Source organism: Parasteatoda tepidariorum, chromosome 9 (genome assembly GCF_982258835.1).
Source record: "Parasteatoda tepidariorum strain Cologne lab strain chromosome 9, Ptep-v5.0, whole genome shotgun sequence".
NCBI lineage: Eukaryota > Metazoa > Arthropoda > Arachnida > Araneae > Theridiidae > Parasteatoda > Parasteatoda tepidariorum.
The window spans coordinates 18,368,204-18,440,292 of record NC_141763.1 but is presented as its reverse complement, the minus strand read 5'-3'; the positions used below and the strand labels follow the sequence as shown (position 1 = coordinate 18,440,292).

General features: G+C 30.5%; 3 protein-coding genes across 3 annotated transcripts in view; 1 reads left to right on the top strand and 2 right to left on the bottom strand.

Moving 5' to 3' along the window:
- The window catches only part of LOC107449772 (uncharacterized protein CG3556), a 17,603-nt gene extending 12,103 nt beyond the window's left edge, over nt 1-5,500 (bottom strand). The window contains exons 1-2 of the mRNA XM_087150968.1: nt 5,360-5,500; nt 1,936-2,099 (exon numbers count right to left, since the gene is read on the bottom strand). Coding sequence (XP_087007094.1) covers nt 1,936-2,099; nt 5,360-5,414 — 219 coding nt within the window. The 5' untranslated portion in view covers nt 5,415-5,500. The remainder of the gene's footprint in view (nt 1-1,935; nt 2,100-5,359) is intronic.
- Nucleotides 5,501-19,673: 14,173 nt separating this feature from the next.
- Nucleotides 19,674-23,391, bottom strand: LOC147803361 (cyclin-dependent kinase 1-like). Its single transcript, XM_087151263.1, has 3 exons — nt 22,817-23,391; nt 21,418-21,628; nt 19,674-20,063 (listed from the first exon to the last, which is right to left on the bottom strand). Exons 1-3 carry the CDS (start codon nt 23,389-23,391, stop codon nt 19,674-19,676), a joined length of 1,176 nt encoding a protein of 391 aa, XP_087007389.1.
- A 16,092-nt stretch (nt 23,392-39,483) lies between these two features.
- Nucleotides 39,484-69,402, top strand: LOC147803360 (uncharacterized protein CG3556-like). The gene is made up of 8 exons (XM_087150967.1): nt 39,484-39,640; nt 44,617-44,780; nt 46,226-46,409; nt 50,311-50,527; nt 54,168-54,412; nt 64,355-64,533; nt 68,006-68,198; nt 69,236-69,402. The coding sequence occupies exons 1-7, from the start codon at nt 39,586-39,588 to the stop codon at nt 68,135-68,137; spliced, it is 1,176 nt and encodes a 391-aa protein (XP_087007093.1). The 5' UTR covers nt 39,484-39,585; the 3' UTR covers nt 68,138-68,198; nt 69,236-69,402.
- The last annotated feature ends 2,687 nt before the right edge of the window (nt 69,403-72,089 follow it).

The window sequence follows — 72,089 nt, the reverse complement described above, 5'->3', positions numbered from 1 at the left end:
ATTAAATACATGAAATAAATAGAATGAATTGGATCGCTCACGTGATTCGAATGAGTGACGACAACACAATAAAAAAGATACTGCTTTTTAGACCCACTGGAAAAAGAAAGCGGGGAAGGCCGCGGTTGAGATGGGCTGACTCAGTGGAGTCTGATTTTCTCTCAATTAATGAAAAAAATTGGAGATCGAAGATAAATTGGAAGTCGTCCTGGAGAAATCTTCAGAGGAAGGCATTGGCTCACATAGGGCTGTCTGGCCAACTATGATGATGATAAATATGAAAAACGCAAGGCATCTTCGAGAGAAGTGGGATCATTTTTTTAGTGGTAATAAAAATTTATGAGGAAATTGATAAATTGATTGTTTTTTTTTTTTTTTTTTTTTTTTTGGTCTGATAAAAATAAACTCTTTATTCTTTTTTAGCCAAATTAAAAGAAACAGTTTTTAAAATTTCTACTTCTATTTATTATTTTCTCTCCTTTTGTTTTTATGATTGTTATGAAGTTAAAAGGTTGTTAAAATTATAACAATTTTAACTTGCATCAGTCCTAACTTGGTATCAGTCCTACACTGGACTGATAGTAAAACACGATTCCCAACAGACCACCGAAGTGGTCGGGTCGGTGACTATTTAGATTAGACTGCGTATGGTCCTAAAATTCGCGGTATCGGTCTCGGCCTTGCCGTACAGTGATTGACTTCGCACGCAGATCATCAAGCTACTGAAGAGGGATTGTCTTTCCCTCTGTAGAGGATCAATATTGTCATGACAGATCTTAGGATGATCCTAGAATGTTTCCCAGGCCGTCGCCAATATCCCACTGTGAAGCACTATTGCGACGTAAATGAAGTAATACTACTACTGGAGTGTCATCAGATACAGAGCTTTCGTTAAAATCTAAACACTTGAACTTGTAAGGGAGTGGTTAAATTTAAGTTAACGATAATATTCTGGCTGTAGCAGTTAGGAAACGTTTGATATTTGTATCGTTAAAAGACACTGAATTTCAGCTTAAACACACATTTTCGGGCAATTCGTTTTTTTTTAACACGTATGACATCTGTCGATTTTCTTCAAGTTGCGCATGTCAAGCTTTGTGTATTCTTTAAAACTCATATAACATACGCCAAATGCGCGCTCTTTTAGCCCGATAGTGAGCAACAGTAAGTACCCGAAATTACTTGACTTGAAACTTATATGCGAAACAGTCATCACACGCTCTACACGCTTCCGTATTCATTTGTAGCTTTTATAGGAAATTGCCATTGTTGTTACGTTTTTATATGTACCTTAAAAAGATTTTTACGAGTTTTGTCATAAGCTAAAATAATTGCTGAAATAAAGGTTGTGAGCAATGGCACTTTTTTTTGCTCTTACTTACAAAAATTTTATGTCACGTTGATTTATAAAGAAAATTGAAACAAAATTTCAGGTATTAAGTAAACTGTTTTAACAGTAATCCCAATTTTAATTCAGAATAGAACTATTTATAATCTGTTGCCATAAAGCAGAGAAATTAATAAAATATTACAGGAAGAAAAAGTGACGTTGCTATGATAAAAGAAGAATGAAATTGCAATTTATTGAAGTAGAGAGGTATTAAGAGTAAGTTTTCCCTTGAGAATCAGACATAGAGAAATAAAATATATGAGATTGTTCTTTTTAGTGTCAAACAATTTTTATTGACTTGATTTAATTCTGCATTTTCCACTCTACTTTATTCAACATTCAACACAAGATTTATTTTATTTATGAATGGTGGAGAGCAAATGTTAACTTATATTATTTTTTGCTGTATTGATTACTTAATATTTTTACATTTTCTTTGAAAAATACTTTATTTATTGATTATAATACTTTACATTTTTGTCCAATTTCCTGTTATTCTTTAATTCATGCGTAATTATATAAAAGTAATAAATATCAGAAAATACCTTGCTTTCAAAATCCAGGTGTTTCAGCTCAATTTCCAATAAGTTATTATCAGGATTCAAAATATTCCAACATTTGTAATATCTGCTACTTCTCGGACCTGGGTAGGTTTCGGTAATGTTGCCACTCAGTTCTTTTAAATTCAAGCATTGAGATTGAATTGGCCCTGTAGAAGTAATTTAAGTTTAAGAACACTGATTTTAATCGTTTGCTGATATTTATCGTTTTGTCAATGACTTGTTTTAGCGATTTTAATAGCCTTATGACGCAGAATTTTTATTAAACATGTTTTTCATACTTCTTTCATTATTTTGTATTAAATCAGAACATTGAAATATTATTTTTAATCTATGGTTATGTAAAACAGCATGAAATATTGGTGTCTTATTCTGAACTAAAATCTTCCAAACACGATTCACAATAATTTTCCAAATGTTAACTTATTTGCAGTTATTTAAATCTAAAGGTAACAGTTATTCATCATTGAAATTTAGCTACTTTACAAAATCAATTGTTGGTGAATTTTCGAATATGAATGGAAAAAAATTCAAACTACTTTTTATGTGAATTTTATATTTTAATACAAAATAATTCCGATAACCTGACATATTTTTTAGTAAATATTACACTGTTTTTAAAATAAAAAAAGAACAAAGTGTATGTTTGCTTTTAATTAGAGCATCAGTAAAATCTATATATATACGAGACACCGATGTCCCATCTGCATCAAGGGGTAAATAATATAAAAGCGTGAAGTTGAATTATATTTTTGTGAATTTTTGAGTGAAACAAGAAACATACAATTTCATATTGAGTAAAACATACATTTCCACATTGGCATTAGGAGTCTACTGTTTATCGTGCTAAATCCGATTCCAATTTATTTTGGATTAAAATTTCCCCCAAATACGAAGAAGTTGTTAATTTAAAATTAAGTAATTCTGTATTTTTTATGAATGATTAAATCAAAAAAGCATTTCATTTAAAATTAAATTTAGTATAATAACTGTTGAAAAAATAAATTCATAAAATATATGATTAAACAAAATATTGAAATTGTGTAAAACTACCAAAAGATCTACACATCAATATCTCACATGCATACTTGAACATAAATAAACGTCTTATGACACAAAAAAACATTGTGAGTATTCATGAACAAGAAAGCTATTTTAAATAGTACATTAAATTCATTTGCATACTTAGTGCCGCAACTTAGTACCTTCGTTAAATAAATTAGGCTGATAAATTTCATAGCTAAACGAAATTCGACAGTTTTTTCTTTGAGTTCTTAATTAAATCTAAATTTTTAGGTGGGTAATTTTTTGCCAATGAAATAATAGTTAAAACCGGAGTCGTTGAATGCAATATTCATCTATGCTAAACCTAGCTATCCATTATACATAATTTATAGCTAAGTAACTCAATTATGCTTTTTTTTGTCCTCAAAATTGTCCACATTTAGTGGTGGTCACAGTTTTTGTAAATCAAATTTATTAAATCAAAAATAAAAAAGTAAAATAATTTAATATCACTTAATATAAAGATAAATGTCATGTCAAAGGCAGGAAGATTTGGAAGTATGCAAATTATACGTTTAGAAATTTTATTCATTGATACACCTGTTCACAGATTCATTTCTTATATTCTCATGCTCCATTCTTTTACTTATTCCCTCAATATATGAGGAATTATTCTACTATAGCATTACGAAAACTGAATAAAAATGAACGATTCTTATAGTAACGGAAAATATTTAAAAGAAATTAAATAGCGAACAAACCTTTTTTAAAGCAATTAATTGAAGAATTAAAAATTTAGAAAAACCCAGAAAAATGCAATATATTTCTGGAAAAAAAATATTATTTATATCCAAAACTGTTGTATACTATGCTTGTAAAGGAATTGATACCATCATAAAATGTATCCCAACCAAAATTATTAAGAGATTGTTTAGCACAAAATGGGGTTTTCAAGTAAAATAGTAATAATGATAATATTTTTAAAATCTGCGTTCTTCAAAAGGACTAAAAGACAAGAAACTTATATATTTGTCAGATTTATTAAATGAAGAATTATTTTAATATAACACTCTGTACACTACATATAAAATCCACTATTATTGCAGTTATGAAAAATATTTTTTCTTCAAAAAATTTTTAAGCTGAACAAATTTTTAGTAAATAATAGTCTTGAAGATAAGGAAACGTATGTGGGCACCATTGAAAAACATCTAAACTATAACATTTTTAAATAAAAAAATTATGATTGAAATCTAAAACTAAATAATACTTGTAATAAGCAAATGTCATCATCATCCATGCGAGATTACGTTTACGCAAGAGAGGAAATTTTCTCATGTTTTGGACTCAATTTTGGATATTTTGGTACAAAATAGTAATAATCATAAAATTTTTAAAATCTATGTTTCACTAAGAAACGAGAAAATTTTATGTATGTCAGAGATAGGGTCTATCACATTTGAAGGACATGGTGAGAAACATTAATTGGGGAAGTAACTTTTTTCGCTCTATGTCTGACAAATTTTGGACAATTTTCTCCTTTTAAAATTACTTGAAACTTGTAAAATGTTTATTACATTTTACTATTTTAGTTTTTATATTTACTTTTGTCTTTTTTTATTCCAAATTCTAGCTTAAGATTCTAGTACAAAGATGTAATTAAAATTTAAGCACTCTAGCAAGCCAGAATGTCATCCTAGTTCCAATTTTCAAAAAAAATGAGATAAAATAAAGGTAAATTTTATTGTTAGTGCACAGAAAACGATTGGAAACTCGCATTGTCATCCCGTGTGGATTTTCAGTGGAGATTTGAGTTCTCTAGCTAATCAGAAAGTGGATAAAAAAAAATTTGACTTCAATATTTCACTGTTCATAGACACGAAATTGATTAATGGGAACGCGGGAATGATAATAATGTTTGTTTTAAAAAAATTAAAATAATGCAATTTTTAATATGATAAATTAACTAAGCGTTGTTAACGCCGAAAAAGCAGTCGTTAGGGTAGCAAATAATATTTAATAATTCATTAAACAAGCGCTAATAAATTATCTCTTCAAGAGTCAATTTTCCGAGACTAACGTAGTCGTATATTTTTAAAAAGTTTAAAAGTTTCAAAGTAATAAATAAAATGTTAAAAGACAAAAGATTTTTGCAAAATATATATGCATTATATTTAATGCATGCAAATATGTATGCATTAAAGTAAAATAAGAAAAAAAATATAATACTTTAGAAACTAACTTACAGGCTTGGTACAAACATTGAGTAGCACATTAAAATATAGAATAGGAAATAAAATTATAAAACTTTAGAAACTAACTTACAGGCTTGGTACAAACATTGAGTAGCACATTAAAATATAGAATAGGAAATAAAATTATAAAACTTTAGAAACTAACTTACAGGTTTGGTATAAACATAGAGTAGCAAACAGTAAGGTAGAGACGAAGCCCCACATATTTCTAAGATAAATTCTATAGAAATTGAAAAGTCAGAATCCAATTCTCAAATAACATTAGCGGTCTTATATGAAGCGTCTTATCTTCAATGAATTTCATTATACTTCATATTTTTGCCCGGTTTTAAGAATGATAAGGACATTTCAAGATTTACCTGTTCAAAAAGATAAGATATTCTGGGAATTCTTTTTTTTTTATCTAAATGCATTTGTTATACAAACTGCAAAAAAGGATGCGTTTCCAATGTTAGAGATAGAAATCGGGATATCCCAGAGTTTATTATTTGTTTGGCACTTAAAAATAGGAATTATATCCTGAATCTCGAATCGTTATTTTCACTTTACTTTATCGTTTTGTAAATATTATCACTTAAAGTATCAGTATGTGTTTCTTTGTTGCACAATCAATGCTGAAACACTTGATTCTACTTTAAGTTTAACTCTTAGTTCTCTGAATATTTTAAACATGCTAATGAGGGAAAAAAATTAAGAGCTAAATAATTTTTTTATATAATAATTTACGAATTTAAGAAGGCCAGCCAGAAGGAAAAACAAGAAATGCAGACAACATAATGTCCAAAGATCGTTGAGATAGTAAAAATGATAGTAAAAAAATACAAATAATCTTTGAAATATTAAAATAAAAAGTATAGATGCAATTATATTTATGTTATATTACGAAGTATTTTATAATTATAAAGATTTTCGGGTTTTAATAGCTTTTCTATTATTTCTGAAAAAAAACACTCTAATTTTTAAAGAAAAAAACACACTCCACTTGCACAGTTAATGGGGGGAAATATAAATTTAGGTACGAGGGTTGCTATTTATATTTCTGACCTTGGCAACAGTAAGTGTTGCTAGGCGACCGCGGACGATTTTAATCGAAAGTTTGATATTTTTAAACATAAATTCAGCAGACAATTTACCATTATAGCTTCATTTGTGTTGTTGACAGTAAATTGAAAAGTTCTTCTCTTTCAAAAAATGGAATTGAATCGTGAACATTTTCGTGCCATTATTTTTCATAACTTTCGACGTGGACTGTCAAGACAAGAGTGCTTCGATGAACTTAATTCTTTATTCAGCGAGAAAGCGCCATCCTACAGCACTGTAAAAAATTGGTATGACGAATTTAATCGTGGTCGATGTTCGATCCAGGACGAATCCCGTGCAGGTCGTTCAAAATCCGTTGTTTTGCCAGAAAAGATCGATGCTGTGCGTGAACTGATAAAGTAAGATCGTCATGTGACATACCGTGAGATAGAGGCGTCTTTGGACATTAGTATGACTAGCATCAATAAAATATTGCATGAACATTTGAGGGTGAAAAAAAATTGTTCGCGTTGGATCCCGCATAATCTGACAAACGCTCAAAAAAAGGCTCGTGTCGATTGGTGCAAGGAAATGTTGGAAAAATACGTTCAAGGTACGTCAAAGGCTGTGTATAACATCTACACAGGTGACGAATCATGGATCTATGCATATGAGCCGGAAACAAAACAGCAATCAACTGTATGGGTCTTCCAAGACGAGGTTAAACCAACAAAAGTTGTTCGAGGAAGAAGCACATCGAAACAAATGATTGCCTGTTTCTTCGGCATTAACGGTCATGTGGCAACAGTGGCGTTAGAGCAACGCAGGACGGTCAATTCTGAATGGTACACGACCATTTGTTTGCCAGAAGTCATCGGAGAAATTCGAAAAAAAGCAGAAGAACAGGCGAATCATTCTTCATCATGACAATGCGAGCTCTCACACATCGACTCAAACAAAGGCATTTCTGACGGAGCGAAAGATCGAACTGATGGGTCATCCGCCGTACAGCCCTGATTTGGCTTCCTCTTCTTCCCACACATGACTTCTATGACTTCTTCTTATTCCCACACATCAAAAATAAATTACGTGGACAACGATTTTCGACCCCCGAAGAAGCGGTTGATGCATTCAAAACGCATGTTTTGGAGTTACCTCAATCGGACAGGAAAAAGTGCTTTGAAAATTGGTTCAAACGCATGCAAAAGTGTATTGATCATCATGGAGAATATTTTGAAAAACAATAAAACCAATTTCGATCCTACATATTTGTTTTTTCATTATTAGGCCAGAAATATAAATAGCAACCCTCGTACTAAAAAGCAGTCATGGGGTCAGGCATTTTATCAGGGCGCTTCATTCAATGTTATTTTTTAGAAAAATTGTTAATTAAATACAAAAAAAGAGGTTTTGGTGATATATTTCTGGTTTTAAAAGTTAAAAGTAAAAAAATAGTGCATGGAGTCCCTCCGAGCGGAAGAAGTGAAACTTCGTAATGTGGAAATGAAAATAGGAAGAGATAGAAATTGATTTTTACTGAAATCATATTGTTTCTTTAAAACAAACTTTATTAACAATGCTTACAATTCACAATTGATCGCATCTTTCAATTATCATTTTCGAGTGGAGAAATATCCAAATCTATAGCATTTACAATGGGATTATGATAACTAAAGTAAGATACGAAATGTTTGAGTTCTATTTTTTCAATATTTCTTGCAAAAACTGCATCAATGGTAGTTACGACTTAGGTTGTTGGATCATTCCTACCATTTATCATTTCCAATCCAAATTTGTCTTTAAGGAAGGTTAATAATGTTTCACCTTCAGTTAACGAGAAATTCACATTAAAATCTCCTGCAAGGATCACAGGCCGCTCACAATAATCAATTTCTTCACCAGTAACGTCTGCCAGAGCTTGTGAACCTGCAGTGGATAGTGGCAATAAAGATTTTGCAAGAAATAATTTAATATCCCTCATCGCTGCATTTGGTGAAATATAAATGGCAATTAGAAAAGAGAAAACCTAACAATCAATTGATATTCACAAGAGACGTACCTTGACATAACCTTAAGTCCGTCGCATTGTCCGTGGGATTGTTTTGACTCATTTTTTACAATTGTTATCCACTAAGTTTGAAAATAAAAAATACTACCCTATTAAATTATAGATGGGAGATCGTGTAAAGCTAAGGGTCGTGGCGCTAGTGGTAAAATTGCTCTTTCAAGACTTCCGGGTTACTGCTTCCGGTATATTTTTACGCCGCAGATTGAAAAAACGCGCCATCATATTATTGCATGATATATTTTGCAGTATTTCACATGTACCGAGTTCTTTCTCTCAGCCCTTAAACTTCAGCATTATCATATTAATATTATAATCATTAGAATATTTTCTAATTAGGCTAACTTAAAAAGATATTTCTGGCGACATTTTATTCAAATGTAGCCAAATAAGGGATAAAATACAAAACATGGCAAACCTGAAGAATTATTCACAATGAGATATTAACTTTACAAAATTTTATTTGGTTTCACGACCTCTGAGAATCAATACATTTCTGAAGGCTCTTATGAATAATTCAATTATGTTTAGATTTGAACCCAAATTACAATAATAAAAATTATCCGAAATTTATCCGTTTATTAGCTATTATTCTCTATCTCCCAAAGAAAAAATAGTCATTTTTATATACAGAAATTTTTATCCACGTTAAAATATCAAAAAATATATTAAAAAAAATAAAAAAAATTAAATAAAAAATTTGAAAATCGACCCTTGCAGGGTTTCAAACCCAGGGTCTCCGGGACAACAAATCTTACTTCCCCAAAGCGCTACCAACTTCGCCACGCTTCACATGCCCGCCTCACGAATATTTAGCTTAAAACACCTCCTCCCGGTTAGTCAACAAAATATATTTTGGGACATTGTGGACCCACTAATAGGTCTATAAAAATATTTCTTTGGTACAATTGTTTGTTAAATTAAACTCTAAGTTCGTGCCCAGTTTGAAGTTTATAGGTTAATATTATAGAGAGTTACGGGGTGTGATGTGTGTGTGCCTCCTGATTTAATTTTTGCTCCTTTTTCAGCCATTATTTGCTCTTTAACAAAGAAAAATAATTCTTTTTATATATAGAACACTTTATTAATTTTAAAATATTGAAAAAAAGGTTAAAAAAATAACACAAAATAGAATAAATAAATAAATTAAACTTATCCGAAATTTATCCGTTTATTAGCTATTATTCGCTATCTCCCAAAGAAAAAATAGTTATTTTTATATACAAAACTTTTAATCCACGCTAAAATATCGAAAAATATATAAAAATAAATAATATAAAATAAATTTAAAAAAATTGAAAGTCTACCCTCGCAGGGTTTCGATCCCAGGTTCTCCGGGACAACAAATCTAACTTCCCAAAAAGCACTACCAACTTCGCCACGCTTCACATGCCAGCCTCACGAATATTTAGCTTAAAACACCTCCTCCCGGTTAATCAACAAAATATATTTTGGGTCATTGTGGGCCCACTAATAGGTCTATAAAAAAATTTCTTTGGTACAATTGTTTGTTAAATTAAACTCTAAGTTCATGCCCAGTTTGAAGTTTATAGGTTAATATTATAGAGAGTTACGGGGTGTGATGTGTGTGTGCCTCCTGATTTAATTTGTTTCCCTTTTTCAGCCATTATTTGCTCTTTAGCACAGAAAAATAATTCTTTTTATATATAGAACACTTTATTCATTTTAAAATATTGAAAAAGAAGTTAAAAAAATAACACAAAATAGAATAAATAAATAAATTAAACTTATCCGAAATTTATCCGTTTATTAGCTATTATTCTCTATCTCCCAAAGAAAAAATAGTTATTTTTATATACAAAACTTTTAATCCACGCTAAAATATCGAAAAATATATTAAAAGAAGTAATATAAAATAAATTTAAAAAATTGAAAGTCGACCCTCGCAGGGTTTCGATCCCAGGGTCTCCGGGACAACAAATCTAACTTCCTCAAAGCGATACCAACTTCGCCACGCTTCACATGGCAGCCTCACGAATATTTAGCTTAAAACACTTCCTCCCGGTTAGTCAACAAAATATATTTTGGGTCATTGTGGGCCCACTAATTGGTCTATAATACAATTTCTTTGGTACAATTGTTTGTTAAATTAAAATCTAATTTCGTGCCCAGTTTGAAGTTTATAGATTAATATTATAGAGAGTTACGGGGTGTGATGTGTGCGTGCCTCCTGATTTAATTTTTGTCCCCTTTTCTGCCATTATTTGCTCTTTAGCAAAGAAAATTAATTTTTTTTATACATAGAACACTTTATTAATTTTAAAATATTGAAAAAAGGTTAAAAAAATAACACAAAATAGAATAAATAAATAAATTAAACTTATCCGAAATTTATCCGTTTATTTGCTACTATTCTCTATCTCCCAAAGAAAAAATAGTTATTTTTATATACAAAACTTTTAATCCACGCTAAAATATCGAAAAATATATAAAAATAAATAATATAAAATAAATTTAAAAAAATTGAAAGTCTACCCTCGCAGAGTTTCGATCCCAGGGTCTCCGGGACAACAAATCTAACTTCCCAAAAACTCTACCAACTTCGCCACGCTTCACATGCCAGCCTCACGAATATTTAGCTTAAAACACTTCCTCCCGGTTAATCAACAAAATATATTTTGGGTCATTGTGGGCCCACTAATTGGTCTATAATACAATTTCTTTGGTACAATTGTTTGTTAAATTAAAATCTAATTTCGTGCCCAGTTTGAAGTTTATAGATTAATATTATAGAGAGTTACGGGGTGTGATGTGTGCGTGCCTCCTGATTTAATTTTTGTCCCCTTTTCTGCCATTATTTGCTCTTTAGCAAAGAAAATTAATTTTTTTTATACATAGAACACTTTATTAATTTTAAAATATTGAAAAAAAGGTTAAAAAAATAACACAAAATAGAATAAATAAATAAATTAAACTTATCCGAAATTTATCCGTTTATTTGCTACTATTCTCTATCTCCCAAAGAAAAAATAGTTATTTTTATATACAAAACTTTTAATCCACGCTAAAATATCGAAAAATATATAAAAATAAATAATCTATACATCTATACATAATAATAAACGCGGCTGTGTGTGTGTGTGTGTGTGTGTGTGTGTGTGTGTGTGTGTGTGTGTGTGTGTGTGTGTGTGTGTGTGTGTGTGTGTGTGTGTGTGTGTGTGTGTGTGTGTGTGTGTGTGTGTGTGTGTGTGTGTGTGTGTGTGTGTGTCTGTAATCACAATATATCTCCCCAGAAGCCTCGCCCAGGCACAAAACTCGGCACATAATTGTGTCTTGACATAATGAAGAAGTATTTTTTTTCTTTTTCAAAAATTTTGATTAGTTATTTAGTTATCAGTCATTTTGTAAGTCTATGCTTTTCGTCTGCTTTTTCGTCTTCAAAGAGCCATTTCAAAAAACTATTAAAAAATGCATATACTTTTCCCCACTCTTATAAATGTATGCTAATGCGAACCTCACAATTGAAATATTAATTTTCGACAACTTAAACCAATAATATACGAAGGAATTAATAATTTAATTGTTAAGTTCGCATTAGTTTACATTTATTAAAGAGGAGAAAAGTTTAACTTTTGTATTAAAAATGTGGCAACATATTCGATACGTAAATAGAACGCTTCGCTTTGATATATTTGTCGCTGTTCATAATTGTTATAATAAGTTTTTCTTCTTCTTTCCACGCTCTATTTTTTTTTCTTAAGCGAAGACGATAATTTTTATAGCGATATTGTAGTACTTTGTACAACTAAAAATTCTTTTCACAACACTTTAAAAATATTTACTTTATTTTCTTTATATATACAGAGAACAGTCGGCAAAGAATTCTATTAGGTTGAAAAACATTTCGCTAAAAAGGAACGAATTCCAAAAGAAAAAATAAACAACTTAAGGAATAAAAATGCTGATGCCAGCCAATTTTTTGAAAATTAACTTAGAAATAACAAACCAAACGATGTTAAATAACAAACCAAACGATGTTCACAAAATGACGTAGAAAGCGCAACTAGATCAAAATTATACAAGCGCAACTAGATCAAATTATAATACCTGAGTGCTTGACGTAACAGATATAGAAATAGAATTTGATACCATCAAAAATTATATAGAAATAGAAATTGATACCATAAAAAATTTATTCGTTTTCGTGTTCTTTTCATATATTTAGCATTTTAGTTTTTTTTTTCCTTAACCCTTTGAAGCACAGTGGTACGACAGCGAAACCGCACTTTTTAAAAAATTATTCCTAGCGGCACAAAGGTCAATCTCCGAAACCAATAATATTAAAGTATTATTTTAACTTTACTAAACATCACCAGATAGCAGCACTACACTTAGATTATATCTTCCTTTGAAAAAAATAAAAAGTTTTCAAGGCCCTTTTTCATTACTACAAGTTTTTTTTTTTTTACTCAATAAAATACAAAAAAAGTTTGAAGTATATCACTCAGATTTGTTGTTTATGAGCTTCTTTTGACACACAAATTTTTCCCAATAAAGATTCCTCAAAAAAGTATTGAATTTTTACCTTTATATTTTTTGGTTTCAGAGTGAAGCCACTGTGCCCCTAGAACATTATATCCACCAACACGAGTCTTTATCCTTTTTCCCCCTTCCCTCACTCAGATAGTGCAGTGGGTAAATATTTATTAGGGTTTTTTCTTCATGGGGCTTATAAATGGGGAGCAATGTGTCTCTTATCTATTTCTATTGAAAATAAAGTCTATTACTTCAAATTTCTTATCTGAAACAAGTTAATTCTGCTCATTTGAGTTCTTTTTGAATAAGCGAACAGTCGTATTTAGTTGATGCTATAATATCTATTTTCTACTATTAAAATTTTTCTGCATTTTATTTGTCTTAAAAATTAAGAATTTAAATTTTCTATTATTATTATTATTTATTTATATTGTTGATTTTCAATTAAGAAATGAGAGTTTAATTCTCTATAATAGAAAAGTTCTTTTGTTTTGAAAACTATTTCAAAATTTAAGTATTTTATTACATTTTATTATACATTTTATTTTATATTTTATTTTTATTATTATACATTTTATTTTTATTATTATATATTTCTGTACTATCTATTTTATCCTGATATTGTATAATATATATTATATTTTACTTAGAATATTTTTTGTGTTTGAAATTCATGCGTTTTATTTTTCACTAATATATATTTTATTATATACTATTTTTGTATTATATTATATTTGTTAAAGCCTTTTTTGGTCTTTAAAATTATATAAATAGTTTTAGTACTTTAAGTTTATTGTTTGATTTCTGAAAAGTGAAAATTTATTGTAAAAAAAGTTAAAAAAGATAATATTTTTTTTTCACATGAAAATGTTCTATGTGGACACTGGTTAACCACCGAAACCACCACCCCCTGTGTGGTGCAATGAATCAGAATTTTTTTTAAATGTCATTTTCCCATTCTTAGATCCTAAGCATCATAATTAGTTTCTCAATTTTAAAAAAATATGAAAATTTATGTTCGTGTGCCTCAAAGGGTTAAGCGTTGTAGCTATATAATTTCAAACATCCTCAAGAGCTATAACACATCTGCAGCAGAACTGGATATGAAGACAAAATTGCTGGACAGGAACACGTTAATTGTCCACTAATCTTCAGATTTCCTGCTATGTTTTAAAAAACTTTATTTGTGAAGACCTTCAGCGTGGCGGACAGATGGCCGCCTTAGGCGGCTAGTATAAAATAAATTTAAAAAAATTGAAAGTCTACCCTCGCAGAGTTTCGATCCCAGGGTCTCCGGGACAACAAATCTAACTTCCCAAAAACTCTACCAACTTCGCCACGCTTCACATGCCAGCCTCACGAATATTTAGCTTAAAACACTTCCTCCCGGTTAATCAACAAAATATATTTTGGGTCATTGTGGGCCCACTAATTGGTCTATAATACAATTTCTTTGGTACAATTGTTTGTTAAATTAAAATCTAATTTCGTGCCCAGTTTGAAGTTTATAGATTAATATTATAGAGAGTTACGGGGTGTGATGTGTGCGTGCCTCCTGATTTAATTTTTGTCCCCTTTTCTGCCATTATTAGCTCTTTAGCAAAGAAAATTAATTTTTTTTATACATAGAACACTTTATTAATTTTAAAATATTGAAAAAAAGGTTAAAAAAATAACACAAAATAGAATAAATAAATAAATTAAACTTATCCGAAATTTATCCGTTTATTTGCTACTATTCTCTATCTCCCAAAGAAAAAATAGTTATTTTTATATACAAAACTTTTAATCCACGCTAAAATATCGAAAAATATATAAAAATAAATAATATAAAATAAATTTAAAAAAAATGAAAGTCTACCCTCGCAGGGTTTCGATCCCAGGGTCTCCGGGACAACAAATCTAACTTCCCAAAAGCACTACCAACTTCGCCACGCTTCACATGCCAGCCTCACGAATATTTAGCTTAAAACACCTCCTCCCGGTTAATCAACAAAATATATTTTGGGTCATTGTGGGCCCACTAATAGGTCTATAAAAAAATTTCTTTGGTACAATTGTTTGTTAAATTAAACTCTAAGTTCGTGCCCAGTTTGAAGTTTATAGGTTAATATTATAGAGAGTTACGGGGTGTGATGTGTGTGTGTCTCCTGATTTAATTTGTTTCCCTTTTTCAGCCATTATTTGTTCTTTAGCAATGAAAATTAATTCTTTTTATATATAGAACACTTTATTCATTTTAAAATATTGAAAAAGAAGTTAAAAAAATAATACAAAACGTAATAAATCAATAAATAAAAATTATCCGTTTATTAGCTATTTTTCGCTATCTCCCAAAGAAAAAATAGTTATTTTTATATACAGAACTTTTTATCCACGTTAAAATATCGAAAAATATATAAAAAAAATAATATAAAATAAATGAAAAAAGTATGAAAGTCGACCCTCGCAGGGTTTCGAACCCAGGGTCTCCGGGACAACAAATCTAACTTCCTCAAAGCGCTACCAACTTCGCCATGCTTGACATGCCAGCCTCACGAATATTTAGCTTAAAACAGCTCCTCCCGTTTAGTCAACAAAATATATTTTGGGTCATCGGGGGCCCACTAATAGGTCTATAAAAAAATTTCTTTGGTACAATTGTTTTTTAAATTAAACTCTAAATTCGTGCCCAGTTTGAAGTTTAGAGGTTAATATTATAGAGAGTTACGGGGTGATATGTGTGCGTGCCTCCTGATATAATTTTAGTCCCTTTTTCAGCCATTATTTGTTCTTTAGCAAAGAAAAATAATTCTTTTTATATATAGAACACTTTATTCATATTAAAATATTGAAAAAGAAGTTAAAAAAATAATACAAAATAGAATGAATAAATAAATAAAAATTAACCGAAATTTATCCGTTTATTCGCTATCTCCCAAAGTAAAAATAGTTATTTTTATATACAGAAATTTTCATCCACGCTAAAATATCGAAAAATATGTAAAAAAAAAATAGTGCGTGCAGTCTCTCCGCGCGGAAGAAGTTAAACTTCGCAACCTGCGACGTTGATTGTAGAAGAATCAGCAGTCGTCGAAGGATCACTAGTTCTATTCAACGACTCTTTTTCCGCTCGCTTCCATGCTCTGTAATCACGGTAATATTGTGCATTTTTCCCTCGTGGACCTCTTGAACCAGTGGAAGTGCTTGTGGTGGCCCCATCGTCTTGCCCTGGAAAATGTATTTGTATTAATAATGTATGGGAATGCGTCATAATGTAATTTCAGAAGAGAAACAATCAATTGATATTCACAAGAGACGTAATTTGACATAACCTTAAATCCGTCGCATTGTCCGTGGGATTGTTTTCACTCATTTTTTACAATTGTTATCCCAAAATTTGAAAATAAAAAATACTAACCTATTAAATTGTATGTGTATCAAAACAAACTAAGAAAATATTTATAGAAAAACAATACTCTTATGACTTTTATTATTTTTATGCTAGTGAGATCCAAAACAATATCGAAATGAATGAGGGAAAACTGGATCCTACTACGTGATTTCCCGGCCAATATAAATGCAGCGTTAAACGTTTAACGCAACCTTGTTGGAAGTCGCATAAGAAGTATAACTTCAACAAAACTGCATAGAATATTAGGCTTGTTCACACATCGCCTCGTAGTCATAACACAAGCGGAGGGATACAACGGAAATTTTCTAAATTTCTTCCGGTTTAAGGACGCTTGTTATTGTTTACATTAGACCATCCATCCATATGTGCATCTATTCAAATTAAAATATTTATAGAAAAACAATACTCTTATGACTTTTATTATTTTTATGCTAGTGAGAACCAAAACAATATTGGAAATGAATGAGGGAAAACTGGATCCTACCACGTGATTTCCCGGCCAATAAAAATTTAGCGTTAAACGTTTAACGCAACCTTCTTGGAAGTTGCATAAGAAGTATCTCTTCAAAAAACTAATTATGGTAAAAAAGTAACCCCAGAATCTCAATATCGTCTGTTTTTAATTATTTGATCTTGTTGTGCTGCTTTTTTATGAAAAATTATGTTAGCTTGATCTTTTAAAATTCTTAGAAATCTTTACTTGTGATTATGGTATAAAAGTTGATCTAGTCAAGTGAGTTGATGTAGACAAAAAGTGTGCGGAAACCAAGATCACCCATTTTCTCGATGGGTAAAAAAAAATTTTAACAATTGTTTTTTTTTCAATGAAACATAGCACCTTTAATTTCTAAAATTTTTTCCACTCATTCAAATAACAAACTAAGTGGATATTTTGAATTACGATGGATTCCATGTCCTAGGTTCCTCACAGCAATACATTAACTTTATGTACTGGAACCTCTAAGGCAATACTGTCACCTATAAATTACCAACCACTGTAAATGTTAAATTTTTTTTACTTCTTCTCTTTTTCCCAGAGAAAACTATTTTACTGTAATTTGTTTCAGGCTCATATTATTTGGACCCAACTCTAATTGGTTATGCGACGCATTGACCGAAAATTACTGTAATCGAATTTAAAAAAAATACTGATTTTTTTAGAAAATTTATTTTGACCCAATTTTGAGGGTCGAGTTATTTATATACTTTTCTTTCCAATAAAAAAATTATTCGCCAATACTTTCTCAAAAACACAGTTTTATTCGCCCCAAGCATATTTGGGAAATGAACACTTGGGATTTCGTGTTTGACTAAAAACTCAACCGGAACACTCGTAGACCCCTGAGCCCAAGATCAAGAAATTTGAGATGGGTACAATATGCCTTGATCCTCCTTGGACTGTTGCGCAAATGAGTTTAGTTTAGGTAGTTGAAAAATTTTTCAAATTTCCTTTGAAGATCAACTCTGTTTGGTAATATAACTGAGTTTGATAATTTTATTTAGTAATTCATAAATGCAGCTTTGGAAAAGGTTCTTGACCTTCAAAAAAGCTGTTGGTTTTTTGCAGATAGTTCTCCTTCACAAAACTGAAACTTAAATAAAATACAATGATTAAAAGTGATGCGCTTTTTACTAAGGCTTTTTCAACCTGAAAGTAAACTGCAGATTTTATTAAAGATTTTATATTTTTTTCCTCTTATTGAGAATTGTCAAATCTCTGAAGCATTTGTGAAATTTTCTTAAAGACATGCAGACATTTTTAAACCATTAAAATAACTACAGCCTGTAAAAAAATCGATATTAGAAAAAAACAGTTATTTTAACACTTAATATCGTTACATTGTTTATTTCAATTTACCTACTTAAAAGCTTTTTAAATCTAAATCTTGTAATAAAAGGAATTCCATTAAACAAAATATTACTCCGGACACATAAATTTGTTTTTGTTTTTTTATTTTCAACTTAAATTTTTCTGTCACATTATAAGCAAAACTAATATTTTATATTGCTATATGTTGTTTTGTAACAAATTATAAAACATTACTCTAGACTTAATTTCAGACACTGAGTTTTTTTTTCCTTCGAATAGTGTTTAGGAACGAATTGTAATGTCTCTATCTAAGGATGTCTGTTTGGCCAATCATCTGCCGAGACACGCAAAACTTCCTTTAAGAATGTCCAATCTTTTGCTCATAGGATTTTCTACCACTAATTCAAAACACAATTTGCAGTCAGTGAATATCGAACATTTCTTCCGAAGACCGATGTTTGTTTTATGCATGGTCTCACACATTCTCTTTCGACCTCTGCTAGGTCATTTATGCTTTATGACGAGGATGAAGCCACCTTGGATTAAACCATCAGATTTATGCATAGGCTGTCATCTATAGGATTTTAGTCCGAAGAAGTGAACACAATTCATATTCTGTTGGATATCGAACGTCTACCAAAGACAGTTGGTTGTTTGATACGAGGTCCCCTAGATTCTCATTATAAGAATTTTGTTTCAAGTTTTTTTTATTTAATAATTTTTTTTTACTTTAGCTTTTTATTTTATTCATTTATTTTTCTGTTTTAGTTTATTATTATTATTTTTTTTTTTTTTTGCTTTGGGTTTTTTTTGTACTATATATAGTTTGCTAAAGACCATAATCTCTACTAAGTTAGTTTTGCTTTGATGGGGAGGATAAAAATTATTTAAAAATGCTCAATCGTCTCCATTGATCAAATTTCTACAGAGACTGCCATGCGTACACGTACAGAACACGTCTACTGAAGATACAGAATATACGTCTGCTGAAGACAAATATCTATTTTCTTTCAAGTTCCATGCATTTTCATTTATTTTGGTCAAGTTTTTTTTTTGCACAATTTTAAGTCTATTGGATATAGGATGCGAATATTGAAAGCCAATTTTCTTTAAGCAAAGTCTCACGCATTCTCTTTCAACCTTTTCTAGGCTTTTTTCCTCTTATGGCGTGATACATTGTTTTTGGAACATTTTTCTTTTTAGCTGCAAGAGCCCTCTTTAGACAAATATTAAGGCAGCTTCTCTACGTGAGTGCACACTTCGATTAAAACACTGATTCTACTGCGTTGAAAATCTGAACACATTGGGTGAAATCTGTGAACTATTTTCATGCTTGCTTCGATTCTGTTACATAGTTGATTTTCATTTTAATCTCCCATTATTTAAAATTGAATCGAAGAACTCTGTTTCTGCAAGCAAGCAACTTTTTTCTCACCCAACTGAAGAATGTATCTCCATGAAGTGCATTATTCACATCTGAAGTGTGCTCACGCGAATGCTCCTGGATGGTTATTGTTTTCGAATGATTCGAAGTTTGTGTACACTCAGAAACCATTCTCTTTTTTGGAACAGACTTTTTCTTCCTCGCAAACTCATCTATTTCCAAAAACTTTTTCAGCTCTCGAACTTCCTGTTCCAATGACGCATTTTTGCGTTTTACCACTTCAAACTCCTCATTCAATTCCTCAACTCTTTTTTCGCATGCTTGCAGTTTGCACATTCTATGGGTTGGAATTTTTCACGTGTCTGCTCAATTTCAGTATTTGCTCTTTTCACTTGCAGTGGGTTAACACTGGCATCAGCAACACGTTTAACACCCTGATTTCTGTGCATGCTAGTTTCTTGGTTCTCATCTCCACAAAAATGCAACCATTTTGCATCTGCCCCTGGTCCAATCTGACCACCAGTTTTGAAAAAACAGTGGTCGATTGCCATTCCGGCATTCCACCTTTTCCTTCGATCGGGCATCAAAAATGTGTGTATAAAATTCAAGGTCAGCCAAATTTGCCCGTCTGCAATGCCCGTCGCAGAAAACACTCCACTCATGAAGCATTTGAAAGCATCACCCTAAACAAATAAAGTTACAAAATTATAATCATGAATGATTCTTCGAAAGTTCAAACACCATTTTTAATTACTTTTTGGACTCTGGACCATCCCAAAAAATAGTTTAAAATAATTAATTATTTATTTAATCAAAGAAATTCATAAGAAGAGGTTTTTAAAAAAATGTTTCAAAGATTTTGGAAAAATCTCTGACTATTTTAAGGGTGAGAAATTTAGGCTCAGTTTGTTTTTTTTTTTTTTTTTAAGATATTACACACATAATAATTGGCATATTTAAGGTTAAAACTGTGAATCTTTTCAGGATTGTGTCCATGCGAATGTGAAAGTTATGTTGTTTTTTTTCGCTATTAATATGTTTTTAATTTTTTTTATATATTATAAAACAATGCATATTTTTTCCAAACACTTTACTGAAGGCCGGGAGAGCCTGGTCGGTAGAGCGCTGGGCCCATATCCAAGGGTTCGTGGGTTCGATCCTCGTCAGCCGAAGACTCCCCGTGTAGTAAATGGTGACTAATGCACGTTAAATCTGTCGAGTCTCAAAGTCCTCCACAAATCAATACCTCTGGGGGTACTGATCCAGGAGTTTCCTTGTCTTCTGGATTGGTTCAAAATTACAAGGCTACGGAGTTGAACGTAAGTAGTCGTAAACACATGAAATTGGGTCGGCTGTTCAACGACGGTTATAAAATAAAATAAAACACTTTACTGAATATGTGTATTAAAGTGATAGAAACACAAGAATCACTGTGAAATATCACAGAAAACAAAAACAATGTCTAAACATTAAAGGAGAGAAAAAGATATTCTCTTTAGAAGCAGTTTCAGATGCCACGGAAGTTTAGGCCCAAATAACAATATTTATTCAGACAATTTTGTAGATATGCGTAATTTTGAAATTTGTAGAAAAATTCAAAGCTTTCCTGCACTTTTTCTGCCTCACTCTACCCTCTGACACAAAAACTAAATAACTGTACAACATTAGATATTTATAACACTAGATATCAAAAATAGAACCAAACTACTGCATTACTGACGAATATATACATTATAAATTAAATTTATCTTACATTTTAAACAAAAAAAGGTTTTAAAAAATAGTTAATATTAAAGAAATATTTTTATAAAATTTTCATTTTGAATTTTTTTCCATTTTTCTTTTTTTAATTATTGATGAAAATTTGATATGTTTGAAGCCCATTTTAATCTATAATAGAAAAGTTTTTCAGTACTCTTAATAGATTCTGCTACCTAAATTATAGGAAATATTTATGCACCATAATAAATATTATAGGTTTTATTAATAATTTAAAATTTTATAAGAATGGAATTACATATATATTTATATACATACCTGAAGAATGTGGAACATGGCAGGATAAATATCCCTGTTCCAATTTCCAGCGCAGTTTACTGCATTGCTCAGAGCTTTCTTGGTAAACAGCTCCATGACCATCACTCCAAACGACCACATATCAAAAGCCTTGCCATCAACTTCCGTCACACCCCCGAGTGACAGGCAAGCTTCTGGAGGTCTATACACACTCGGCAATCCAAGTTCATCCCTGAAAAAACAAAATTAAATTATTATGCAAAACCTTCACAGTGAATCAAAAGTTACCCGGAGAAATATAATCATTTTAAAATTAGCAGCAAGCGAGACATCTTGAACAACCTACAGGGCAACATCTTGGATTTGTTTGAAAATTAAACAACCCTTACTCAGCTTCAAGTTTGCAGGATCAAGTTGACAGGATGCAACACACCAATGCAATTTTAAATAGCTATATCAGTTATACTTAATTTGTTTAGAAGTGTCAGCTAGAAAGGTTAATTTTGTATTTAGTTTTATTCTGTGTTAAAATTAAAAATTAAATGAAATGACAGCATACGTCCATTTTAACATTAAAAAAAAGCCATGTTTTCATTCTTAACGAAATATTTTAGGGTTTGTTTTTATTTTATTTTATAACCACCAATGAGCAACTGACCCAATGTTAGATTTCCAACTGCTAATGTCCAACTCCATAGCCTTGTAATTTTGAACACTATCTAGAAGACAAGGGAACTCCTGGATCAAGTATTGGGCGAAAATTGCCTTCATGGTGCACTTTTTGATGGAACTTAGCCGCACTTGTGTTACATGTAGAGGAAACCACGAAAAGCTCCCATAGTTAGCCTGACGGCAAGGAGACTTTAACCCATGATCCGTTACCACTGAGGATATTTTACGTTAGCATTGTGATCGGTGCAAGTTGCATGCGGAATTCGTTTCGACGAGACATCGCTGGCATTCTAATTCGGTTAATTTCGTTGGAAATTTTAGGGTTTTGTGACCTCTTGCATGCTTTTTCTAATCATTTTTATTGCCGAATTCTGCTTTTCATTCTTCAGTATTGAAGTATTGGTAATCGCTGAGGGCATTTATCAGATTCGTTGTCACTGTAACACTGGCTACATTGGAGACTGCTTAAATATACCGTATATATATGCTTCTCTGTACTTTTAATAACAGTTTTCAGTATGGAGTTATGAGATAAAAGCAATTGTAAGAATAATTGTCAAATTATTAAGCGCTGGGAAGCCTATTCCGTAATCTAAAACTTCGTCCATATGTGTCAAAGCGATAAAAATCTAATAATGATCTTAGTTAAACTTAAAAACATTGCAAATAAGAGAAATGAATAGGAAAATAAATTTAATCTTAAGGGAAAATACACTAGCCAATACGTTTTGTCAAACATGAAACTCACCTTGGTATTGCCTTTGCCCCAGATGCAAGACAAGAGAAGTCACATATGACAGCTCTGTAATCTTGCGATATCAAGATGTTGTCGGATTTTAAATCCAAATGGCAAGCCTCATTAGTGTGCAAATAAGCCAGACCACAAAGAGAATCGTAAAGCCATGATTTGAGGCAGTCTAGGGCACACGATTGATTTAAAAAGTGTTCATTTAGGACTGCATCCTTCAAAGTGCCTCGGTGTACGGGCATTACAAAAACTCCCACAGCTGGGTCATTGAGGCTAAAATACTGCAAGAGGGGGATAATATTTGGGTGACGCATTTTTGGCCAAATTTCAATTTCATTCTTTTTCGCGACTTCTAAGGAAACTATTTTAACGGCCACTTCTTGGCCAGAGAAGTCCATCATTTTATACACGTCACCAAAAGCGCCAGACCCAAGCTTGTCAATGCATACGAAGTGATTAGCCTCTAAAATTTTCATGGCATCTCTTTTGTGTTGGTATTGCTGCCCGGATAAATCAGGGAGCATGGGTTCTTCTTGACCCAAATCATGATCACTTTCATTAAAATGATCATCCATTTCTCAATAAAGTGCAGGAAAAATTTCCCAAATCAATAGAACTCTAAAACGCACAATCAGTAATGAAAGCACAAGTTAGAATGGCCAAAAATGGTTTTTCCAAATTGTTTTTTCTTGTTTCTAACAATGAATATAGTTTATACTTTATGTACCAACAATCGTATTCTAATTGTTAAGCTATATAGAAATTCTTTATACAATGAAGTCTTAGTTACAGACTTTTTATTTTTAACAATAGAAAATGTAATCAATTGTTAGAAGACAGTAAATTGAATTTTAAGAGAAAAAGTAATGGTATTAGTATTTTACCATAAGTTACTAGTTAAAAACAATATTTTGATCAAAGTAAAAGTATTTTAATACTCTGAAAATATACATATCGATATACAAAGAGTTGCGTAATGACTACCTTACATGAATCTATTTAAAATCCTCGTTAAATAAAAACGTATGCTCATTAGGGTTCACACATTAATAGTTAAGTTTAAAAAAAACATTGAGAACGCTATCAAATTTTTCTGAGTTTTCTGTAATTAAGGTGACAGAAGAAAAGAAAAAGAAATATGTTTGATTGCTAGGAAATGTAAAAGTGCCTCTAAAAATCTTCTAATTATTGCAATCTTCTAATTCTTTAAATACTCTTTGTTTTCTCCGGAAATCAAACGTTTCCTCTTTTTCAGCTGTGATTTGAAGGATGAGGTGTTTCTTCCCCACCTAAGGATTTCACCTCATTTCCTCAATAATTTGAAAGATGAGGGGATTTCTTCACCACTTAAGGATTTCACCTCCCTTCCTCAATAATTTAAAGTTAAGGGCATCTCCTTTCCACTCAGGATTTCACCTCATTTCCTCAATAATTTCAAAGATGAGGGGATTTCTTTCAACTTTTAAGGATTTCACCTCATTTCCTCAATAATTTGAAAGATAAGGAAGATTTCCTCACTTAAGGGGGGACCCCACCCTGAAATGGTGAAATATTAACGTTTTTCCTGAATTTTTTTAAGTAATAGAGACAATGCAAAGACTCCTTGTTTTTTTTATGTTATTTAGTTACAATTTAAGTCTATTTTAAAAATTTTTCTTTTACAAAATAATAAAAAGTAAGTTGGTGGCAGCTCCGTGTGTGGCTGGTCATCAAAAAGTAGCACGTCACTGGCCTCGTGGATTTAGAAGTCCTGAAACATTGGAAAACGATTTTGTTTAGATTTTCTGAAACATAAAGACATTATCCAAAAGTAGCATAGCGGTTTTTTGATATTCGCAAAATTACCAATATGGCGGAAACTTAAAAAAAAGGGTAAGTTTTTCATTAAAAAAATATTCATTAAAATACTAATATAAGATCGAAATATAAAAATATCAAAAAGAGTCCTATGCTACTTTCTAAAGAATATATTTTTACGTAATTTAAAATAAATAACACAGCTTATTTTGTTGTATAGATCATGAGAAAAACGTTTGGCCAGGTCAAAAAACAGCGTTTTGAGAAAAACGCGTTTAAAGTTTTGGCTTATGTTCAATCTAGTAAATTTTTAAATTAGTAATGACTTACCTTTATTCTGCAGTTCCAGGTCTATATATCTTCTCCGTCGACAGAATGGATAAGACACAAAAAGAATGTCGTCCCACCTAATCCGGCCGAACGGGCCTTTCTACCTTCTTTGTGACGACTCTCTATTTTTCGGTATAACTTCCAAACGAAGTTAGGTAACGAGAAATCGTTTTAGACAGACATTAGGAAGGGTACAAAAATTCGAAAAATGCAATAAATTTTTTTTCGAATTTTTGAGAAATTCAGGGTGGGGACCCCCCTTAAGAATTTCGTCTCACTTCCTCATTAATTTGCCGAAGCAAGGGAGTATTCTTTTTTCTTCTTCAAGTTTGACAATAATCAAAAAATTATGTATTCAGAACGATGATAAAGGAGCACGCGGTGTATTTCTTTTCGCCCTTGTTGGTACATTTTTCTGCTGTATAAGTTCAAACAGTTTCATCAAAATGTAAAAAATAATTAACCAATGTAATAAAATGCAAAGTCAGCAAAAAATAGTGCAAAACCTGAAAAAGTGGAATTTTATTGCTAAACTGTCTTTTCTTATAGGTTTTCCTTCAAAGCTTTTTGTGAAAAAAAAAGCTACGAAAAAAACTCCTTTTGCTTCATGAATTGAGGAAATGTAAAACAGCTTAACATATTTCGAAAGCCCGAATGCACTACTCTACTCAGTAAAGTGAAGTTAATGAGAAAATGAAAAACGTTATCACATATGAAAAAACTTTATTTGTCAGGAGAGGAAAGAATTTTGAAGTTACCAAAATTTATTTTGTGTCAGGAGTTGTAACCAATCTGTTTCTTTAAATTTCTTACTGCTTTTGATAATGGTGCACAATGTATGATGAAAAATGCAGGAGTGCAGGATGCAGAGAATAATTTGCGACTGGACATGACTTTCTACTCCATGTTGGACTTTGACTCACCTAACTGCGTTTTCTGTGAGAAACATATTGACATGGATGTCGAGCATTTTTGGATCAGTTCTCTCCTCCAAGAGCCCTACACTTCTTCGTACTTCAAGGCGATCTCCACTCTTGGAGATAAGTCTTGCTATTTAATACAAAAAAAATGAATTATGTTTGATAAAACAAATCTAAGGACTCAATTGACCAAATAGTGATTCGCAATAAGAATATAAACTTCATGTCAGAATCGGTAAAGGATTCGACAGAGTCAATCTGCAGCAAAATCTTCTTGAATCAAAATGTGTTTGAAACTCAATCAAGTGGAGACTATTAGTGCAGAAATTGTCATTATAAAAATTAAAAATTCAGTTTAAATGAAAATACTCTGAAAAGGTTATAAATTTTGAAAGTTTGTAAAATTCGATGGTCAGCTTTTACCTTTTCATCTACTTTAGTTTTTATTTGTTGGTTTTGAAAAATGTCTTCTTCCCAGTTCCTCTTTAAGTTTCTTGCTTTCAACTTTTCCGGTGATTCAGATTCTTCGTTTTATAAAGATGATTTTGCTACAAATTTTTCAAAAAGAAATCGAATATATTTTTGTTCTTGATTGCAATGTTTTTAACTGGTAGTACATTTAACAACTGCTGCATTTAACAACTGTTGGAGTGGTATGTTACTCCTGTGAGCATATTTAATAAACAGAATTAAGTTTCATTCATGTGCTGGCTACAGGTACATTTTCTTTTACAGATAACGTAAGCTATGTTATTCTCTGTACATATAATTACTAAAATTTTATAAAAGTAGTTTTCACTTCACTAATACGTTACTATGTCATACACTTCACGTTATTATGTCGTTGTGTCCAGGTGATGTACGATATTACCCTTATATGTTTATGTTGTATTATAGATAATTAATTTTTCAGTTGTTTGCTTTATCGAAATGGTATTGTATTTAATAAAAAATTAATCAATCTGGAATTTTCATCATACGAGTCGCCGCTGTGCGTGCTGTGGCAATAACAGCATGGGCGCACTACAATTAAAACATGCGTTTTATTTATTCTGTGGTGCTGCGCTTAAAATATATCACGAATTTACCTAACTAACTAACTCTCTGGCATTACAATTCATGTTGAACAGTGGTCTGACAAATAATTTTCCTCCAAAGTCGCCTGTCTCTAGCTCTTTGTTTCCAATTTCGGACCTTTAGAATCTGAAGGTCTTTCTCCACCTCGTCTAACCATCTCTTGGCCGGCCTTCCTTTTTTCCTTTGGCAGTACCTCTTAAATATTTTCTCAGTGTCTCTGTTTTCCTCCATTCTTTCAAGGTGCCCTAGCCATTGAATTCTCTTTGCCTTTGCATAATTCATTATATCTTTTTCTTTAAATAGTATTGAAATTTCGAAATTGCATCACCTTCTCCACAGATCACCCTCTTTGACAGGTCCAAAAATAGTTCTAAGAATTTTTTTTCCCAGGCAATCAGCATTTTTTCTTCTTTCTGGGTTGGAGTCCATGTCTCTGATCCATAGATAACGGTTGGTCTGATTATAGTTCTGTAAACCTGACGCTTTGTTTTCCCCGTTATTACTTTCAATGTTAGCAATCTCTTAAGTGCAAAAAAACATGCGATTTCCAGCATTTAGTCTTTGCTCAATCTCTGGCATAATATCATTGTTTTCAGCGAAAACTGAATCCAAGTACTTAAATTCCCTAACTCTTTCAAATTTTGCCATTTCGTTAATTTGTAGCTCTGGGTCCATATCCGTTCCCTTACGATCCATTATGGTGTATTTGGTCTTATCAATATCGGTATTGCCATTGAGAGGAATTTTTCGTCAATATAAATACTACAATAACTTTAAAATTAGCTAAAATTCTACAAATTTGATTGCAACTGTTTTGGATGACATTGCAAGTTTCAGTAGTTTCCTTATCGCTATAAACTGAATTTTAACGACATATCGTGAATTAAAATATATCGTCAATGAGTATTTTGACCAATTTCTTGACTAGCTAATGGCTTATACTTTAAACTGCACCTCTGTGCCTGACAAAAAGTAAGCTTCAACTACTTCTTGACAGTAACAAACTGAATACAGTCATTGCCAAAATTAAATTGTCATTTGTGGAAATTTTGACCTAAGCAATCAAAGTTCCACTTGAGTTCTATGTTTGCTGATAATATAAGTCTCAGAGGTTTCGTTCCACAATAAAAAAAATTATCGCCAAACAGAACTTATCGCCGATCACAATTCTAACACCTTAGGGAATAGAAATCAATTTTCCCTCGGTATTTTGTATCCTGTTACCAGAAAATTTGCCATTTTCCTTTATGCTGCGAGAAAACTTTATAAGAAATCAAAATTTAGCTACTTTCCAACAAGCTATATTGCTTAAATTTTAGCTAGATCTCTGTATCTGATGCCAATACAAGTTGCAGTTTGGTCTTGAATGGTACTATTAACTTAAATGGTGTTTGTAATTTCACTACGTACAAAAAAGTGTCAGCAGTGAGCAAAATAAAGTACCATTTAGTCTTTAGCCCTGAATAACTTTTTCTAATGATCCGATTTTTACTAATTAAGTGCCGATCATAAAGGCTCAAAAGGGCAACCTCCGATACGAGTATTAAGGATAACTATTCAGCTACAGAATCGGACACAAATACCTAAATTTAGTTATTACTTATTGCTAGCTTTTGAAGTCATTATTTTGAACAATTGAGATCGGCACTTAGTTTGCGAAAATATGATCATTGGAACAATAAAGTTGCTCAATGTGCTATAATTTACTTTGCACACTGCACAGCATTGAAACAAATACAGAAACACTTTTTGCTCCGCTCACAAAATATGCAAGTTAGTGTTGGAGCAAGAATCTTAACATCTAAGTCCTCCGAGATCTGTTTAATCTGAAAAAAAAATAAAATTAATTTATCAAAGTTTTAATTATGCACCCATACTGGGTAACTTTAACATGACCTTCAATATATCGTAGTAAAAAATGAAAACCTATGAAAAAGACTTAAAGCCAAATTGCAAGCATAACACGTTTATTCATGGCTAATATAAATGTTACAAGACATAGCATCGCATGCATCTGTGCATTATGTAAAAAGTTTCGTAAATAAAATTACAAGATTTAACAATATCTACAATACAAGTTAGAAATATTTAACATAATATTAAAAATATCTTGATACAATATCAATATTTGCTACCACTTTAAATTAAAAAAAGTTAAAATAGAAAAAAAATCATAATTTTAAAACTTTTCACATAGCTATAACCTTTATCATCAGTTAACGGGCAGTGTATAAAACCGAAGTAGTTTGACGTTTAAACTTTTAAAAAACTGTAAATTTACGATTCAAAAATTTTAGTTTCGAATGGAAATATATTACAGTAAATGAAATTCAAATCTAGAAAGCTTTTTGCTGAAAGTTAAAATAGCAATCTATGAAAAAAATCATAATTTTAAAACTTTTTCACATAGCTATAACCTTCATCTTCAGTTAACGGTTAGTGTATAAAACCGAAGTAGTTTGACGTTTAAACTTTTAAAAAACTGTTAAAGTTACGATTCAAAAATTTTAGTTTTGAATGAAAATATATTACAGTAAATGAAATTCAAATCTAGAAAGCTTTTTGCTGAAAGTTAAAATAGCAATCTATGAAAAAAATCATAATTTTAAAACTTTTTCACATAGCTATAACCTTCATCTTCAGTTAACGGTTAGTGTATAAAACCGAAGTAGTTTGACGTTTAAACTTTTAAAAAACTGTTAAAGTTACGATTCAAAAATTTTAGTTTCGAATGGAAATATATTACAGTAAATGAAATTCAAATCTAGAAAGCTTTTTGCTGAAAGTTAAAATAGCAATCTATGAAAAAAATCATAATTTTAAAACTTTTTCACATAGCTATAACCTTCATCTTCAGTTAACGGTTAGTGTATAAAACCGAAGTAGTTTGACGTTTAAACTTTTAAAAAACTGTTAAAGTTACGATTCAAAAATTTTAGTTTTGAATGAAAATATATTACAGTAAATGAAATTCAAATCTAGAAAGCTTTTTGCTGAAAGTTAAAATAGCAATCTATGAAAAAAATCATAATTTTAAAACTTTTTCACATAGCTATAACCTTCATCTTCAGTTAACGGTTAGTGTATAAAACCGAAGTAGTTTGACGTTTAAACTTTTAAAAAACTGTTAAAGTTACGATTCAAAAATTTTAGTTTTGAAAAATATATTACAGTAAATGAAACTCAAATCTAGAAAGCTTTTTGCTGAAAGTTAGAATAGCAATCTATGAAAAAAATCATAATTTTAAAACTTTTTCACATAGCTATAACCTTCATCTTCAGTTAACGGTTAGTGTATAAAACCGAAGTAGTTTGACGTTTAAACTTTTAAAAAACTGTTAAAGTTACGATTCAAAAATTTTAGTTTCGAATGGAAATATATTACAGTAAATGAAATTCAAATCTAGAAAGCTTTTTGCTGAAAGTTAAAATAGCAATCTATGAAAAAAATCATAATTTTAAAACTTTTTCACATAGCTATAACCTTCATCTTCAGTTAATGGTTAGCGTATAAAACCGAAGTAGTTTGACGTTTAAACTTTTAAAAAACTGTTAAAGTTACGATTCAAAAATTTTAGTTTTGAATGAAAATATATTACAGTAAATGAAATTCAAATCTAGAAAGCTTTTTGCTGAAAGTTAAAATAGCAATCTATGAAAAAAATCATAACTTTAAAACTTTTTCACATAGCTATAACCTTCATCTTCAGTTAACGGTTAGTGTATAAAACCGATGTAGTTTGACGTTTAAACTTTTAAAAAACTGTTAAAGTTACGATTCAAAAATTTTAGTTTTGAATGAAAATATATTACAGTAAATGAAATTCAAATCTAGAAAGCTTTTTGCTGAAAGTTAAAATAGCAATCTATGAAAAAAATCATAATTTTAAAACTTTTTCACATAGCTATAACCTTCATCTTCAGTTAACGGTTAGTGTATAAAACCGAAGTAGTTTGACGTTTAAACTTTTAAAAAACTGTTAAAGTTAGGATTCAAAAATTTTAGTTTTGAATGAAAATATATTACAGTAAATGAAATTCAAATCTAGAAAGCTTTTTGCTGAAAGTTAAAATAGCAATCTATGAAAAAAATCATAATTTTAAAACTTTTTCACATAGCTATAACCTTCATCTTCAGTTAACGGTTAGTGTATAAAACCGAAGTAGTTTGACGTTTAAACTTTTAAAAAACTGTTAAAGTTACGATTCAAAAATTTTAGTTTTGAATGAAAATATATTACAGTAAATGAAATTCAAATCTAGAAAGCTTTTTGCTGAAAGTTAAAATAGCAATCTATGAAAAAAATCATAATTTTAAAACTTTTTCACATAGCTATAACCTTCATCTTCAGTTAACGGTTAGTGTATAAAACCGAAGTAGTTTGACGTTTAAACTTTTAAAATACTGTTAAAGTTACGATTCAAAAATTTTAGTTTTGAATGAAAATATATTACAGTAAATGAAATTCAAATCTAGAAAGCTTTTTGCTGAAAGTTAAAATAGCAATCTATGAAAAAAATCATAATTTTAAAACTTTTTCACATAGCTATAACCTTCATCTTCAGTTAACGGTTAGTGTATAAAACCGAAGTAGTTTGACGTTTAAACTTTTAAAAAACTGTTAAAGTTACGATTCAAAAATTTTAGTTTTGAATGAAAATATATTACAGTAAATGAAATTCAAATCTAGAAAGCTTTTTGCTGAAAGTTAAAATAGCAATCTATGAAAAAAATCATAATTTTAAAACTTTTTCACATAGCTATAACCTTCATCTTCAGTTAACGGTTAGTGTATAAAACCGAAGTAGTTTGACGTTTAAACTTTTAAAAAACTGTTAAAGTTACGATTCAAAAATTTTAGTTTTGAATGAAAGTATATTACAGTAAATGAAATTCAAATCTAGAAAGCTTTTTGCTGAAAGTTAAAATAGCAATCTATGAAAAAAATCATAATTTTAAAACTTTTTCACATAGCTATAACCTTCATCTTCAGTTAACGGTTAGTGTATAAAACCGAAGTAGTTTGACGTTTAAACTTTTAAAAAACTGTTAAAGTTACGATTCAAAAATTTTAGTTTTGAATGAAAATATATTACAGTAAATGAAATTCAAATCTAGAAAGCTTTTTGCTGAAAGTTAAAATAGCAATCTATGAAAAAAATCATAATTTTAAAACTTTTTCACATAGCTATAACCTTCATCTTCAGTTAACGGTTAGTGTATAAAACCGAAGTAGTTTGACGTTTAAACTTTTAAAAAACTGTTAAAGTTACGATTCAAAAATTTTAGTTTCGAATGGAAATATATTACAGTAAATGAAATTCAAATCTAGAAATCTTTTTGCTGAAAGTTAAAATAGCAATCTATGAAAAAAATCATAATTTTAAAACTTTTTCACATAGCTATAACCTTCATCTTCAGTTAACGGTTAGTGTATAAAACCGAAGTAGTTTGACGTTTAAACTTTTAAAAAACTGTTAAAGTTACGATTCAAAAATTTTAGTTTTGAATGGAAATATATTACAGTAAATGAAATTCAAATCTAGAAAGCTTTTTGCTGAAAGTTAAAATAGCAATCTATGAAAAAAATCATAATTTTAAAACTTTTTCACATAGCTATAACCTTCATCTTCAGTTAACGGTTAGTGTATAAAACCGAAGTAGTTTGACGTTTAAACTTTTAAAAAACTGTTAAAGTTACGATTCAAAAATTTTAGTTTTGAATGAAAATATATTACAGTAAATGAAATTCAAATCTAGAAAGCTTTTTGCTGAAAGTTAAAATAGCAATCTATGAAAAAAATCATAATTTTAAAACTTTTTCACATAGCTATAACCTTCATCTTCAGTTAACGGTTAGTGTATAAAACCGAAGTAGTTTGACGTTTAAACTTTTAAAAAACTGTTAAAGTTACGATTCAAAAATTTTAGTTTTGAATGAAAGTATATTACAGTAAATGAAATTCAAATCTAGAAAGCTTTTTGCTGAAAGTTAAAATAGCAATCTATGAAAAAAATCATAATTTTAAAACTTTTTCACATAGCTATAACCTTCATCTTCAGTTAACGGTTAGTGTATAAAACCGAAGTAGTTTGACGTTTAAACTTTTAAAAAACTGTTAAAGTTACGATTCAAAAATTTTAGTTTTGAATGAAAATATATTACAGTAAATGAAATTCAAATCTAGAAAGCTTTTTGCTGAAAGTTAAAATAGCAATCTATGAAAAAAATCATAATTTTAAAACTTTTTCACATAGCTATAACCTTCATCTTCAGTTAACGGTTAGTGTATAAAACCGAAGTAGTTTGACGTTTAAACTTTTAAAAAACTGTTAAAGTTACGATTCAAAAATTTTAGTTTCGAATGGAAATATATTACAGTAAATGAAATTCAAATCTAGAAATCTTTTTGCTGAAAGTTAAAATAGCAATCTATGAAAAAAATCATAATTTTAAAACTTTTTCACATAGCTATAACCTTCATCTTCAGTTAACGGTTAGTGTATAAAACCGAAGTAGTTTGACGTTTAAACTTTTAAAAAACTGTTAAAGTTACGATTCAAAAATTTTAGTTTTGAATGGAAATATATTACAGTAAATGAAATTCAAATCTAGAAAGCTTTTTGCTGAAAGTTAAAATAGCAATCTATGAAAAAAATCATAATTTTAAAACTTTTTCACATAGCTATAACCTTCATCTTCAGTTAACGGTTAGTGTATAAAACCGAAGTAGTTTGACGTTTAAACTTTTAAAAAACTGTTAAAGTTACGATTCAAAAATTTTAGTTTTGAATGAAAATATATTACAGTAAATGAAATTCAAATCTAGAAAGCTTTTTGCTTAAAGTTAAAATAGCAATCTATGAAAAAAATCATAATTTTAAAACTTTTTCACATAGCTATAACCTTCATCTTCAGTTAACGGTTAGTGTATAAAACCGAAGTAGTTTGACGTTTAAACTTTTAAAAAACTGTTAAAGTTAAGATTCAAAAATTTTAGTTTTGAATGAAAATATATTACAGTAAATGAAATTCAAATCTAGAAAGCTTTTTGCTGAAAGTTAAAATAGCAATCTATGAAAAAAATCATAATTTTAAAACTTTTTCACATAGCTATAACCTTCATCTTCAGTTAACGGTTAGTGTATAAAACCGAAGTAGTTTGACGTTTAAACTTTTAAAAAACTGTTAAAGTTACGATTCAAAAATTTTAGTTTTGAATGAAAGTATATTACAGTAAATGAAATTCAAATCTAGAAACCTTTTTGCTGAAAATTAATTTGCAATCTATGAAAAAAATCATAATTTTAAAACTTTTTCACATAGCTATAACCTTCATCTTCAGTTAACGGTTAGTGTATAAAACCGAAGTAGTTTGACGTTTAAACTTTTAAAAAACTGTTAAAGTTACGATTCAAAAATTTTAGTTTTGAATGAAAATATATTACAGTAAATGAAATTCAAATCTAGAAAGCTTTTTGCTGAAAGTTAAAATAGCAATCTATGAAAAAAATCATAATTTTAAAACTTTTTCACATAGCTATAACCTTCATCTTCAGTTAACGGTTAGTGTATAAAACCGAAGTAGTTTGACGTTTAAACTTTTAAAAAACTGTTAAAGTTACGATTCAAAAATTTTAGTTTTGAATGAAAATATATTACAGTAAATGAAATTCAAATCTAGAAAGCTTTTTGCTGAAAGTTAAAATAGCAATCTATGAAAAAAATCATAATTTTAAAACTTTTTCACATAGCTATAACCTTCATCTTCAGTTAACGGTTAGTGTATAAAACCGAAGTAGTTTGACGTTTAAACTTTTAAAAAACTGTTAAAGTTACGATTCAAAAATTTTAGTTTTGAATGAAAATATATTACAGTAAATGAAATTCAAATCTAGAAAGCTTTTTGCTGAAAGTTAAAATAGCAATCTATGAAAAAAATCATAATTTTAAAACTTTTTCACATAGCTATAACCTTCATCTTCAGTTAACGGTTAGTGTATAAAACCGAAGTAGTTTGACGTTTAAACTTTTAAAAAACTGTTAAAGTTACGATTCAAAAATTTTAGTTTTGAATGAAAATATATTACAGTAAATGAAATTCAAATCTAGAAAGCTTTTTGCTGAAAGTTAAAATAGCAATCTATGAAAAAAATCATAATTTTAAAACTTTTTCACATAGCTATAACCTTCATCTTCAGTTAACGGTTAGTGTATAAAACCGAAGTAGTTTGACGTTTAAACTTTTAAAAAACTGTTAAAGTTACGATTCAAAAATTTTAGTTTTGAATGAAAATATATTACAGTAAATGAAATTCAAATCTAGAAAGCTTTTTGCTGAAAGTTAAAATAGCAATCTATGAAAAAAATCATAATTTTAAAACTTTTTCACATAGCTATAACCTTCATCTTCAGTTAACGGTTAGTGTATAAAACCGAAGTAATTTGACGTTTAAACTTTTAAAAAACTGTTAAAGTTACGATTCAAAAATTTTAGTTTTGAATGAAAATATATTACAGTAAATGAAATTCAAATCTAGAAAGCTTTTTGCTGAAAGTTAAAATAGCAATCTATGAAAAAAATCATAATTTTAAAACTTTTTCACATAGCTATAACCTTCATCTTCAGTTAACGGTTAGTGTATAAAACCGAAGTAGTTTGACGTTTAAACTTTTAAAAAACTGTAAAGTTACGATTCAAAAATTTTAGTTATGAAAGGAAATATATTACAGTAAATGAAATTCAAATCTAGAAAACTTTGTTTTGAAAGAACAGACAAAAGACGGGAACAGTAAAAGCTTTGGTAAATGGCAACAGCTTAAGAAGTCTTTTTTTTTTAATCAAAATATACTCAATATTTTTTTCATTTTCTCGATTAATAAATACACTTGTTATAAGTTTAATGCTATTACCGTCATGCTCTTACAATTCAAAGTGAGAATGATACATTCACAAACTTTTGAAAAATGCAAAATATTTTGACAATTGCTCTTCAAAGCTCTTTTAAATAGCTAATTATATTTAAATCATTTAAAACAAATTCAGTGAGAAAAATTTGATTTGCCGGCGTACCTATAAAGAGTGAATTTTAATTAATTTTTTTATTAAGTATTTAAATGAATTTAAAGTTTTACCTATCAGATGTGTATACTTTTAATGAAAGTTAGAAAAAAATGTTAAGGATTTGGGGTTTCTAATGAAAAATTAGAATTTTATAACCAGTAGCGTATACAAAACAATTTGACAGTATATTTCAACATAAATTTGAAATTTCCTATTGTCTCACAAATAAATATAATATAATTCATTGTAGTATTATTCATAAATATAATACAATTCATCAATATCATATTATTCATAAATATAATACAATTCATGAATATAATATAATTCATAAATATAATACAATTCATGAATAAAATATAATTCATAAATATAATACAATTCATGAATATAATATAATTCATAAATATAATAATATAATTCATTCAATACTTCTTAAATAGGCATTAAAATAAAGGGCTTGAAGAATTTCAAGATACAAAAAATAAAGAAAATTTTTAAGAAACGATTAGAAATAGCCTTTTCTACCCTTAAGTAATTTAAACCTGCATAGAAAAAATATTAAATGCTGGAAACTTTTCAATTAAATATTAAATTTGAGTAATTTCAGTTAAATTTATTTAACTATCTCAATATAAAGGTGATTTTGAATTAAGTTCAAATTGCAAAGTTATTCCAGATCATACAAATGCAGAAACTGAATTAAATCATTTTGAAAATGTTTTTTTTCTCCAATGGATCCAAAGTGAAGCTCACCCTTTTTCAAAATAACCAATTCAATTTTCAGGAAGCCCTATGAATAATTTTAAAGAATCTGTTTTTCAAGACTTAATATTGGTTAGAGATGTTTGGAATTTATATAATTACGAATTTATCTCATCAATTGGTCACGAATTTATATGTTTCTATGACTGATCACTTTGGGATAAAAACTAATTTTCTAGAAAAAGTCATTTTGTTTTCAAATTATTTTTAAATGTGCTGTTACCAATTGCTACACCTTATAACCTCACTCAGCGATTGCTGGTCTTCTCCTAGCCACCAAAGCTTTTACTGCTTTGTTCTAACAGTAAAAAAAAGGTACTCCTATTAAATTGAACAACACTTTTCCTTCAAATATATAGGATCTGGAAATGCATAAACTTGGAAATGTTTTACAGATTATGTTTAATAGTTTCTTTTTCTCTAAAAAATAATTTTCTACTTTAACTTTCATTTTGCGTTCCTTCAACAAAAATTATTTATTGCCAGTATGACAACTATGTAACCATTTAATATGAACACAAAGACGTTAAAGTTTTTCGTTAACTGAATAAGCTACGATTTATAAAAAAATTCTACATGTTATGGCAGCGTTTGGAGCAGGAACCACGCAAATCTAGTCTCCAAAACTTTCAATGCGTGAAAAACAGGTTTGTTTAGTTCAAAAATATAAATCTAACTAAATTTATTTGATTGTACAACCGGGGTTGGGCACTCATTTCTAAGTTTACGATTATTACTGTTCAGCTCTATAAACTTGCACATTTGGAACGAAACCAGAAGACAAGGGAACTCCTGGATCAAACTAGCCATCATGGAGGACTTTGTTGGAACTAATCCGCATTTGCGTTACATGGCGAGGAAAACCGTGAAGACCTTTCACGGTTAGTCCGACGGTATGGAGATTTTAACTCACTATCCGTGTACCACACAGGATAATTTACGTCAATACTGTGGTCTGTGCGAGCAACAGAATTCGTATTGACCAGCCAATTTTGAAATTGAAACTTCAGCCACCTCAATGGGAGGCATTTACATCTTGTTTTACTTACTCACTTTATTTAACAAAAGCTGGGCACCTGGGCCGCGCAGAAGACCCATATCCCATTCATCGTGAAATTACAGCAAAATTGAAAAATATACGCAGTTTGTATACAGAGTCTTTGGGGTGACTGATATTGTAAAGCAAGCACCTTGCTTGTTTAACTGGAAAAAAAGTGAAAATAATTCTAAGCAACTTGCTATAGTAAAGATGGCTGTGTATTTATTGTCCACATGAGGTAGCAGGTTTGGATTTCAAGGCTATAGAAAAGATGGCTGTGAATCTATTGTCAACATTAGGTACTAGGTTCAGATTTCAAGTCTGGTATTGTAGTTGAAGCAGTTGAGATTGTAATCTGTTGATGTTTTGAACTACTGCTATGAACTATTGGCATCTTGTTTTAAGTTAAAGTGATTGCTTTGAACAAAACATGGAATACGTAAAATTTTGAAAGAAAGAAAAGAAAAACCCTTTTGAGTTATAATGATGATAATTTCCATATTTCGTGCAAGCTATCAATTGCTGATTTCACACTTGAACCATTCAATGAAATATTTTCGGTATCAGAGGGAAATATTAGGGTGTTTTGCTATCTGAAAGACCGTGTGTACTAAAGAAGTGCTATCGATTCTAAATAAAAAATGAAAAAAGCAGTGTGCACTGAGCCTCATCCAGCTTTTATAATGGTTTAATCGGGCTCAGACTGTGAGAAGCCTATTCAATGGAGATTAAACATTACGAAGCATCAGCTTACAATTACAAAGCATCAAAGCAGCAAAAATGACCTCAAATGCAAAAAAAATTCAGAATGGTTTGATTTTTCTTATAAAGCAAAAAATCACTTAGCTGACGCTGAAAGAGAGTGTTACATAGTGCTGAAAGAGTGTGTGGACATAATAAGAAATAAATAAATAATAGCCAATGCAAAAAAATAAAACTTTAAAGCAAAAATCACCTACTGTCTTCAGCAGACTAAAGACAGTGCAATAAAAATAAACTAAATAAATGGAAAAAAACTAAGGCAGAAAATAAAATTAAGCAAAAGAAAGAAAAAATCTAAAGCAACAAAAAAAAAGAACTAAAGCAAAAATGACTCCATGAGTCTGTATAGGACTCATAATAATATATATTATAAAATAAACATTGGCCTTCAGTAAACGTGTCCTATATCCAACAGACTATAAATTGTGTTCAGTACTTAGGAAAGAAAATCCAATTTATGACCACCTCATAAATATATTCAATGAAGATGACTAGATAGATCAAGATGACTTGATCTTCCTCACAAAGCAGAAATAACTTAACCTCACAATGCAGATCCACCTTGGATTTTTTTTCTCACTCGCATGTTTAAAATGGAATCAAGTGTTTTTCCAAATTGATTGCGCAACAAAGAAACACATACTGATACTTTAAATGATAACATTTACAAGACCATAAACTAAAGTGAAAAAATGATTCGAGACTTAGGATATAATTCCTATTTTTAAGCACCAAGCAAATAATAAATTCTGGGATATCCTTATTTCTATCTCTAACAATAAAAACGCATACTTTTTTGCAGATTGTATAACAAATGCATTTAGATAAATAAATAAAAAAGAATTCCCATTATATCTTATCCTTTCGAATAGGTAATTCTTGAAATGTCCTTGTCATTCTTAAAACCGGGCAAAAATATGAAATATAAAGTATGTGTATGAAGTATAATCACTGAAGATAAGACGCTTAATATACGACAGCTTTTCAATTTCTGTAGAATTTATCTTAGAAATATGTGGGGCTTCGTATCTATCCTACTGTTTGTTACTGTATGTTTGTACCAAGCCTGTAAGTTAGCTTCCAAAGTTCTAAAGTTTTATTTCTAATTTCACTTTAATGTGCTACTATATGTTTGTACTAAGCCTGTAAGTTAGTTTCTAAACTTTTATAATTTTAAATCTTATTTTACTTTAAAGTGATACTCTATGTTTGTACCAAGCCTGTTAGTTAATCTCTAAAGTTCAAAATTAAGTCCAAAATATGCGAAAAATTTCGTCTGAAATTGTGTAAACATAATATCACAGGGATAACACTTTATGATGAAGTTTGCTCATCACAAGTATTATTCAGTTTTTGATTTCAATAATAATTTTTTACTAAAACTTTTTATGTTTTGGATGTTTTTTAGTGGTGTGCTCAATGCTTTTCGTTATCTACAAGACTGTTATTTATTAAAAATTTGATAAGTTTTACATTCTTTTTTAAAATATATATTTTCCGTTGCTGTAGTAATTGTGAATTTTAAATTTAGTTTACAGAATGTATTAAAATAATTCTTCATGTAATAAGCCTGACTATTTGTCTTTTAGTCCATTTGAAAAACGTAGATCTTAAAACTATAATCATTATTAGTACTTTACTTGAAAATCCTATTTCATGCTAAAAAATTTTCTCTTAAACATAATTTTGGTTTGGATACAATTTGTGATAATATTTCTTCCTTTACAAGCATAGTATACAACAGATTTAAATATCAATAATATTTTTTTCTAAAAAAAATATTGCATTTTTCTGGGTTTTTCTTAATTTTTAATTCTTTTATTTTGAAAAAAGTTTGTTCCCTTTTTTATTTTTTAATATTTTCTGCTGCTGTAATGATCGTTCATTTTTATTTAGCTAACGTATTGCTATATTAGAATAATTCTTCATATATTGAGGGAAGAATATAAGAATATAAGAATAAATCTAATGTAAGAATTATTCCAATATATATAAGAATTATTCTAATGTAAGAATTATTCCAATATATATAAGAATTATTCTAATATATGGATAATTCTTCATATATTAGAATAATTCTTATATATATGAAGAATTCTTCATATTCTTCATATATATAAGTTAAAGAATAGAATAAAAAAATATAAAAAATGTATCAGTGAACAGGCGTATTTTTTTCTAAAAAAAATATTGCATTTTTCTGGGTTTTTCTTAATTTTTAATTCTTTTATTTTGAAAATTTTTTATTTTTTAATATTTTTTGCTGCTGTAATGATCGTTCATTTTTATTTAGCTTACGTATTGCTATATTAGAATAATTCTTCATATATTGAGGGAAGAATATAATAATTAATCTAATGTAAGAATTATTCCAATATATATAAGAATTATTCCAATGTAAGAATTATTCCAATATATGGATAATTCTTCATATATTAGAATAATTCTTATATATATGAAGAATTCTTCATATTCTTCATATATATAAGTTAAAGAATAGAATAAAAAAATATAAAAAATGTATCAGTGAACAGGCGTATTTTTTTCTAAAAAAAATATTGCATTTTTCTGGGTTTTTCTTAATTTTTAATTCTTTTATTTTGAAAATTTTTTATTTTTTAATATTTTTTGCTGCTGTAATGATCGTTTATTTTTATTTAGCTTACGTATTGCTATATTAGAATAATTCTTCATATATTGAGGGAAGAATATAATAATTAATCTAATGTAAGAATTATTCCAATATATATAAGAATTATTCTAATGTAAGAATTATTCCAATATATATAAGAATTATTCTAATATATGGATAATTCTTCATATATTAGAATAATTCTTATATATATGAAGAATTCTTCATATTCTTCATATATATAAGTTAAAGAATAGAATAAAAAAATATAAAAAATGTATCAGTGAACAGGCGTATCAATGAATTAAAATTATGAACGTATAATTTGCATACTTCCAAATCTTCCTCTTTTTGACAGGAAATTTTTCTTCATATTAAGTAATATTAAATTATTTTTCCTCTTTATTTTCGATTTAATAAATTTGATTTACAAAAACTGTGACCACCACTAAGTGTGGACAATTTTGTGGTCCAAAAAAAAAAGCATAATTGCATAACTTAGCTAATTAATTATGTATAATGGATTATTTATGTTATGGATTATATATATTATTATGGATAAATTATGCATAATGGATAACTAGGTTTAGCATAGATGAATGTTCAACGACCCCAATTTTTATTATTATTTCATTGGCAAAAAGTCTCACTCCTAAAAATTTAGATTTAATTAAGAAATCAAAAAAAAAACTGTCGAATTTCGTTTACTATGAAATTTATCAGCCTAATTTATTTAACGAAGTAATGCTTAATAAGTATGCAAATGAATTTAAAGTATCATTTATAATAATTTTCTAGTTCATGAATACTCACGAAGTTTTTTTTTCTTTTGTTATAAGACGTTTATTTATGAGCAAGTATGCATGTGAGATATTTACATGTAGATCTTTTGGTAGCTTTACACAATTTCAATATTTTGTTTAATCATATATTTATTGAATTTATTTTTTCAGCAGTTATTATACTAAATTTAATTTTAAATGAAATGCGTTTTTGCTTTATTCTTTCATAACAAAGACAGAATTATATAATTTTATGTTAACAATATCTTCGTATTTGGCGAAAATTTTAATCCGAAATAATTCGAAATCGGAGCTAGCACGATAAAAAGAAGAATTTTAATGCCAATGTGGAAATGTATATTTCTTGCTTCACCCAAAAATTGACAAAAATATAATTCAACTTCCATTATTTTTTTATTATTTATATTATTTTATATTATTTACACCGGTGTCTCGTATATATAGAGAGATTTTACTGATGCTCTAATTACAAGTAAACATACTTTTTTTTAATTCTAAAAACGGTGTAATATTTACTAAAAAACTCTTTTAGATTATCGGAATTATATTTGTATTAAAATATAAAATTCAAAAAAAGTAAATATTTTTTAAATTAAATAAATAGTAAGACTTTGTAAATTAAATAAATTTCAATCATAAATAATTGTTTCTTTTAGATCTAAATAGCTGCAAATAAGTTAAAATTCGGAAAATTATTGTGAACCATGATAGGAAAATTTTAGAGCAAGAAAAGACGCCGATATTTCATGCTGTATTATTTAATCATAGATTAAATATAACTAGGAGGCTTCGCCCCCTGCTCGCATTGGATACGTTCTTAACATCTAGCCTTTGCATACTTTTTTGAACACTGAAGTTCCGAAAACTTTTCATTGTGCATCCTGTGCATTTCAATATTAATTTGAAATTGCAAACAGTTCATATATTTTTCTTAATCACACTATTCTAAATTTCAGTTGTTGAGAAAAGTAACTGTTGTAAGTTTTGTTTTAAAGTCTTTCCCACCAGAGAGCTAAAACCATGTGTTGTAAAACAATATGAAATAGTACTGAACGCCGGATGTAAAGCATCGGCTTCGTTGAAGATAATTTTGTAAGAATTTTTTTGATAATTCGGTGAGAATTCACCTGATTAGACATATGATGCTCACTACGTGCTCTTGCGCGCCGAAGCCTATCAATTAAAACGTATTGCGTTTTATATAATATAGATTAGCCATATGATGCTCACTACGTGCTCTGGCGCGCCAAAGCCTATCAATTAAAAATGAAAACTGTTGCTGACGCGAGAAAAGAGTCTTTCCCACCAGAGCGCTAAAACCATGTGTTGTAAAACAATATGAGATAGTACTGAACGCCGGATGTAAAGCATCGGCTTCGTTGAAGATAATTTTGTAAGAATTTTTTTGATAATTCGATGAGAATTCACCCGATTAGACATATGATACTCACTACATGCTCTTGAGCGCCGAAGCCTATCAATTAAAACGTATTAGCGGTTTATATAATATAGATTAGCCATATGATGCTCACTACGTGCTCTTGCGCGCCGAAGCCTATCAATTAAAAATGAAAACTGTTGCCAACGCGAGAAAAGAAATATCATCTGTTTTATTGATACATACATACGTATTAGCGTTTTATATAATACTAGGAGGCTTCGCCCCCTGCTCGCTGGTGCTCGCCAACCCCCGGAACTGCTTTCGCAGTTCATTTCGGATTGCTTCGCAATCCGATGCTCGCTTTGCTCGCTCATTGGATACGTTCTTAACGTCTAGCTTTTGTATACTTTTTTGAACACTGAAGTTCCGAAAACTTTTCACTGTAGAAAATTCTAAACCTGTGCATTTCAATATTAATTTGAAATTGCAAACAGTTCACATATTTTTCTTAATCACACTATTCTAAATTTCAGTTGTTGAGAAAAGTAACTGTTATAAGTTTTGTTTTAAAGTCTTTCCCACAAAAGGGAAATTTATTCAATTCATGAAATAAATTCATGAAATTTAACTTAAAATAAATATGAAATATTAAAACTGCATTCAACTCATAACTAATAATATAACAAAGCGTGGAATAGTAAAGCGCTCAATTCAAAATAATTCAAAATAAAATAGCAATAGCATTACACTTCTCATTTCTGCCAATGAAAAGGAACTATTTCGGTACTCATAACCAACCAACCGTTTTTTTCTCGGTGACAATCGGAGATAGATAGACATATGATGCTCAGTACGTGCTCTTGCGCGCCGAATCCAATCAATTAAAAATGAAAACTGTTGCCAGCGCGAGAAAAGAAATATCATCGGTTTTATTGATACGTACATACGTACGTATTAGCGTTTTATATAATATAGATAGATAGATATTTCAATGATCTGGTTTAATACAAAATAATGAAAGAAGTATGAAAAACATGTTTAGTAAAAATTCTACGTCATAGAGCCATTAAATTCTAAAACAAGTCATTGATAAAACGATAAATATCAGCAAGTGAATATATTTTTCGTTTTGCAGAATGTAATTTTTTAAGACGTTTGTCCTTGAATGTGTTATGATAAAAAGAAAATCATACCTTTTGATGTTCTTAAACTTAAATTATTTCTACAGGGCCAATTCAATCTCAATGCTTGGATTTAAAAGATCGGCGTGGCAACATTACCGAAACTTTCCCTGGTCCAAGAAGTAGCAGATATGAGAAATGTTGGAATATTTTGAATCCTGATAATAAGTTGCTGAAAATCGAGCTGAAAAACCTGGATTTTGAAGGATGGGTATTTTCAGATATTTATTGATTTTAAAAAAGAAGGAAATTTGACAAAAATATCAAGTATTATAATCAATAAACAAAATATTTTTCGGAAAAAATTTATATATATATATATATATATATATATATATATATATATATATATATATATATATATATATATATATATATATATATATTATAAATAATACATCAAAAAGACTTTTTTTTAATTTTAAGCAAAATTTGGTTTTTAACCATTCAGAAATAAAATAAATTTGTATTGAATGTGGAATTAAGTAAAGAGTAGAATAGAAAATGCAGTATTAAGTCAAGTCAAGAAAAATAGTTTGCCACTACAAAAGAACAGCGTTAAATATTTTTCACTTCTGTCTGATTTTCAAGAAAAAACTCTTACGCTTCATACCTCTTTACTTCCAATAAATTGCAATTTCATTCTTCTTTTATCATAGCAACGTCACTTTTTCTTCCTGTAATATTTTATTAATTTCTCCGCTTTATGGCAGCCGATAATAAATAGTTATATTTTGAATGAAAATTGGAATTACAAACTGTTAAAACAGTTTACTCAATACCTGAAATTTTGTTTTAACAATTTTATTTTTGAGTCTCCGTGACATAAAATTTTTTATGTAAGAGCAAAAAAAAAAATTTCAATTGCTCACAACTTCTTTTAACAATTATTTTAGCTTTTGACCAAAATTGGAAAAATCTTTTTAAGGTACATACACGTCGGCGCATACTTCATTCATATAAGGCACATACTTGATTTACGTCGAATTAGTACTGCTCAGTGGGCTATTGGCGACGGCCTGGGAAACATTCTCGAATATTCCGAAGTCATCACAATATTGATTCTCTACGGAGGGGATGGAAATCTCTCTTAAGTAGCTTGACAATCTGCGTGCGAAGTCAATCACTTTACGGCAGAACAGTAACAAAGACCGATATCTCGAACCTTAGGTCCATACGCAGACTAAACTAAATAGTCACCCACCAGACCACTTCGGTGGTCCGTTTGGGAACCGCGTTTTACTATCAGCAGCAGTGTAGGACTGATACCAATGCAAGTTATAATTGTTTTCTTCCAATTATAATTTTAACAACTTTTTAACTTAAACAAACTAAAAACTAAAAGGAGAGAGAATAACAAATTGAGGTAGGAATTTTAAGAACTGCTTTTTTTTCAATCAGGCTAAAAAGGAATAAGCAATTTATTTTTTTCAGACCAAAAGAAAAAGAAAAAAAAACAATCAATTCGTCAATTTCCTCATGAATTTTTATCAACACTAAAAAATCATCCCACTTCTCTAAAAGATGATGAGCCCTGCGTTTTTAGTATTAGGTCTGACGAAATTCAAAACTGTTATCTCTTTGTTAGTCAACGTTTTTATTATTGATTTATTGATTTATTTACTCATATATTTATTCTTTTATATATTTATTTAGAATTGTGCTTTTGTTTACCTAAACATCACAGCCAACAGAACGGGAGAAAGATTGCAGTGGTGTGACAACAATGATGAAAGGAAACCAATAGCTGTCTACTCAAATGTCACTGTTTATTTTTATGTTTCTGCCTACTTTCTCACTCCATTTAGTCGATCAAATTTTGAAATACTCTACAACATCGGTACGCATAAATAAATATTTTTAAATCTCTTTCCTTTTTTTATATGTTTCAGCAAAGGTAACAAAACAACGTTTCACCATCCTCGCTTAAGAACAGATTAAAAAAGTGAGAAACTGATAGCTAAATTATTTCTTTACAAGTATTACTAATATTGATATTCACATGTAATGGTCAACTTTTATATTTTTTTAAAGAAGATTTGTCTCAGCAGAAGTAAAGCTAACATATTTAATTTTTCGTTAAATAAGTTCGATTTAAATTAAAGTTATATATATATATATATATATATGTATATATTATCATCAAGTCGTTATTTATATCCATGCATATGAAAATAAATAAATAAATAAAGGCTTTTGCGCTCAATGAAAAAAACGGTTTATAATTCTTTTTCAAATAGAACAGATAGCATAAGTTAGAGAAAGAAGACAAAATGATACAACCAGTGTGGATTCGTAAAGGTATTCGAACCCGATACCTCCTCGTTTCAAAGCGTTTGGGGGCAATAAACGCCTCAAATTTTACCTCTCACAAACATATTAAGAAAATTTGTGTTCGTGCTAAATTGCATAAAAGTGATTGCAAAATTTCTAAAAAAATATTTTAATTCATAATTTCTAAAATAATATTTGAAACTATTAAATTTCTTAAATAATATTTGAAACTATTAAATTTCTTAAATAATATTTGAAACTTTCTGCCTCTCAAAAATATCATACACTGAAGGCGTAAATTTACCTGCTGTACATTCGTGTTCAACTAGACAGATCTATATATTTTATATTTTATATAAAATAAAATAAAATTATATCACATAATTTATATTTAAAAAAAATACCTTAGGACATAAGAATTTGTTTCTTTTTTTAAAAATGGCCCAAAAATATTCTTTTAAGTTTTTAAAGGGGAATCAGTTTAAATAAATAATATCTCTGCCTAAGCTTGTCTATATTTATATACAGGGTGTTTATAAAGTCCCGGACCCATTTTCATGTTTAATAACTCATAAACACGGAGAATATCAAGTCGATAGTCAATTTCACGCCAGGTAGCGGCAAGCTTCTGGCTTTTAGGTCATCAATGTTCGACACGATCCTCCTGTAAACATTGTCCTTTATAAATCTCCAAAGAAAAAAGTCCAGCAGCGTTATATCAGGTGATCTGGGTGACCAAGGAATTGGACCTCTTCTCCCAATCTATCTTCCTGGGAAATGGTCATTCAAAGAACTACGAACGATGATGCCCCAATGAGGTGGTGCACCATCTTGTTCCAAAAAGACATGTGGCTGAAGCTCCTCTAGTTGTGGAAATACGAAGTTTTCCAACATGTCTAAGTATACGACTGATGAGACCGTCTTTTCTGTAAAGAAGAAAGGCCCAATGACTCGGTCGTGCATTAGTCCACACCACACATTAACCTTTGGAGAATCCCTTTGTGTCTCACGGTATTCATGGGGGTTTTCAGATCCCCATATGCGCACATTATGGCGATTAACAATGCCAGAAACATGAAAGGATGCTTCGTCGGAGAACATTACGCTCTTCAAAAAATCAGCAGCATCTTCTATCCTTCCTACCATATCTGTTGCAAACGCCATCCTCCTAGGCCTATCGTCCGGTTCCAAACCTTGAACAATTTATGTGCATGCAGTCTTAATTGTTTCTTAATAACCTTGTACACCGTCGAAATTGGCATATCCAATTCTCTTGCCGCTGATCTCACAGATCTTCTAGGATTGTCTAAAAATGTCTGTCTGACACGCTCAACGTCAAAATCACTTGTGCGGGGACGCACTTCTAGCATTTTCTAGAAAATTCTTTTTCCACCACAACATGCTGCTTTTGGATGGAAGATCTTTTTGGTAAATTCTTCTGCAATTTCTCTGTGCTTGCACTATCAATTTCGTTTCTATGAACCACCATAAAATCTGTGCTTTCTCTTGTGGTGTATGCATTCTCCTTAATATCCGCTCGAATAAAACATCACATAGAAAAGTACTACATAGAACAAACACATCAAAAGTACATAATACTGCAATAGTTGCCAAAAACGAAAGAGAGAAAAGGGCAATTAATAAGCAGACGATATTTAGAAAAGTACAGATATTTAGACTGGAAAAAGAAATTATCTGAAATTAACCACACGCGCAGACGATATTAACAAAACTAAAGATATTCAAACCTGAAAAGGAAAATATATGAGTTATTCGATCAATAAATGCCATAAGTTTGTTTATGTCTTCATTATTTTAACATCAAAATCTTCATTATTAAACATCAAAATGGGTCCGGGAATTTATAAACACCCTGTATTTCGACTCAATGCTCTATTAATGGAGATAGATCGACACTATACTTTTCCCAATTACTGTAGATATTTTTACGATGCATTAATAATTTAATTGAATACTACAAATAGTGCGAAAAGCTCCTAAGAAACTTTTATAATTCTGTATTCATAAAAAAAGTTGCGTATTAAAGTAAAATCACAGGATTATTTTAGCCTGGTTGGTAGGAAGCTCGACATACGTTCTTGAAAGCAGGAGTTCGAATCCAGACTTCTGAAGATTCTCCGTGTAGTAAATGGTGACTGTGCATGTTAAATTTGTCGGGTCACAAAGTCATCCATGTCCACTTTATCACAAATGTTAATTAATATAGAAATTGATTTCAATAATGCTGATCCCCAAAAAATATTTCATTTGGCGATAAAACAAATTTTTGTGTTCTTGAAAATGAAAGACTTTTTGAGAGTTATTATCTCACAAGGAAAAGTTAGGGTTTAAAGTTTATATTTTTAAATAATAAAATGTTTTTCTAAAACTTTCAGAATTTCTAGCATTAACTAATTTATTATACACATTTAGTTGAATTTAGGTGAGTAACTGCAATATTTGATAATTTATTTTGCTAATATGTTTTTCATTTAGCTAATGTTTTGATTTTTTCACCATGTACAATCTAAATAGCTAATATACTTTTTTTAAAAGCCAATAAGAACATCGATAGAATTCTTCTACATAAGTACAATACTATGTCTTTGATGATAAAATACTATGTTTTAGATGATAATATACTATGTCTTTGTGCTAGAACATTGTGTTCACGGCGTGAACCACATAGGATTGCGTAGCAATTCTCGGGGGTTGGCGAGCAGGGGGCGTAGCCTCCTAGTATCATGTAATTTATCTCTCTAATAAGAATGCGTGGAATGATTATTATTCTAACTTTTGATCTAATTTATTTAACAAGTCACTAATTTATTAACAAATCACTCGATTTATTTAACAAGTATTCATTCGGACTTTTCAAAAATACTACTTAAAAAAATATTGCACAGATACTATTCGACTTCTTAAGCTCAGATTTCGTATTTTGCCATATAAAATTACATTCTTCAAAAGAGGAGCACAATTTGTGTTCCTTACAAATAAATACATCTAATGAATAATTATGAAAAGTGATTTTTTGCGTAGATATATCTTTAGACAAACATTTTAGAATTGTGAGCAAAATATTTCACGGATCGTTTAAATCTTGAGATAGAGAGAAATATGCAAAAAGTAAAATTAATATTGAGGGGTTCAAACTTTCAACCACTCAAATGACGAAAATACTGGGACCGTATTCCGCACATTGTGACAACGTCCCATATTTTGAGGACCAGGAATCCGAATCCGTCAAAAAAAAATTAATGCTTATTCAGAGAAAGTATATTTCTTAACTTAAAATTTCGTTTTTTGTCATTAATTAGCATGTTTATTGGTAGGCCTCCAACCCATTCAGATTGAATACTACTATGTGGAAATCTGATCATTAGATCAGAAGCTATTTTGGGTGTTTCGTTTTTGTTTTATTTTGCACGGTACTACATATCACTACATTTATATATCTGTTACAGATAATAGTACCAAAGGAATAGAGGGTGTTAAAGAAGCTTATTGGCAAGCTGTTAATTGGTTGAAGAGTAACTCAACTTCCTGGAAATGGATCAACCATATACCGAAAGCTGTAACAGCTCTCTCCTTATCTGAGGGAGCTAAATTTGACGGCAAAAATCTCAAGGAAGAACTTATGGTAAAACAACGGGAACTGCGAATTTCATTAGCCTTACTGCCGTAAGTTAACTTGCGTTTGATACTTAAGAGCTTAATGCAAATACACAAAAAGAATTGTTTTTTTTCCTCTTAAGCCAAATAAAAAATCTCAGGGTATTATAATACATTAGTAACATGAAAATACTTAATGGCGTTGTATTTTACGGATGCTCCCTGGAATTTTATAATATAAAACAGTTGCACGTATTTGTTAGAAAGAATTCTATTTTTCGCTTTAGTAACCAAGAACTTAAATATCAAGAGAGTGAGCAGTCATAAGTATGAGTGCGTAAACACATGAATTTTGGAATGAAAATTCTTATGTCACGTGGACAACAGAAAGCTGAAACGAATTGAGCTAAAACTTTAAATAGAGTTGAAAGTTTAAAAACGAATAGTTCATATCAGCAAGCAAATTTATCTAATTTTTGTCTTGATTTAACTTATCAATTTATGTAAATTCGTTCATAAATTAGAGCTATATTTTGGTTTTAATGAAACTTCATAAATATTACAGAAAAGAGATGTGTTTGATCAACTAACATTGTTAAAAATACTTTTTTTCTGCATTTTATTAATTTTTGAAATTTATGTTTACAGGCGTTAGGATTTTATCTAAGAACAGCGAATATGTAGTGACATAAAATCTGATATTTCTAATTTTGTATGCATAAATCGAAAATTATATAAATTGAATGAAATGTTTATTAATTAAAGGATTGCAAGGATGTATAATTTGCATACTTTTATAATTTCATTTAAAAAGTCTCCTGAATATGTATGTTTAAATATAAAAGTATTGCATCTAAACTTGTGCAAAGCATGTAATTATTAAAAACTACATTGCGTCTAATAATTTGGCTGAATTATTATAATTTACTAATATAATATCTGATATAATAAATATTCTAAACTCCTGTTTGTGAAAATTGCAACACCATGAAGGAATGGTCATAATTGAATAAAATTTAATACACATTTGAGTGGTAGTGGTATAAATAAATGATTAAACTTTCAAAGCAAACAAACAATAACAAGAGATCGAAATCAGTATTTTGTGTAACCACCACGGTCCGCAATAAGTGCTGCTACACGGCATGGCATGGAGTCAAGCAAACTTTGAATGCCTGTCTGAGGAAGAGAATTCAATACTGTTTGTTTGCGTACCCAAAGTTCGTCTGTAGGAGCAACAGGACGAGGATTACGAGCGAGACGCCGACCAACGAAATCCCACACATGTTCAATCGGTGACATATCCGGGGAATACGCAGGCCAAGGAAAAAGTTGTACCTGTCGCGATGCAAGGAAGGATTGAACTGTCCTAACAATATGAGGAAGGGCATTGTACTGTTGAAATACAGCACCTGGCAAGGCTTGAAGGAAGGGAACAGCTTGGGGCTGTGGAACTTCACTGATGTACCGGTTGCTGTTCAGATTACCCACAATTCGTAGCAATTGAGATCGTCCATGATATGCTATGTCACCGCAGACCATAACCCCGGGTGTTCGTCCACTGTGGCGTTCGATAACGCACTCCGGAAGATGGCGTTCATCGGCATAGCGTCTGACACGAATGCGGCCATCATGGTACCACAAATTGAAGCGAGATTGGTCAGAAAACACGACACGCTGCCAATCAGCAAGCCAGTTCCTATGCTGGTTGGCCCATTGCAGCCGCAGGCGGCGAAGGTTTAGCGTGAGGGGGACCCTGCATAAAGGAGTCCTTGCGCACAGTTCACGCTGCAGCAGACGTCTACGAATTGATAAAGCACACAATGAAGCATCTGTAGCTATTGACCACAGTGCTGCCAGTTGTCTAGAGGGAGCCGTACGGTCCGTTAGCGCCACGCCGAACAGGTGTCTATCATTGCGAGCTGACGTGACATTTCAGGGTTCACTCCCGGATTTCCGAGTTGTCCGACACTCGTCCATCCACTGCTTTCAAACACGCATCACTGTGATGCTGTTACGCTGCACACGAGCGGTTACTGCACGATAAGATAATCCAGCTTCACGAAGGCCGATGATTCTCCCCGTTTAAACTCCGTAAGTTGTTGAAATCTCGCTCTCTTTCGTCGAATAGGCATAAGTAATGACTAAGCTAACATTTACCACTAGCATCTAACCACCGATAACCATACTCGCTTGGCTACAGCCGTCTATTTATTCGGATCCATCCGCCGTTCAGAGGGCGCTGCTCAGCATACGCATGCACTACGGGTCTGAAATTCTAATCATTTGCATATCATGCTCTACTTTGCATTTCCTGAAAATTTCAGCTCACTCGCGTAAGTCCTTCATGGTGTTGCAATTTTTCACAAACATGAGTTTATATTTACATAATATATCGTCTAATTTAACTGATTGATACAAGAACGTAAACAAGTGCAAACCGGTTTCAGTCGCGTAAAGACAATAAAGCAGTATAGTATCATCTAATAATAACGATTTTGCCTAGAATCGTATAGTGCGTCTAATAGTTTTACCAGGGACTATAAAATTGATTTTTCTTAGTTTACTATTTTTCTTTAACGAAATATGTTTACTGTTATTTTAAAACATAATTTTTTGCAATTGTATTCGCTAATCCTCACATGGATGTTTCCTACAATATTCCAAAAGTATTTATATTTTTATACCATATTCAATTAAAAATGTTTTTTTTTACTATATTTCAACTATATTTTTCTCAAATATGCTATAATGTATTCGTAAAGTGATATAAAGATTTTCTTTCAAAATATATTTTTATAAACATATGTTTTTCTGTTATGTATTCCATATAAGTTCCACTCTCTATTTGTACGCATACAATTATGTTTAACAACATAGGAAAAAAAATTTTATTGTAGACACTGTTATTTATCACTAAACATTTCTGGGTAAATATCGACATATTGGCAAAACTGGTTTAAATTTTCGTGCCCCTTAGCAAGATTAAACACAAGATTTTAAGTGGCAAATTAAAAATCGAAGTAATAAGTATTTATTAAGCCTCTTAATCAAGTTTATAAAAATAGTCCAAATACGTAGATGCGCAGTGTAAGAATATCTTTCCCAGTATTCTTCCTGATTTATTTTTTAATGAGGGTTTAGGGGATAGAGCGTTCGCCTTCTATTTGGGAGAATCGGGTTCAAATCCCGGCGAGATTTTCTCGATAGGAATTCCGCACCCGACTTGCACCGACCACATTGTTGACCTGAAATATCCTCAGTGTCAGACGAATCATGCGTTATAGTCCCTTGCCGTCAAACTAATCGTGGGAGGTTGTCGTTTTCTTTCTCCACATGTAACGCAATGTAATTCTATCCACATGTAATTCTATCAAAAAATCCTAAACGATGGCAAATTTCTCCCAATACTTGATATAGGAGTTGCCTTGTCTTCTGGATTGATCTCAAAATTACAAGGCTACGGAGTTGAACATTAGTAGTCGTAAATCCCAAAAAGAATTGGCTCGGCTGTTCAACGACTGTTATAAAATATAAATAAAATAAAAATGAAATAAAATGACAATGCCATGTGTAAGTTAAGCGTGTATCCAAAATATAGCTTTAATTTTTCTTTTTTCTTGTTTTGTTATATTGGAATACCATGCATTCTAGATTAATTTAATAATTATTCTTTTAAAAAAATTTGGATGTATTTTATCTCTTGCAGTGATTCTATTTCAAGTGAGCGTCTGAGCACCTTCATAAACTCCATACTCTCCACTTGTCACAATCCTCGAAATTTCTACGGACACAACTTGGTGGAACTTCTCAAAAAACAAGTATCGTCTGAGAATTTCACACATCCGGCATCTTACTTGGCCCTCTGCAACGCCAATGAAACATGGCCGGACAAAGCATATGACAACCTCCTAAAAATGTACAAAAGCGCATCCGAGCTGCCTTTTAACAGAGGTAAAGGTTCTTTAACGAAGATTTTATCGTCATTTCATTTATATATATATATATATATATATATATATATATATATATATATATATATATATATATATATATATATATATATATATATATATATATATATATATATATATATATATATATATATATATATATATATATATATATATATATATATATATATATATATATATATATATATATATATAAGTTCAAAATGAAGAATAAAACAACGAAAAATTATAGACATCTGAAAAAAAGGGGGAGGGAAGTAATAAGTAGAAAAATAACAAACAACATTTTATTTAAAAAAAAAAAAAAATAATGAAATGTTAATTAAAAAACCGGAAAAAAAGATATAATCTTTTCTTCAGCCCACACGGAAGAAAAGATTATATCTTTTTTCCGGTTTTTTAATTAACATTTCATTTTTTTTTTTTAAATAAAATGTTGTTTGTTATTTTTTTACTTATTACTTTCCATCCCCTTTTTTTCATATGTCTATAATTTTTCTTTGTTTTATTCTCCATTTTGAACTTATCTAATGAGTGCTGTTTACTTGCAGCTTAAGCGCAATAAATGAAACTTATTGTTTTTCTTAACTTTCCTAGTGTTTTCTTGTATTTATTTATTTATTATATATATATATATATATATATATATATATATATATATATATATATATATATATATATATATATATATATATATATATATATATATATATATATATATATATATATATATATATATATATATATATATATATATATATATATATATATATATATATATATATATATATATATATATATATATATATATATATACTAGCTGACACGGCAAACGTTGTTTTGTCATATGAATTATTTCTAGAATATGAAAATATATCTTATTTATTGTAAGTGTGTGCGTTTGTGGTATATGAAAGGAAGAGGCATGGAGCGCTGTGAACGATGACGGAAGGTGAAACTAACAACACACCAAATAATAGTTTTTTTTAATTTATAGTAATGTTTTTTATAAATTATATATGTAACGAATTCTGGAAATATTAGTCAACAATATTAATCTCTTCGTTCAATGCAGTGTACAATATTTTTTGTCATTCCATCTTTAGCTAACACAAATAAACTGGATGGTTTGCCCACTCGAGAGCATGCCACGCATAATTGCCCGTGTGAAAAACATGGTGTGCTCAAATCTAAGACACAAACATTGTTTATCCTTGTCATTGCAAATGCCAATCTAATGGGGAACTGAATGCGTTTAAATTGAATTGGCACATCTGTGGGTATAATAGGGATTCCAGGAAGTATTATATTTTCACCGCGGAATTTGTCATTTAAAATAATGACTTCGATAACGTTGTTCATTAATTTTTTGACTACTAATCGCGCGCAGTTGAACAGCCGTGGTGGGTTCAAATTACGAAGCAAAATAACCAGAGATCCTACTTTGAGTACTAAATTATACGGTGGTATGCCTGGTAAATCCAATGAGTTTAAAAACTCTGTTGTAAAATTTGCAGCTTCAATCAAACTGCATCAACGGATTTATATGTCACCAAGTTACCTGGCAATAACTGTTGTATCCTCAGATTCAATTCGTTGACGTCCGCATTTTTTGCTGCTAAAATCGCCGTAAAAGTAATAATTTTTAATAATGCTGTCTGCTGAATCTTTATAACTAAACTTACTAGCTAAAGTTTGTTGAAATTTTCATTTTGTTTGGAGTATGTCTAATGATGGTGTGTTTTGCATTGCTGTCCATGCATTTTTATTGGCCGGAAAATCACGTGGTAGGATCCACTTTTTTCTCATTCAATTCCATTTTGTTTTGGTTTTCATCAGCATAAAACTAATAAAAGTCGTAAATATATTGTTTTTTATAAAGATTTTTGCATCCCTAATATAAAGTTATTTTCCTGTACAGCTATTCTTATGTTTTTTAACTCAATTTTCGAGTTCAAAACTAGAAAATAGTTGAATTTTTTATAATTAATATAATGTAATTCTGCGCTACATTTTCAGATAAAGTTAGTTAGAAATGTCTTCAAAGCTTATTAACCGTCTTACAATTATTATTGTTGTGCAAATAACGTTAATATACAGTAATAATTTACAGTTAAAGAGATCTGTTAAATGATTTGTAACTTAATGATCAGCTTCATGCGCAGTGAGATGCAAGCAAAAGTAATATTTAATACTAGGAGGCTTCGCCCCCTGCTCGCTATCGCTCGCCAACCCCCGGAACTGCTTTCGCAGTACGTTTCGGTACGCATCCAATGCTCGCTTTGCTCGCTCATTGGATACGTTCTTAACGTCTAGCTTTAGTATACTTTTTTAAACACTAAAGTTCCGAAAACTTTTCACTGTAGAAAATTCTAAACCTGTGCATTTCAATATTAATTTGAAATTGCAAACAGTTCACATATTTTTCTTAATCACACTATTCTAAATTTCAGTTGTTGAGAAAAGTAACTGTTGTAAGTTTTGTTTTAAAGTCCCTCCCACCAGAGGGCTAAAACCATATGTTGTAAAACAATATGAAATAGTACTGAAAGCCGGATGTAAAGTATCAGCTTCGATGAAGATAATTATGTGAGAATTTTTTTGATAATTCGGTGAGAATTCACCCGATTAGACATATGATGCTCTTGCGCACCGAAGCCTATCAATTAAAACGTATTAGCGTTTTATATAATATAGATTAGCCATATGATGCTCACTACGTGCTCTTGCGCGCCGAATCCAATCAATTAAAAATGAAAACTGTTGCCAGCGCGAGAAAAGAAATATCATCGGTTTTATTGATACATACGTATTAGCGTTTTATATAATATAGATATCCGTCCATTTGGTGAGCGAAAATTTTAAAATACGGTTGTGAACTCATCAAATTTGTTTGAACAATATATTGTTATAACTATACTAGGGGGCTGAGCCCCCTGTTCGCTACCGCTCACCATCCCCGATGATTGCTTCACAATAATTGTTTTCTCTTAGCAGAAAACAGTTTTTCTACTAAAGTTAAAATTATTCGCTTAACATATAACTAAAAGGAATTCTGCTTGCTTATGCTTGCGCATCTACTTTCTACATCCAAATATTACTATCAATTAGTATTATAAACATTTAGATCTCTTGGTGATTTTTTCGAAATATTCATTTTTTAAAATAACATTTATATTCTTATAACATTATAATGTTCAAACAAATTTGATGAGTTCGCAACCATAATTTATAATTTTCGTTAATAATAGCAGTACTGGAAAATAGATTAAATTAGGGATCTTCTTCTTGCTTGAGCTTGTCAGATATGTGGCACCTCTGCATATGTTGCATTTTGTACCATGCTCCAATTCCAATTTTTCCTAGTTCCTTCGTCTTGGGTCGCCTATTTTGTTTATATAGTCTGACAGTACCTTAATGGAGTTTAGTTGAAGCTCTTTAGGATATGTATTGCCTAAGGTAGTGAGACGCGTAAGAGCGAGTGCATCACACTCGTATAGGATGTGATGTGCTGATTCTACCGCTTTACGACATTTTCGACATATTGGTTCTTGTTCGAAAAGTCCCATTCTATGTAGATGTTTCCTGAAATGATAGTGCCCAGTGATGAAGCCTACAATTGTTTGAATCTTCAATCTTGGGAGCCTAAGAATTTCAGAAGCAATTTTTGCAGATGGGCTGCTGATCATGCTTTTAGCACGTTTTTGTCCAGGAGAATTGGGCCAAACTTTGTTCATCCCCTGTTTTTTTCATTTTTGGATGGCCTTCTTTGTAGTCTTCATATTGATTCCACAGAAGGGTTCCGTTCCTATTGGATTGAAAGAGGATCCCTGTTTTGCGAGTTCATCAGTTCTTTCATTACCATCAATTCCTCTATGCCCTGGTACCCAAATAAGAATAATTTTATTCCTTTTTGCCAGTTCTATTAGGAGATTCTTGCATTCCAGAACAATTTTTGATTTAACTTGAAATGAGTAAAGAGCCATCAGGGCTGCTTGACTGTCACTGAAAATAAGAATCCTCTTACCATGGTAGCCTTTCTTAATATTTATCTGCAGACAGTTGACTATAGCAGGTACCTCCGCCTGAAAGACAATAGCATATTCCCCACGACCTTCAAAAAGATTGAATCTTGGTGACACGGCACAGACTCCCAGTCCTAAGAGGTTAACTTTCTTTGATCCATCGATGAATCAGATTAGATCATCATTTTTTGTATCAATCTTGTTGTTATTCCATTCTTCTCTGGTAGGAAAAACTACCTCAAATTGTCTTTCAAACACGTATTTTCTCTCCATGCAGTCAGAAGGCATAAGGAGAGTTGGAGAGTGGAATACTGGTATGACCTCCAGATGAGGGCTTGTCATACCATTGATATTGCAGTTTCATCCTATATGCAGTCATTCTGGCAGCGCTGCACATGAAGATATCTAAAGGAGTCAGGTCCAAAATTGCCTCTAGTGCTCTGGTAGGAGTTGTGGACATTGCGCCTGTGATACACAAGCAGGCCAGTCTTTGCAGACTTCCCAGCTTGTACTTCACAGTTTTCTGTTCCACTTTACACCACCATATCACTGCAGCATATGTGAAAGCGGGCCTGACAATTGCTGTGTACATTCAAAGCATCATTTTTGGTTGTAGATCCCAGTTTTTACCAAGCATGCGTCTGCACATCATTATGCATTTTTTTGCTTGGTTGATTTTGTTGTCAACGTGTTTATTCCAGGTGAGTTTTTGGTCAAGTATTAAGCCTAAAAATTTCACCTGGGAGGCAATATTGATTTCTAGGCCAAAAAGCATTGGGATAAAAAAGTTTTCCCTTTTTATTTTACGAGTGAATGGTACTAGATTGGTCTTCTGTGTATTTATGTCCATATTCCTCTCCCTGCACCATTTGTTTACATAGAGCGTTTTGCATTAGTTGGCAAGTTATATGAAAATCTTTACCAAGGATGAGTATGACAATGTCATCCGCATATCCCTCGGTATAGTAGCCTATATTATTCAGATGTTTTATTAGGCTATTTACAACCAGATTCCAAAGTAATGGTAATAGTACACCTCCTTGTGGACAGCCTCTGGTTGTTTTCTTTTCTAATGTCTCGTTGAAGATATTCATTTGAATGACTCTATCCAAAAGTAGGGTCCTAATCCATAAACATAAAGTTTGGTCTATCCCTGTTTCCCTTAAGGCATTAAGGGTGGATGGGTGAGAGGTATTATCAAAAGCGCCCTGAATATCTAGGAAAGTGGCCAATGCAATTTCCTTTCTCTCCAGGGTGTCTTCAATCTTAGATACTAGCTTGTGTAAGGCTGTCTCTGTGGATTTACCAGGTTGGTAGGCAAACTGTAGATTATGCAAGGGGTTATTGCTACCCAGGTAATCCCTAATACGCCTATCAATAATTTTCTCCATAATTTTGAGAAAGAATGAAGATAAGCTGATTGGCCTGAAAGACTTAGCCTGGTCATAATTACTTTTGTCAGGTTTAGGAATGTAAACAATCCTGATCTTCTGCCATAGCTTTGGAATGTGTCCCAGTGCCAGACTGGCTCTGTTAATTCTGGTTAACACAGGGATGATAGAATCTCCTGCCTTTTGGATCGTTATAGGCATGATTCCATCAGGTCCAGGGCTCTTAAGTGGTTTGAGGGTGAAGATAGCCCACCTGACATTGTCTTGATTGATAATATTCTTAGCATAGATTCATTGATTTCTTTGTATTCTTTTTACAAAGCCAATGAAATGCTGTCCTTCATTGCTATCCATATCAATGGCTCCTGGAAAGTGAGTTTTGGGCATAACATCCATTATCTCTTTTCCAGTGGTAGCAAAGTTGCCATCCTCATTCTTTAAGGTGCCAACCATTATGGGTTCATCTCTTCTAAGGATTCTTTGGAGTTAGCTCCTTCAGAGATAGAATTTATCTCTTCACAGAACTTTCTCCAGGATTCTTGTTTGATTTTTCTAACATTTTTGTTATAGTTGGTGAGGGCTCTTTTATAGTTGTCCCACTCACCATGTTTCTTTGCTTTATTGAAAAGTTTTCTGACGTTTGCCCTTTCAGTTTCCAAAGAGTTATTCCACCAAGGACATTGGGGCTTTGCTCTTCTGGTACGTATTGGGCAATTTTTATAGTATAAACCTGGAATTTTGTTCTGCAGAGTTTCTGTTGTAATTTCTAGATCATAATTGTCTCTAATATGATTTTCACCCAGTTCAGTCAGCCCCATGATATCGTCTTGGAATTTCTTCCAATTTGTTCTCATGGGGTCTCTGAAGCAGCAGTCAAAATTTATATTGGAGTTTATTTCAAAATGGATGTTTTGATGGTCGGAACCTGATGGTCTCCCATCTACTAGATTTAAGACTACAGAAAGAAAATTACTACATGCTTTTAGACAAAACAATTTTGCCGTAAGGGCTAAACGATACCTTCCAACATGCACAGATTAACTTTAATAACTCTTCAACTTATTCACTTTTTCATATTAAAGATAAGCGTACAAATCGAGGTAAACGGGGTTCAAAAAGTAATAGAAATTCTCTTAATGGTGGCAAATTAAATATTAATTTTCTTTCTAATATGGAAAAAGACTTTGATAAACATGATAACATTAAACCAATTAAAGATGTTGTCTTCTCCCTTAAGAATTATGATGTATATAAGTTCTACGATCTTATTATTAACTTTTCTTTTATTTACTTACATTTCAAAATTCTTTGTTTCGATCCTATAAAGCCAAAATGAGCAAAATTTCGCCTAATAAAACGAAAAGTTTAGATAATTTATATTTCGTTATTAACTTTCAAAATCCTATTTTCGATAAGATCAAATTTCACAACATTTTTGAAAATTTTAAAGCTTTATTTCCATTAAAAGATTTTAACATAATTAAAAGTTTTAATGTAACAAATCTCTTGGTAGAACCATAATTAACTATAATGCTATAAGCAAAAATTTAGGGAGTATTAATATATCCGATTATGATTGTCACTGTGAGGAGGATAAATATTTTGATTTTGTTGATAAATATCGTAAACATATTATTACTGGTAATTTAAATATTATAGAAAACTTGGAACTTAGGAATTTAATGACAAAAGGCACAAAATTTAGACCCATTTACCATATATCAATCAATAAAATTCTAAAATACTTTCTTAATGATCTCAATAGTTTTTGTTTAAAGATATCAAATAGATTCTCTTTACCTTTAGGTATGCTAATAGAATGGAAATGGGATGTTTATTATTACTTTAAAAACTTTATTTTCAATAGTAAGGATAATTTAAATAAGAGTAACAATTCAACTAATTTTTCTAATATTGTTCAATCAATTAAGCAACTTCAAAAAAATTTTGTAATTACTCCCATAGACAAAGCTAACAATAATTATGCTATATTCTGTTAAAATTTCTATGCTGAACTTTTAAAGACGGAATTAAAAAATAGTAAAAATTTTAAACTTAGTAATTTCAATAACAATATTGTCATTAAAAAAATTTTAGCTTTTTACAGGAGATTAAAAATTAAAATTTACAATATACAATTTCCTTACTTAATTATCAGCCCTAAATTTCATAAAATTCCTGTAAAATTTAGAACTATCACATGTTGATCTATTACTTATTTAACTAAACCTGGCACCATTTTCTCTAACTACTTAAATAAAATTATTAACAATATTACTAAAGAAGGTTTCTCTTGGATTATCACTAATAATCAACCGATTTTAGATTTCATTAAACATAATAAAATTAATTCTATTGCGACTTTTGATTTCCAGGATCTTTTCAATGGCATTCCCCTTTCTTAACTAAAAGATGTCCTTTCGAATTATTACTATGATTTTAAAATTATCCTTTGTTGCGATTTTGATTATTGGGAAATTCTGATTAATTTTTGTCTTTTTAATAATTATCTTTACCATGTAAAAGATATTTTTCTTCAAATTAATGGAATACCAGAAGGATCTAATTATTCATCTCTCTTAGCTAACTTATTTTTGCATTATTATGAAAAAAATTATACTCTTAGTATTAAACTTGTTTTTAGATATATTGATAGCTTAATTATCTTTAATTTCCAAGATTTTACTATTTTATTAAATGATATTTACCCTGAGGAATCAATCTTACTTCGTAATCATGATGATAATATTAATTTCAATTTTTTGGATTTGGGTATTATAAAAGATGAAAAAATCTGCTTTGTTGATTTATACGATAAAAGAAATGATTTTAATTTTAATATTAATAAACTAATTACTTGGAATTCTAATGTTTCTAGGAGCATCTATTTAAATACCACTTTTAATGAAATGAACAGAATTAAAAGAATCTGTAGTAATATTTATTTATCCAATAAACAAATCGATAAACTCTTTCAAAATTTGATAAAAAAGCAATGGATACCCAACTAAAGTAATAAAATTTTATATAAAATCATTGAATTAATCGTATATTATTGTGGTTGCATTTACTAAACATTTTCTTTGTTAATTTATATAATTTTCCCATGCGCAAATCCATTTCGGGTAAATCCATTGCCAAAATTATTTACTAAATAATTTCTTTGTTAATTTGTATAATTTTTCCATGTGCAAATCCATTTCGGGCAAATTCGTGGTTAAAATTATTTACTGAAAAATTCCTTTGCTAAATAATTTCCTTTGTTAATCTATATAATTTTTCCATGTGCAAATCCATTTCGGGCAAATCCGTGGGTAAAATTATTTACTAAAAATTTCTTTATCAATTTATACAATTTTTCCATGTTCAAATCCATTTCGGGCAAATCCGTGGCTTAAGTTATCTACTGAATTTTTTTTTTCTTTTTTAATTTTTCCATGTGCAAATCCATTTCGGGCAAATCTGTGTTAAAATTATCTATTAAAATTTTTTTTCTTTGATAATTTATATGATTTTTCCATTTGCAAATCCATTTCGGTCAAATCCGTGGCTAAAATTATTTGCAAAACAGGCAATTTATGTTCCTCTTTTTTATTTTATATTTCTTCTTAAATAAACTTCTAAAACTATTTCTGGTCAACTTTTTTAAATTATCCAGTATAATATTACCTTGTGCACATCCATTTCGGGCCCATCCTTGGTAACTAACAAATCAATGCACAGAATAACAAATCACTTCAGCAGTGCAGTAAGAACGGCACTTTAAAACCCGCTAGTTACACTCAATTTGCGCTTTTGTTTTCATATTTTGTAATCTGGCAATCTTGTTGTGAAAAAATTTTTAAATCATTCTTGAAAAATTTCCCGTCCATGTAAGTACATCTGATTTCGCTACTCGCTTTATAATCTGTGTTTTATACTGTTTTTTTAATTTATTTCATTTTTTGTTTTTACATGTTATTTTTACTTATTGTGTTCGATTTTATTTGTTGTAATTTTTGTAAAAAAATTTTTTGAGTGCTCCTCACACTATTGTATTAATATATTTTGCTTTAACTATATTGATATAATATCAGAAAGCACTCTTTTTTGAGGATATAATCGTGTGGGCTGATGAAAAGTTTATATCTTTTTTTTCCGGTTTTTTTAAATAAAATTTCATCCTTTTTTTTTTTAAACTGTTGTTTGTTATTTTTTTACTTATTATTTTCCACCCCTTTTTCATATGTCTATAATTCTTCTTTGTTTTATATTCATTTTGAACTTATCTAATGAGTTCTGTTTACTTGCAGCTTATATATATATATATATATATATATATATATATATATATATATATATATATATATATATATATATATATATATATATATATATATATATATATATATATATATATATATATATATATATATATATATATATATATATATATATATATATATATATATATATATACTTTTGTACCCTTCTATACTTTTGTATCGATACTTTTGCCCTCTGTAGATTTTCAAGCATTTGCAGTGATGGCTCTTTCCTGCGAATTTCGACAAGGTGGGTACAATTTAATTCCAAACGACAGAGAACTTTCAGATGCTTACGAAGGAACCATTCAAGAGTTCATGAGACTACAGAATCCAAGTGGGAGTTTTGGAAATGTCCAGAGAACAGCTCTTATTGCTCAGGTTTGTGTACTGTTTTGTGAAAATAAGGAAATATTTCACAAATTTGGGAAGCGATTTTAATACCATTCATGTCAATTGGTAAAGTTGCCCCTAAACTTGTAACATACAGATTGAGTATTTATATGACCATAAAAATTCTTTACATTATTTGAAAGAAGGGAAGAAAAAGAGTGAGTAGACGTTAATATTGTGACAGACGTTAATAATTATTAACACTTTGCTGTCATATTTTATTTACACGCAGTAAAATTACGCCACGCAATAGGCTTAGAGCTGCCACATGACAGCCAAGAGAACATAACCCTTTCCACTCGAGAGGTCAGTCACCATTTTGTCGCCTGTAAATTACCCACAACTCTAATTGTGAATTTTTTTTTCATCTTACTGTTTAGTTACCGCTGCATTCAGTGATCTCCCGGTATTATAAAGTAAGTTCGAAAGAAATCTTTAAAAATATTAGTAGTTGCGTCCATTTTTTTAACAGTTGAAAAGACTTTAAGTTCAAAGGGATTCAACATGAAAAAGACTTAGTGAATAAAAAGAATCACATCAGCGTCGGTTAATTTTATAAGATATTTGTCATAAATTTGCTTTCTTCTTAGAGTATAATTGGTAATTAAACTCGCCGACTATTTTTGGTAAAAACGAAAACATGGCGCTAAAAACACAATTTTTCGCCAACAACAGAAAGCTATATAACGAATACGTGTTTATTCTTTCAAAGATTTTCAATCAAACATAAATTTTTTGTTGTTGTTAAAGTAGGATAAATTTTAAGTATTCCGTTATTTTATTTTTTAAATGTTACGTTCTGAAATAGTAATTTCAAAAAAAAAAATTTTTAATTAACGTTTTGTTTCAATTCTTACTAGTCCCGCAGTGGACAGATCGTTAAGACACGGTTCCCAGTAGATCACCGATGTCAAGCATCACTGACTGCGGTCCGTGTGAGGGTGGGTGACCACTTGGATCAGTCTGCGTAGGGACCGAGGGTGTGCGGTATTGGTCCTCGTTAAACTGTTCTACCGTAAAGTGCTCAACTTCGCGTACAGGTCGTTGGGCTACCGAAGCGGAGGTGCCATCCCCTCTGCAGAGGATCAAAATTGTGATGGCATGTCTTCGGATCATCCTCAGGGATGTTTCCCAGACCGTCGCCAATAGCCCATTGTGCAGCTCTAGTGCGACGTAAATGAACAAATCAATCAATCAATTCTAACTAAATGTGCACTGGTTTCATATAAAACCTTTACTATCGCATTTGGCGCAATTTGTGCCTACTTTCCGGATCGACGATAGTTTGTACATGTACCGTTCAATAATAATACAGAAGTTTAAAGTGACTTGCGTTCTTCATAACATTTTATTTCGAAAAAATGGCAACATTCAATCTGATATTGGCGAAAATTTTCGTACTATAGTTGAACGAATAGTAATATAAAAATACAGTCAATTGACATACCGCCATAAATCTAGATATCCTTTATGGGTAGAAATCAGTAACATATTATTTCAAATAAATGCATTATGGAAACACACTAAAACATGTTTTAATGTCTCTTGTCTGCAAGTGTTTCATTATACCCACACTGAAGTTAAAGAAAAATATTACAAATTTTTATAGTTTATTTTATTAATTTTGCTTTAGAAAGTATCTGGAAAACAAAATAAAGATAAGAATGAATTCTATAACAGTTATTATTACAAGTAAAAACAAAGAAAATGAAAAATTTACTTTTACTAATGAAATTTACCTCCAGTGGTAAACATTTCTTAAAGTCAGTTTATTATAGCTGCACATCAAATTGCAGCAGCAACATACAATTGCATAACATATATTTAAACTGCAGTTTTCTGTGTTATGTTTGAATGATTTTATATGTTTCATTATATCCGGTCTTCCCGGATAATATCTTAATTAAATAATCTTTTGATGGCTAATCTCAATTATAAGTAATGTCATTTTGATAATCACATTTGTGAAATAAAGAGTAATTCAATTGTTTTTAATCCTTTGCTCTCATCATCTTTAATAATCGTTTGTCAAATTTTCATAAAGTTTCTATTCGTCTTTCCAAAATTTACCAAATATTTAAATTAATAATTATGTCTAAAGAATGCCCTGTTTGTATTAACGCTAAATCTAGAAAATCGTAAAAGCGCTTAGTGTCTAGCTAAATGCAAGATTAACTTATTTGCTCCTTTAACCCTTTCGAAGGCCGTGGGAAGTATACTTACCACCACTTTTAATTTAGGTTTTCATTTGTTAGTAACTTCAGCTTTATTGAAGTGCGCTTGAATAAAATTGGTAACCATTTGTTAGTTTAAAAAAATGTATAAAAGTTATATAATACGTAATTCCTTTCGAGGTTTGTAGCATTTATAAAATTTATTTCATAAATAAAGAAAAATAAAAGTCAATAATGGGTCATGTTAAATATATTTACCACCAAAAGGATAGTATTTTTATAAACTAAATGAGTTTTTCGTTCTTATATCAATTACTATTCCTAAAACAATTTAAATTCCAAAAATACTTTAATTTACCATTGCTAGAAATAAATGGCCCATTAAAGGGTTAAAGTGCAGAATCAAAAATTGTCTGCTTCTTAATAAAAAATGAGCTCGTTTAAAGTGCCGTATCTGTAAAGTGCTAACGTTTTTCTCATTCTATTAACTATTTTGTTGATTTTTTTTAACTTTATTCTTTACATATCTAAGCTAAAACTAAACTCAGTGGCGCGACAGCTCATAGAGGGCCAAGGCCTACAGTGCCCATCTCAGATTTCTTGACCTTGGACTCCGGGGTGCAGGAGCAGATGTTCCAGTTAGGTGGTCAGCCGAACGCGAAACCCCCTAGTGTTTAGTTCCCAAGCATGCTTGGTACTCATTTATCGACCCACTGGGGGGATGCAAAGGCTGAGTCAACCTTGCCCGGCCCGAGAATTCTTTACATATCAAAAAATAATAAATTGAAATCATGCTTATTTTCTTAATGGTTATATTTCTTTAAACCGTTTAATATATAAGCTTTTAAAGTGATTGATGATTGATTCTATCAGCTAATTTATTTATTGTTTCATTGTAATAATCAGCTTTTTTAGATAGCGAAACAATAAAACAAAAACCAGGTTACTTTAAACGTGCAGAAACGTTGCGGTTGCTCTAGAAAAGATCTTATTTTCATTTTAAGCTGTATCTCCTAGTTAATGTGCAGATTATCTAGGTAGTTTGCAGATTACCTAGAGAATTTGAGACATAAAACAGTTTTTTTTTGACACTTTAGAAAATCAACCTAGTTAATCAGTCTAGTTAGTTAGATAATCTGTAAAACAATTATTTCTTCACTTCAGCTGTCACATATGTACTAATGTAACTTCATATTCAAAACTTTTCATTACTAAATTTTACTATTTATTGAAATTTAACTCATATATACAAGTTTAGACAAAGTGAAAGCTTTCGAATATTTTAGGCGCTTTTGTCCAGCATCGCCATTAACGAAAGCGTTGAAGACTGGGATCATCTGAAAACCATTCGATTTCTTATAAAGTCCATGCAGGTGCCACCAACTGACTTTCTGTCCACCTATTTAATCCTCCCCTAGCTGAATGACAAAACCCTGGTCGATATTTCTTTCACCAACTGCTCTGGTTCAAGGGACCAAGGTAAGTTATTTTGTCCACAAACAATTAACACCCACAATAAAACCAACACCTCCTGAAAGAGAGAAGGCCTCCGCACTGATCAGATTAGTAGTCCGACGAAACGAACATCTCAGACATGGGGGTGAAATTAAAAATATGTAACAACGTCTAGACTGCTAAGAGATCGGATTATGGTAAACCGTGGGAAGGTTTTTTCCTTTTTATGGAATGTTGGTTAAATCCCGTTATAAAATAACCCGGAAATAATGAACACTCAGTTACAGTGAGCTTTTTTTCTTTGTCCCTTTCGCTTATAATGAAATGCTGCGAAATTGGTCATTTGTTTATTCTGAATTGAAATTTCTTGTTCGTTGTTAATTTGTTAACCGAGACTTCGGGGAAAGTGAATAACCCGCGAAAAACCTCGCCAATCAGTTAATCGATCTCCGAATTGCGGTTGTTTCACATGCAATGAGAATGGTCCTTTGTTTTAAAAAAAAAGCCACAAAACTGCTGTCTGGATCGGCTGCTGTTAAACATAACATGCCTTGCTGATATAATAAAACATAACAAGCCTTGCATGTTTAATCACTTTGCGTTAGGAAAAAATAGCGAAAATTCATCATAATTAAAAAGTATAACACTAAGAAAGGCCGTCGCGAGCTACTAAAAATCTAAGAAGAGGTAAAAATTCAATTTATTCAATCTGTTTAATTATTCAATCAAAACTACCACCATGATTTCCATTGAAAACTATTGGTATTTAAAGCAAAAAACATTCTTTATGCTTATTTTCAATAGTAAGAAAAAATATGCTAAATAATTTGCTAATATCTGTCTTTTGTAATAGATTTTTGTTATTTATTAGTCACCGCTGTTTTGCATTTTTAGTCATCTGTGTCATCCCTCCACTTAGGAATACCTTCTTTGTTAAAATCGAAGCATTAGTTCAAAAGTTATTCTTAATGTTTTCATATTCTGCGCACTTTATTTGTTAAATCCTTGCTGCAATTTTTCATCATAATGAAGATCACGTTACATTTCTGTTACAATTGCAGATGACCTGGTGGCTGAAATACATGATTACTTGGGACCAAAGATTCGAGTCGAGTACTCATTGATTATAGGAGACAGCAAAGATGTCATCCACACAGTAGTACTCAAAGTACCAAAACACTTCACAGCATTTGATGTAATGCAGTTCATTGCCCTCAAAGACAAAAAATACAAGTAAGATTTCTTTTTCATTTGCAATTCCGATTTCTATGTTATTTCAATTTTAATATATTTTCGGGGTTTATTTTCCGCTGTTGTATTTGGATAATTTTTTAAAAAAATATAACATTTTCAAGCTGCTTAAAAGCGAAGCACTGTAAGTCAAAGAAAGAAGTAACACTATTTCACTGGTTAAGAGAATTTGCAGACTAGGTCGATTATCTCTTGAACTACTGGACCAATTTTAATGAAAGTTGATACGTACATACATTTATATAATACGAAGCAAACAAACATCCATTCAACAATTGTAATACAAACGTATGATCGCGCGTAACACTCGTCGAAGTCGGAAGGTATGAAACAGCTGTTGCAGAATAAACAAAAAGAGGGGTTAATATGGTCCCCTCTTACAGATATACAGGCCTTTCAGCTTGATTTCATACTTGAAATAAGGCAGTTTATCATTTTCTGTGACAATTGGCCTGAATTGTCCTGTGGCAATTTAATACCTTCCTACTCCAACGAGTGTTTCACCATTGTTGAACAGTTATCTATATATATTATATAAAACGCTAATACGTACGTATGTATCAATAAAACCGATGATATTTCTTTTCTCTCGCTGTCAACAGTTTTCATTTTTAATTGATAGGCTTCGGCGCGCAAGAGCACGTAGTGAGCATCATATGTCTATCTATCTCCGATTGTCACCGAGAAAAAAACGGTTGGTTGGTTATGAGTACTGAAATAGTTCCTTTTCATTGGCAGAAATGAGAAGTGTTATGCTATTGCTATTTTATTTTGAGTTGAACGCTTTACTATTCCACGTTTTGTTACATTATTAGATGCCATTTTATTATTTCCTGATGGGCTTCATCAACAATCAAAAATATATACATTTACTTTACAAATTCCATATTATTAGGGTGGCGCCCTTCTGAGAATTAAATATACAAAATTATCTTCATCGAAACCAATGCTTTACATCCAGCTTTCAGTGGCAGACTACTGTTTTATATTGTTTTACAACACATGGCTTTAGCCCTCTGATGGGAAAGACTTTAAAACAAAACTTACAACAGTTACTTTTCTCAACAACTGAAATTTAGAATAGCGTGATTAAGAAAAATATGTGAACTGTTTGCAATTTCAAATTAATATTGAAATGTACAGGTTTAGAATTTTCTACAGTGAAAAGTTTTCGGAACTTCAGTGTTCAAAAAAGTATACAAAAGCTAGACGTTAAGAACGTATCCAATGAGCGAGTAAAGCGAGCATCGGATAGCGAAGCAATCCGAAATGAACTGCGAAAGCAGTTCCGGGGTTTGGCGAGCACGAGCGAGCAGGGGGCGAAGCCTCCTAGTTTGTTTTGTATTATATCAATGTATGTGCATATCAAATTTCATTAAAATTTGGTCCTGCAGGTTCTAGAAATAATCGACCAAGTCTGCAAATTCTCATGATTTCTTGCACCAGTGTATTTGCTCAGCAACTCATGTAGCAGAACTAAGATTTGAACACAAGTAACGCGTGCTATCAAGTTATTAGTGCGTTTTGAAGTCAAATTAAGTCAAAAACTCCCTCTATATGTTAGGCTAAAATTTAATATCGAACCTCGGGAAATAGGAAAGTTAAGAGGATAAAGCACTCACCTACCAATGAGGTTACCTAATTTGGAATTCTGGTGGCTCACGAGAAGATTCAGTAATCAAGTGATGAGCAAAATTAACCTAAATCTGAAAGTTTCTACTTTCAGTAGTAATTCTTAATGATTTAAGTAGTAGTCGATCTTAAATCTTAATTCATTGTTTTTCGCAAATAGTAGTAAATCTCAATGAAATCTTTTTGCGCAAATAGTAGTGAATCTGAATGAAATATTTTTGTGCACAGCGGAATATATTTGGTATTGTTGCACAGTATACATTGCATTTTTAATTAATAATTCGCTTATTAATTTGTTACGGAAATATTCTTCGAAAATTACACTATGCAAGCAAAAAGAAATTTAAATTTTTCAACTTTTTTCTATTCAAAACTGTTTCAGAATTAGATAAGTTTGACAATTAAAATATAACACTCCTTAAGAAATAGCACGTTGCTTAAAGAACAGATGTAATACTGTAGCAGATCCAATATTGTTCCGGAATAATCAAGTTTTAAAGAAGTTTTCAAATTTCGTATTTCGCCTTACAAAATTACTTTCTTTAAAATGATGTAAAAATTGGTATATCTTGCAATTAAAATATTTTCAAACTATTATTAAATAAAATAATAAATAATTATTAGAAATTATTTTTGCGTTGAATTATCTCAAATCAATGAATTTTATCCCGATTGTAGTTGCTAAGGAGTCTAAAATTTATAAACAAATTTTGCACCACCGAAAGGGATAAAACAATCAAAATTTCTCCTAATTTGTTTATTTATTGTAGTTTCTTAAATACAGGATTTAAGTTTTAGTTTCATTAAAATTATCTTACACTTGGTTTAGATTAAAACTAATTTTATCTTTTTTATAGTTTCAAATATGAATCAGTGTCTGGAAAGTTGGATATCTATGAAGTGACCGATATTCCAAATGATCCAGAAGACGGGAAGTTTTGGTTATTTTACAAGAAAAACGCAACTGCAGGAAGTACTTTTGAACACGAGGAAACAGGTAAGAGTCCCGAGGTGTATGAATTATTGCATGCA

Excerpts from the sequence above, each read along its gene's own strand:
- LOC147803361 (XM_087151263.1), bottom strand. The coding sequence starts at position 23,391 with ATGGATGATCATTTTAATGAAAGTGATCATGATTTGGGTCAAGAAGAA. Across the intron at positions 21,629-22,816 it reads GGGGCAAAGGCAATACCAAG|GGATGAACTTGGATTGCCGA; the intron begins GTGAGTTTCATG and ends TTGTTTTTTCAG. Across the intron at positions 20,064-21,417 it reads CCATGTTCCACATTCTTCAG|GGTGATGCTTTCAAATGCTT; the intron begins GTATGTATATAA and ends TTATTTGTTTAG.
- LOC147803360 (XM_087150967.1), top strand. The coding sequence starts at position 39,586 with ATGTGGGGCTTCGTATCTATCCTACTGTTTGTTACTGTATGTTTGTAC. Across the intron at positions 39,641-44,616 it reads TGTATGTTTGTACCAAGCCT|GGCCAATTCAATCTCAATGC; the intron begins GTAAGTTAGCTT and ends TTATTTCTACAG. Across the intron at positions 64,534-68,005 it reads GAACAGCTCTTATTGCTCAG|GCGCTTTTGTCCAGCATCGC; the intron begins GTTTGTGTACTG and ends CGAATATTTTAG.